The 72089-nt window shown below is 42.6% G+C and overlaps 1 long non-coding RNA gene across 1 annotated transcript; it reads left to right on the forward strand.

Annotated features, from left to right (window-relative positions):
• The first annotated feature begins 4245 nt into the window (after positions 1-4245).
• Positions 4246-56344, forward strand: LOC138787372 (uncharacterized). The gene is made up of 6 exons (XR_011362357.1): positions 4246-4356; positions 21332-21403; positions 23942-23999; positions 24099-24233; positions 25117-25254; positions 55903-56344. It is a non-coding gene; the product is annotated as an uncharacterized lncRNA (long non-coding RNA).
• Positions 56345-72089: the final 15745 nt, after the last annotated feature.

Genomic DNA, 72089 nt, shown 5'->3' on the forward strand with positions numbered 1-72089 from the left:
TTAAATATATTCGTTAAGTTGTTGACACATGGCACTATTTAAATTATTTTAGGGTCTGGGACATTTATGGAATATCTATAGGATATGCTGGTGCCCCCTCTAGGACCTGCACCTATTTTGTGGCTTTTCTGGCACCTTTCAGCCTCTTTGAGGATGCTGGAGGTGGTCAAGAAACTAAAAACAGAAGAGCCATCTGTTTTATACAGTTCACATAATTTTCATTTACTTTAATGGGGTTGCATATACATTTGTTGTGTTTTTGTAATACTTAACAGCAAAGTTAAATTAATTAATCCCATATACATAATCATTTTGAATTGACTACTTAATTTAGATGTTTATTTTATTATTATTTCTACAGATGGAGCTGTTTGGTTTACAATGAACATTATCCAATCACTGCAAAGAAAACATTCTGCAATTTCCTTTCCTATCACACACTAAACACAGCTCAGCTAATTACAGATCTCTCTGTGGATACAATGGATTTTCTACCTAATCCTTAAGAAGAGACGAGACTAATTTATCTTACGAAATTACAGATACAGAATAGTATGTATAGGTTTGGGGGGGGGGGGGTGTAGAGGTGATTTCTAATGTTATACATACATTGAGGTTTTAGTCTCTGCATAGGGTAAAATAAAAAGGGTTTTCTCAATAAAGTACAACCCCCTGGCAAAAAAATGTAGAGTGACCATAACACACTTGAGTGTAGAGGAAGAGGGACCCAGGCCTGTTTGGCACAAGACTGATCTCTAGAAGGGCTAAATATGTTGTTCCCCTCTACTTTATTATATAGTCTATTCCTTAAAAATATAGTATGAACTGCCTTTCCGTGTTTTAGTCTTCTCTACTTATACCGTTGTCTGTACAGCAGAAAATGACATATAGGACTAATGTTTTTGTTCTCATTTTCGGAAGAGCAGGAAATCCTGTTGTTCTGTATTTGTTTCTCTGCCATTTTTCACTAGGATGGATTGTGTTCTACAACTTGTAGTTCTAGGTTTGTAACAATATTTTACTTTTCCATAATTGAGAACAGAATAAGGAGTTGTTTAGATTCTTCAGTGGGTGTTCAGTGATGACTTATTCTACAAGATTCTGTAGAAGCTTTCACTGTCTAATTATATTAGAGCTATACATTTATTCACTGACTTTTCAACCCTTGGAAAAAGTTATGGAGTCACCACACCTAGGTGTTCACACAGCTTGTTTACTCCATAGAAAAATGAACAATGTGACACATATGGCTCAAAACAATATTTATTAGCTGAATATTCGGACTTCATGAAAAATGCCTTAAGAAAATAGAAAAAGAATTATAAAGACATGACCCTATTCAAATCTAGCAGACACCCTTCAAAGGGAGACAAATTACCAATGAAATCTCTATAAACAATTATTAAAATATGCTATATATAACTTTTTTCAAAGAGTAAATGTTTTTACAGTTTTATTTATTACTCCCATCCACCAGTAGTTCTTCAATCTTAAAATATGCTCTGCTTGCCCCCCCCCCCATTTTACCCTGCTTATCTGAGAAAAGCAGTACACCTACATATTTTTTTTTTTTAGTAGAGTATTAAAATAATGATTATTAGTGACAGATCTATTGAATACCTAAGACTTACTAAGTCGTAAGTCTTTACACAAGTATGGCACGTGTTGGAAATTGCTAAATTTTCCCAAGGGACCCTTACTGTAGATAAATGGAATATTAAAGCCTTAGTCATGGCATTTTATCACCTTCCAGATATGAACAGGGTGAACAGGGCATTTCAAAAACTTTTTTTTTTTTTTTGGAATTTAATTTTTTTTTAGAACCTTGTGTGATTTTCTAACACACACAGTAAACTTTAGATTCTGCAGTGATATAAAAGTCTGAAGTCAAAATATAGGAAAGTGATATTACTCCTAGTGGGGTTAAAGGGAGTTCAACTTGTTATAAAATCAATTCTAGCTTTTCGTTTCCTAAATGCAAAATAAAGCACATTTCCATATAGTCTCCATTAAAAATGTCTTTCCATTTAGCTGCTACACAGCAAAAGATGTTATAGAACTCTTTCACAGTACATTTAGAGCAGGGGTGGGGAACCTTTTCCATGTCGAGGGCCGGTCGGGCCTTAATAAAATCATTCGAGGGCCGCACTCAATGTTATACCGTGCGCGGCAGTTAGTAGCGGGGGTTTGCAGCACCCGAACAATGCAAAGTATTGTTCCCCTAATGCCCTGCTATTGTAGTTAACCCTCTGTGATGCCCCTTGTACCTGATTTGAATCCTTAGTGATGCCCCTGGTAGCCTTGTTAACCCCCCAGCCATGTCCCTGGTGGCCTAGTTAACCCCCCCAGTCATGTCCCTGGTAGCCTAGTTAACTCCTCAGTCATGTCCCTGGTAGCCTAGTTAACTCCTCAGTCATGTCCCTGGTGGCCTAGTTAACCCCTCAGTCATGTCCCTGGTAGCCTAGTTAACTCCTCAGTCATGTCCCTGGTAGCCTAGTTAACTCCTCAGTCATGTCCCTGGTGGCCTAGTTAACCCCTCAGTCATGTCCCTGGTAGCCTAGTTAACTCCTCAGTCATGTCCCTGGTGGCCTAGTTAACCCCCCCAGTCATGTCCCTGGTAGCCTAGTTAACTCCTCAGTCATGTCCCTGGTGGCCTAGTTAACTCCTCAGTCATGTCCCTCGTGGCCTAGTTAACCCCCCCAGTCATGTCCCTTGTAGCCTAGTTAACTCCTCAGTCATGTCCCTGGTGGCCTAGTTAACTCCTCATTCATGTCCCTGGTAGCCTAGTTAACTCCTCAGTCATGTCCCTGGTGGCCTAGTTAACCCCTCAGTCATGTCCTTGGTAGCCTAGTTAACTCCTCAGTCATGTCCCTGGTGGCCTAGTTAACCCCCCCAGTCATGTCTCTGGTAGCCTAGTTAACCCCCCAGTCATGTCCCTTGTGGCCTAGTTAACCCCCCAGTCATGTCCCTGGTAGCCTAGTTAACCCCCCAGTCATGTCCCTGGTGGCCTAGTTAACCCCCAGTGTCTGCCCCAAATGAAAAAAATAAACATCCCACTCACCTTTCCTCCGCTCCCACCCTGTCCAGGTCCTCTTCTCCCTCCTCTCTTCTGTGCCGGTCTTCTCCTGCAGGCAGCGCGCGATGAAATGACGTCATCGCGCGCGGCCCGCAGGAGTCAGAAGACGTGCGCCGCGCTGGTGAGGCAGGAGCCGGCATACAACACATCTTCCTGTGTCTGTGCCAGCTCCTGCCTCACCAGCGCGGCGCACGTCACAGGAGGGCAGGAGTCAGAAGATGTGCACCGCTCTGAGGGGAAGGAGCCGGCACTCACAGCATCCTCCTGGCAGCTGTCACAGACACAGGAGGATGCCGTGTGTGTCGGCTCCTTCTCCTCCAGAGCGGCGCATGTCACAGGGGAGCCGCGGGCCACATCCGGAGGTGTCAGGGGCCGGATGCGGCCCGCGGGCCGGAGGTTCCCCACCCCTGATTTAGAGGCTGTAGAAGCAGAAGAAAACAACATTTTAAATAAAGACCTATAGAGCCATAGGCTGTAAATTGTTGATCTTAGAATTGATTTTATTTTCAGCTTTTAACAGACATAGAAAAGCAGAATAATGTCGGTCGAAAAAGACCATCTGGTCAATCTAATCTCCCCTTATTTTATTTATTTTGTTATTATCTAAGAATAGATTTGTGGTTATCCCAGGCAGGTTTACATTTATTTATGGCTCTATTAAAAAAAACAATCATTGGTCTTATTTGGCTGATTACCGGAAGCTAAGGCTGATAATTGTTTCGTGTAATAAGACATGTTAAAAGACCATGGTCAGCCAACATGCACGTTTTCGGCTTATCATGCTCTTTGAACATATTAGAATATTCTGTCTGCTGCTAATCGCTCCATTTAATAGGAGCTGCAGTAGCAGACCACCGCTTACTTTAATAATCAACCCGGACGATCTAACAGCATCCCCTCTTGTTGCTACTCCCCTCTACTTTGAACTTACTGTCTGTGTATGTAATAGCACAGGCAGCAAACGGGGAACGAGGGGGAAGTGAGGGCTGAACTGCAAGGAGATTTCTCAAACATGGTGTAAAGTGAAACTGACCCAGTTGCCTCTAGCAACCAATCAGATTCCACCTCTCATTTTTCAAAGAGTCTGTGAGGAATAAAAAGTGCAATCTGATTGGTTGCTAGGGGCAACTTAGCCCATTTCACTTTACACCATGTTTGAGAAATCTTCTCCTTTGTTTACTCGTTAGTGATGTTACCACGTCACCTCTATTAAGATATCACATGACTTTGGTGGCTACTTATGTCATAAGCCTGAGATTAGCTGGAAAACTATTTGTAAGGTCAGTATAGGGCTGTAGAGATGTACTCTAAGTATCTTTAAACTTTTTTTATTTCCTAATTTCTTTTAATATTCCAGACAGACAAGTTAAGATAATATAACAAGTTCACTATCATGCAAATGAATTTATTTAACCTTCTCAAATATGCAGCTATGTAAATTAGCACAAATCTAATAAATACATACAGTATAAGTCACTACCGAGAAGTTACTTAAGATGGTGTTTCTTTAAGGTAATACTTTCAAGACTAAGTAATCCCAAATGAAAAACATGCTTTCCCTTTGATTACAATAACTCCTAAGGAAAGTTAATCAGAAAGCCTAGTTTAAAAATAAATTACGCTCTTTAATTATCTACATAACAGTGTTTTGATCCTCTTACATATATATCCGTATAGTAATCATTATCTTCATTTTAAAGCCATTAGCCACAAAGTAATCTATTTACGCAACATTATTAGCATAAAAATATTACCTTGCCATTTAGTATAATATGATTGACTGAATAAATTAGCCTCATTTCTATAGTCTATTAACATTGTATTTTAAGCTGATGTCTTTCTGTCCTTTTTTTTTTTGCAATTTCCTTTGTTCTGTCACTTGGCTTTTTATAGCACTTACATCATGAACAGGATATTAGTGCTTTCTCGTCACTGTGATTTTGTGAGCTTGTTTCTATGGTTTGTATAGACCTCATCGCAAAATACTGTGGTCTGTCTGCAATGAGATATACTGCTAGGACCTGGTGAATTATGGTTCTACAAAGTAAATAATATAGAAAAAGGATGGTGCATCAGATAATGTATTTGTTACCAAATCGATAGTGCTAAATAAAAATATCTGTGGCTTTATGCAAAAAAACAAGTCCATAAAATATACCTGATGTTTTAATACCTAATCTTGTTACTGTATCTTTTATTCCAAGCGTGTTATATAACATTACTAACAATTTACACCTAGGTCTGTTGTACAGAACATTGGTCTTTTTGGCATCTGCATCATATAGATTCCAAATACAGTGTTACTTTTTTGCATGGGCCGTACAGCCACTTTGGGAAACCCATGCATAGTCGTCATATTTTATACATTATTAGAAGCCAAATGGCTGTGCATAAAACCTAGGGATCTTGAGTGAGCATGCTCTGTTGAGCACAATGCTCGATCGAGCATTGGAGTGCTTAATTGAGCACCTCATTGTACTCAGTAAAAGATGACCATACACCTTCAATAATTGGAACATCTGTTCACGAGAATAAAGTACTCAATATTAGTTTTTACAGTTAATTCAAAATGCTGACTTAGGCTGGGTTCACACTACGTATATTTCAGTCAGTATTGTGGTCTTCATAGCAACCAAAACCAGGAGTGGATTGAAAACACAGAAAGGATCTGTTCATACAATGTTGAAATTGAGTGGATGGCCGCCATATAACAGTAAATAACGGCCATTATTTCAATACAACAGCCGTTGTTTTAAAATACCAGCAAATATTTGCCATTAAATGACGGCCATCCACTCAATTTCAACATTGTGTGAACAGAGCCTTTCTGTGTTTTCAATCCACTCCTGGTTTTGATTGCAATATGAGGACCACAATACTGAGTGAAATATACGTAGTTTGAACCTAGCCTAAAATAGTGAAAAAAAGTTAAAAAACAAAAAACATTTGTTTGGCCATGAGTTATATCTGTCGTCCACCACAGTAAACTACAAAAATTAGAACAAAAAAATTAAATAGGTTACCAGACACCGTCACCTCTGACAAGCAGGTGCTACCTAGTCAAATGTTCGGGTCTCCCTTTAATTTCAATGAAGTTCCTTTCTTGACTGGAGCACTGAAAAGTGCTGAACTGAAGTATGGAGCACTAGAGCATTTTAGTGCTCGCTCAACACTAGTCTGTATTAGGCCATGTTCACACAACGTATATTTTCTATTAATCATGGCCGTTGTTGCCGATTTGCAACAACAGCCATTTTTAATAGAAAATTTATGTTGCTCTTACGTTACATTCTGGCCAGGATCCCTAGTGGCTGCAGCTAAAACTGACATGTCAGTTTTGTGCGGCCGCTATTCATTGAATAGCAGCCGCACAGAATTGTCAGTTCACACAATGGAAAATACTGCCGGTACTCCGGGTCACAGAACGGCCGTTGTCTCACACTGTGTGAACCTGGCCATAAATTGATATTTGTTTAAAATATAATGTGATCCAAAACAACATGCTGATGTATGTAACCTCAATGCACAAAAACAAAGATACAGTCCAAATCTGATACACCATGTATGCAATTGCAAGCTATAATAACTCACTACAATACATACAGTTGAAAGCCCCAAATGCCTTTACCTGTATGAAGTCCCGTTCATTATGGAATCACTGGGCAAAGACAATTACAATTAGTCCTTTGCCTCTGTGTTTCTGGAGTAGGACATGAACCATACTGGAGTTATGGTGTGCTCCTATTTTTTTGCACCCCCCCCCCCCCATATTTTCAAATAAAATATAACAGATAGATAGATGTTAAAACCTGTTTTGAGAAGTCAATCTCTTTCTCTATGTGACTCACAGTGGTGTGTCAAGCTGTGATTCATTTTAAGGTTTTTATGGTAGTTTCTTAAATAAAGATGATCACTTCTCTCTGTGAAGTGTCAAATAATTGAAGGTATAAATAATCTGACATTATCAGTAAATTGTGTTTTAGACATTACCTTATGTAAGATCTTTCCTAAATTTTACTTTAACCCCTTAACGACTTTGGGCGTACGTATACGCCCCCGCAGGGTGGGCTTTAACGCAAACGGGCGTATACGTACGCCCGATGTTTCCCCGATCGCTGTGTGTTCACACACAGCGGTCAGGGAAGATGGCCTGCTATAATGTATAGCAGGCCATCTCTGCTCGTCGGCACGGGGGGTGATTAACCACTCCCGTGCCGACGATCGCTGCTATATGCTGATCAATACAGATCAGCATATAGCAGCTGAAAACAGCTTTCCGGGTCATCCGTGACCCGGTGGCCCGGAAAGCAATGGCGATTGGTGCTGTCCGAGATAGCACCAATCGCCATTAGTGTCCCTAACAAAGATGGCGCTGATGCCACCCCCACGATCGCCGTGATAGGCCGGCCAGTACCGGCCGGCCCATCACGGCGATCATACTGTAAAAAACAGTGTTGCCGAGTTCTGCACCCCTCAGCTAGGTAGCTGAGAGGTGCAGAACAGGTGTGTGTAGTGCAGGTGTACCATACTCACCTGATCTGGCAGTCCGGAGCGAAGATCTTCGGTCCGTGCCGTCCTCGCGTCTTCTTCGCGTCGCTTCCGGGTTTGTTTGTCCAGCGTCGGAAATCTTCGGAAACACTCGAGTCTTCGTGTTCGGCGGGCCTCGGTAATCTCCGGCAATCTTCTCTCTACTGCCCCCTAGCGGCTGATCAGTGAATATCATTCACTGATCAGTTGCTTTGGGTTAAAAAGTTTTTTGTTTTTTTTTCCCAATTTTTTTTTTTTTACTTTTTTTGCACCCTAACGCCGCTGAGTACTGATCAGCATCGCACGTAAGTGCGCCACTGATCAGCAACTCCTCCTTTTTGGCGTAGAAGCGTTTTTCCCCCCTATATCCTACCGCCACTGTCTGCTGATAAGTGCCGCACATAAGTACACATTTATCAGCAGCTCCTTTCTTGGCGTAGGGATATTATTTTCTTACTGTCAAAAAAACTTAAAAAACACTACATTACACTACACTACATGAAATAAAGTTTTACAATAAACATTTACATACCCCATATACTAGTCCCCGTATAAAGATGGCCCCCAGGGTGTTTTCGGCGTCGGACGCATATGCTATTATTGCCTCCAACACCGAAACAGCCAGTGAGAATGAATGGGGGGATCCTTCTTTCCTCCATTCATCCTCATCATCATCATCATCCAGTGACGTGTCTGGGGGTAGAGTAGCGTACGCTGCCCCCCAGACACGTGTTTTCCGCCAGTACCGTCCCAATAAGAGATCACGGTATGGCGTGAAATTCTACAAACTCTGTGACAGTACCTCAGGGTACTCTTACAGATTAGGGTAGGTGCATACTGCGGAATGGCGAAGGATAACCCTTTGTGCATTCCGCAGCTGGCACCCGCCGGCGGACTGATGCAGGCGTGCGTCTCCGCCCGTGTCATAGACTCCATCCTATGCACGGGCGGATTCCGTTGTCCGTCCAAAGAATGAACACGTTCATTCTTTGAACAGAGGGCGGAATCCGCCCGTGCATAGAATGGAGTGTGACACGAGCGGAGACGCACGCCTGCATCAGTGCGCCGGCGGGTGCCAGCTGCGGAATGCACAAAGGGTTATCCTTGGCCATTCCGCAGTGCACATGTACCATTACAGTGTATGAAGGAAGGGACACCCGAATCCAGCCCCAGATGCCCCCAGATGAACCCACTCCCCACCTCCCGTCCTCAGAGTTAGTGGGGAGATCGTCCGGGAACTGATCTTCCCACTGCTGGATAAAGGTTACCACCTGTACGGGGATAACTTTTATACCAGCACCCGCCTCCTCTGGTCTCTCGCTGCCCGAGCTACTGTACCTTGCGGCACAATCCAAAAATATCAGAAGTAGTAATAAAGCCCTAATATTTAGCAGCCATGGTGCGGACCCAGCGCTTCTGGGTATGAAGGACCCCGTATCGCACCAGGGCAACATTTTCCAGGTGACGTCCCCCACACTGGAAAACAGGAGACCCCAGAAGAAGTGCAGAGTGTGGCGTAACAGGGGGATCAGGAAGGACACCATTTTCCTGTGTGACACCTGTCTTGATCACCCCGGCCTCTGCATACTGGATCGCTCCAAGGCGCACCACACGTCATTGGAGTTCTACATTATCTAAATTCTGTCCCTTATTCCTATTTCAGGGGTCACGTTGATCCAGGGATTATTTTGATCGCCATTATGGAGTCGGGAAGGAATTTTTCCCTGTGATGAGGCTACTGTCGTGTGCCTCATGAGGGTTTTTTGCCTTCCTCTGGATCAACACAGGTTGAATTTGATGGACACCTGTCATTTCCAACCTTATAAACTAATAATTGGCCTAATACCCCCAAATAAATTAGAATTGTCCCTTTTCCCTAGCTAAGTAGGTATGGCCACCATTCCCATTAGAGGATGCCATGATGCAATTACAGAGCCTCTGTGCTGCCAGGACAGAAGAAAACCCCCACAAGTGACCCCATTCTGGAAACTACACCCCATAAGGAATCTAACAAGGGGGGCAGCGGGGATATGGCCCCCTGGTGACGGCCACATTTGTGGCGTGAAAATAAAAAAAATATATTTTTTATTTTCACGGCACATGTTCTACATATGTGTACATCACCAGTGGGTTCCATATGCTCACTGCACCCCTCGTTAAATTCCTTATGGGGTGTAGTTTCCATAATGGGGTCACGTGTGGGGGGTTTCTACTGTCCTGGCAGCACAGGAGCTTTGTAAATGCGACATGGCCTCCATCCTCCATTCCAGCCTCTAAATGGCGCTCTGTCCCTTTGGTGGCTTGCCCTGTGCCAATATGGCAAATTATGTCCACATGTGGGGTATTTTCGTACTCAGGGGAAACTACCCTACACGTTTTGTGTTCACTTTCTTTTTTAACCCCTTGTGGAAAAGGAAAAAATCAAGGCTAGACCAACATTTAGTGTAAAAAATGTTTAAGTTTTTACACTAAATCATTGATCTTGTCTTGATTTTTTCATTTTCACAAGGGGTTAAAAGATAAAAAAAACACTAAATGTGTAGAGAAATTTCCCCTGAGTACGGAAATACCCCACATGTGGACATAAAGCGCCATGTGGGTGCAGGGTAAGCCTCCAAAGGGAAGGAGCGCCATTTGGTTTTTGGAGGCTGGATTTGGCTGGAATGGATTCCGAGGGCCTTGTTGCATTTAAAAGGCCCCTGTGTTGCCAAGACAGTTGAACCCCCCCACAATTGACCGCATTATGGAAACTACACCCCTCAGGGAATGTAACAAGGGGTGTAGTGAACATATGGACCCCACTGGTGACGGGCACAAATGTGGAACAATATGGCGTGAAAATTAAATATTACATGTTTTACACTATAATGTTGGTTTAGCCTTAAATTTTTCAATTTCACAAGGGGTTAAAAGAGAAAAAAACACACAAAATGTGTAGAGCAATTTCACCTGAGTCCGTAAATACCCCACATGTGGACATAAAGCGCCATGTGGGTGCAGGGCAAGCCTCCGAAGGGAAGGAGCGCCATTTGGATTTTGGAGGCTGGATTTGGCCAGAATGGATGATGAACGCCATGTCGCATTTACAGAGCCCTCGTGCTGCCAAAACACTGGAAACCCCCCACAAGTGACCCCATTCTGGAAACTACACCCCTCAAGGAATCTATCAAGGGGTGCAGTGAGGATATGGACCCCTTGATGACGGCCACATTTGTGCCGAGAAAGTGAAAAAATGAAAATTTTCCCTTTCACGTCACATTGTTCCACATTTGTTCCCGTCACCAGTGGGGTCCATATGCTCACTGCACCCCTTGTTAGATTCCTTGAGGGGTGCAGTTTCCAAAATGTGGTCACTTGTGGGGGGTTTCCAGTGTCTTGGCAGCACGAGGGGTCTGTAAATGCGACATGACCCTTGAAATCCATTCCAGTAAAATCCAGCTTGCAAAGGCCAATTGGCGCTCCTTCCCTTTGGAGGCTCGTCCTGCGCCCGCTTGGCACTTTATGTCCACATGTGGGGTATTTCTGTACTCGGGAGAAACTGCGCTACACGTTTGGTTTTTTTTTTTTCTTTTATCCCCTTGTAAAAATGAAAAATGAAGGCTAGAACAACATTTTAGTGTAAAAAATAGAATTATTCCTTTTTTACACCACATTGTTCTGAAAATCTGTGAAGCACCTGTGGGGTCCAAATGCTCACCGCACCCCTTGTTACATTCCTTGAGGGGTCTAGTTTTCTAAATGGTGTCCCTTTAGGGGTGTTTTTAATGTTTTGGCACCCCAGAGCCTCTGCCAACCTGAAGTGGTACGGTCAAAAATAACCAAATATAACGGAGGCGTTAAAATTCACTGGGCGCTCCTTTATATCTGAGGCTTGTGGTTGCGTCAAATAGCGCAATAGGGCCACATATGGGGTATTTCTATAAACTGCAAAAATGGGGCAATCAATATTGGGGTGCATTTCTCTGCTAATAGGTTTATCATTATGAAAGATATTGGATTACAATAAAATCTCTGCACAGAAAATAAAAATTTTCAAATTTCTTACACACTTAGCTTTTATTTCTGTGACTCCCCTAAAGGGTTAAAACACTTTCTGGATGTGCTTTTGCAGAGTTGGGGGGGGGGGGGGTTGAAGTTTCTGAAATGGGGTGCTTTGTGGGGCTTTCTAACATACAGGCCCCTCAAATACACTTTAAACCTGAACAGGTCCCTGAAAATATCTGATTTTGAAATTTTACAGAAAATTTGGAAAATTGCTGCTAATGTTTTAAGCTTTCTATTTTCTAAAAAAAAATGAAATATAGTTTAATAAATGCTGCCACCATAAAGTAGACATGTTGCTAATTCTATTTAATATATAATTTATGTGGCATAACCATTTTCTGTATAAGCAGGAAGGTTTCAAAGTTGGAAAAATGCATTTTTTCACAATTTTTCACGTTATATTGGTGTTTTTCATAAAGATTTGTTATGAGTATCGACTCCATTTTACTAGAAATGTGAAGTACAATATGTCACGAGAAAACAATCTCAGAATCAGCCAGATAGGTAAAAGCATCCCGAAGTTATTAATGACTAAAGTGACACAGGTCATATTCATAAAATTTGTCTCTGTCCTTAAGGCCATTTCAGGCTCTGTCCTTAAGGGGTTAAGGTTCATCTTCAGGAAATTATTTCTTAAAATGTAAGGAAACCTAATTATAGAGGTAATTACTTTGTAAACATACATACACACACACACACACACACACATACATTATTTTTGGCCTTCAGTGTCCCACAACTGTCCTCCCTCACATCATGCTAATGGTGCCAAAGAGAGTAATAATGGGGTACTTGATATTTGTGTATCTGCTCCATTCTATCACATATACCTCTTATACATTGATATTTCAGCAAAAAGGTATGCTGATATACACATTGGTATGCTCGGGACAGACCTATTTAGGATGATGGTCTGATCCTAGCCTTGTTAATCTCATATATTTCCTGAAGGTTATATTATATACAATATATGCAGGACTGAAAGGCTAGAAGTCCTTCAAAAATAAAACATACATTTGGGAAATAGTCAATACATAGTCAATAGTAGGCTACTATCTGTCTATTAAAATGCATAGGTCTGCAGCCCCCCTACCCCCTGCATCCTGCTGACATAATACATTTAAATTAATTAAGATGTATAATCCGAAGTGCAAAGAAGGTTAATCTACCTCCAATAAAAGGTTTTGTTAGATTCAGCCTTTAGAGTAGTGTCAAGGTCATTTTGGTGTTCCTAATTCTGCTATTTAGCTTCTTCATAGTACACAGCTATTTCTCATTTTCTCATGTACTTATATAAGGTGGAAGAATAGAGCCTAAATTTATCAAACAGAAGTAGAACAAGGATATAATTACACCAAGCACTGAACTACAGCTGAAATGGTAGGGAAGCCTTCATTTACCTTTAATGAACAATGTGGACCCTCTGGAGGTAGGGGACAGGCTCACAGATGGTAGGTACACAGCCAACACTTTGTTTTTCTCTTGCACATAGCAGTAACAAAGCCACACACCATCCTTTGTTTTGTTTTTGCACTAAGACCTGCACACTCTTCATATGTTCTTTATTGGTTAGATACAGACTGAGCCTAATAACAAGCAGTGAACAGCAGACTGTAGAAAAATGAGACACCTAATGGACAAGATTTTAGAGCTGTCTTTCTGAGAGTCATTGTAAATGAAAGAATGTATAAATATGTTACAGGCCACTTAAGTTATTACATGGAGGGAAATTGTGCAAAATAGTAGCGTATGTCTAAATTTGAATTCTATTGTAACTCTTTTCCTATGATTAGTTAAATAACGAGGCAATCTTTACAGTACAATACAGCCTTAAATGCAACTACTGTATTTCACTCTGTGGGGTACAGTATGTTAAAGGGGTGGGCTTAGTACCAGACAGCACAAATGTGTTAGGGACTAAAAAAAAAGGAGACAATTTTTTTTCTTCTTATGAGTGTTGTTCCTGGGTTTTGGATCCTCACCAATCAGATGTTCACAGTCTATACTGTGGAAAGACTATCAATAGAATTGAGTGAGCATGCTCTTTCGAGTACTGTATTTGCTCGAGTATCGGGTTACTCAAATGTACTCAATACTCAAACCACATGGTTCTACGGTAAAACAGAAAGTCTCCTCCCTGTATGTTTGGCAGCTTTAATAAACATGAAGGAAGGCCGTTGGCTGCTGGCATAGCAGTGATTGGCTGTTAGCATCAGGTGACCTGGGTGTATATAGACCCAAGTCCCTTTATGCTTGGCCTACTTGCAGTCTGTTAGCTGACAGGAAGAGCTGCTGGAGCCAGGACGAAGCAAGGGCTTTGTGTTGTTAGGTAGGTAGGTGATTAGTTAAAAAAATAAATAAATAAATTTAACAGCCCTTTTTAGGACAAGTAGTCTCTCAGTGTGACAAAAAAACAAACAAACAAAAAAAAACATATTCCAGACAATATACCGGACAATAAGTATTATAGGGAATACCAATACTGGTATACACCTAGTATAGGCACAGTACCAGTTTTATACAGTGTAGCCATCTGATAGTGGTACTGACTGACTGCAATGGCAATGCATTGAAGTGAATAGAAAGATGGATGTCCAATGCACACAATGCATTGAATAACGCACGTTTTTACCACAAACGTCAAAATAATGAACATGATCATTTTTTTTGGACGTCTTTTCCAAACAGCGGACATTTTTTTAATAGTTGTTCACACACAGTTTTTCTTTTGTCACCGTTCTTTCTCCGTTTTCTCTATTAAATTCAATAGACTTTTCAATTAAGCCACCCCCAAAGTCCAATTAATAATCCCAAACTAAAATAATGTGCAAACGCCAGTCATTGCACTAAGAGGAGGTCAGACAGCTAAATGTCGTCTGTTATTTTAGACTCAAAATAACGGACGTCATTTTAAAAGGAGCTAAAAAAACGTTGTGTGAACATAGACTAATGGTGCTCAGTGAGTAGTAGCCTTAGTACAGTGTGCTTCCCTTTGCATGATTGGAGTATACGCAGTCATCCACAAGCTAACACAAAGTCCTTTTTCCTTTTGTGACCTACTGATATCCCTTTGTAACACATACAATAAAAAGCATACTAGTATATCATACAAGTATTATACAGTCTAACCGGTTAGATAGTGTTAAAGTGTAGTGGTTGACAGTGAGTATGTATCATTGTATACTGTGCTACAGTTTGTGTAATTGGAGTATGCAGTATACGCAGTAATACACAGCTCTCCAAAATCCTTTCTTAGCAGTTGTGAAATCCGTGTGGGACATAGGGAAAAAAAGCACCAGGCATTCAATCTAGTATACCAATATTGTATGGTCTAGTCAGTCTAGTGCTGCACATTTTCTGTTTCAGTTTTGGATCAGTACCTTCTTGCACTTTTACCAGTCACAATGTCATTTTAATTTGATTTTTTTTTTAATTATACACAGCTGCTAGACTTGTCCTATCATAGATACTCATTGAATGATTGAAAGTTTCCTCATTGAAATTCCAGGGCCTCTAAAGAATACTGTATTGTTATTTATTGAAATATCTTTAGATCACTATCTTCCTGCAGTCAATTTTAAATGTAATTATTTTCTTTTTTTTAATTCATGTCACACACAATAACAGTTACAGTTGAGTGTAGTTTGATTTTCCCCTCATCTGAAGTATCTATGATTGTCAAAGATGACAGGAACTAAGGTGAGAGATGGGCCAGCTTTTAAAGGGTGTTGGAAGAGGTTTTTCTTTTTCTTTTCAATTTTTGGCTTCTCTACAAGTGAATGCACAGGAAAGAGTGCTTCCAAATTTTTCTCTGACTTATCTTGGGTTAGGTGCGCTCTATGCCAGTCTTTAAAAGTCAGTATCCTCTTCCACTCCAATGCGGGTAAAACAGGTACAGGTCCAAGGGGTAATAGTGATATAATATCATAAAATTTATTAAAAGAATTATGCCAGAGACACAACGCATTTGAAACCGGTCTGGTCTCTTTATCAAGTTTAGACACTTGATAAAGAGACCTGATCGGTCTCGAAACACATTGTGTCGCTGGCATAATTCTTTTAATAAATTTTATGATATTTTATATCACTATTACCCCTTGGACCTGCGCCTGTTTTCCCTTCCTTGGAGTGGAGGAAGATATTGACTGTCTTTAAACCCTGTGGGGATTAGTCAGGAGTGGCTGCGGTTCATTGACATGCTATCAGTAAGAGTTGTGCCTTATACTAGCACAGCCTACTCAGGTGAGAGTTCTATGTGCTTTCTTTCACTACTTTAGTCCTGTCTGAATTACGCTATGGAGTGCTGTCTTATATTTTGTTTCTTGTCTTTAAAAGTGGCTTAATACAGCCATCTGAAATTCTTTAATCCATCAATGCATGCTCCCCCTGTTGTGGCAGTTCAATTTCCTTGGTGTTTCCATCACTTTCTGAGGTTTGCAAGCCCACCAGATATCCTCCACTCTGGCCAGTAGGTAGCAGCGGAAAAAATTCTCGAGTCTCCCATTGTCTTTAATGAGGTTAGTCACTTGAGTAGAGCGCTCTTTTATTTGTTAATTTAATAAAGCTTTTGAATAATAAACAATAAATAAATAAATAAATAAAAATACTTAACTCGAGTAATGAGCATTCAAGCATTTTAGTGTCCTCTCAACTCATACGAACCACGTGAATCAGCCATATGGGATGAATGTAACTGCTTTTCATTCTATGTGTTGAATTAAACTTATCAGTTTTTAGTGATTTTGAATTCTGATTGGGACAATACTGTATCCATGACAATACTGTATCCATGTTCTGAGGGTCCAGAAAGATAGCATTAGTTAATTCTGGCACAGCAGAAGGCACTTTCAGCACTGTCATTAGATTATCTACGGCAGTCAGGAAGAGGTTAACACATTAATAAAAAGGTATGACAATGTCATCATCTTTAATTGCCTTCAATATGGAGTTAATCTTTTTTTCCCTCATAAATGAGAACTTGAAGACCGGACTATCGATATTTCCAGGACATCTTGAAATTCAGGAAGATATAGATAATATAAATTTGTGAACTACAATCATAACTAGATCATCATCATAAATTTGTGCAATAGTATTCTCCCTAGGATTAATCTGTATGCATAGATTTAGTTTTAGGACAGCATATTTATTATAATATATAGTGGCGTGTGAACATGAATATATATCGGGATACTTCTGACTTCTGAAAAATCGAGGTGCATATAATTTATACTCTGTTGAAATATACATCAAGAAATTTGAGTAAGAAAATAAATCTAAATCTTTGAGTTGACGTGATTTAAAAGCCAACATGTAAAAGTATTTATTATCTTCAGTATTATCTATCTATCTATCTATCTATCTATCTATCTATCTATCTATCATCTGTATATCTATCTATTTTTTGTGGTTAGATTAAATATTCAGTATATATAAACTGTATTTGACACTTGAATTTACATTGTCATGTTCATAAGGGCCATTAAGATAGGATTCACCCGTGGCCCCTAATAGCCTGATCCCCGGCTGAAAAACCCCCGGCCGGGATTGAGGCGGCTTAGAGTCTGGTCGACGCGCAAAACCTCTCTGAAGCCCCTCACCCGCAGCAGGATGTATATGAACGTTCTGATGCAGTAATGGGTTAAACTGTAGGTGACCCAAGGGTGTTAAACATGGCTTTGAGGCTCTTAAAATGCTCACAATATTCATAAGAACAATTTGGGGGCTACTGCTAAAGTTTGCACTCCAACTTTGTCCTGAACCTGATCAATTGCTACAGTGGGAAAAAGGTGGCAGAGACAGATACAGGATAAAAGATAAGGAGCGCAGGACGGGAGGGGGCTGGTGTGATTGGGTAGCTCGGGGGATTGATGGTTGCACTACCAATCCTGGCTGTGGCAAAGGAAGGGCCCCGTTATCATTTTTTACATGTAATGTTTATATATACTGTGCCCCTGCCCCCCTGCTGGACCCTTCAGGTATAGATCGGGTTGTAACGTCATTTTTTTTTTTTTTTTAGAGAAATTAAAGCCTGCCTGATCTACTAAATTGAGGGAAATATCACTATATGTGCACTTTCCATAATTAGGGTACATTTGGAATTTGTCTAGCTTATGAAATAACATATTAAAAAATAGATTTTGGCCGGAGTTGTCCTTTAAAACCACATTTGAAGCGATTCTATAGTTTATAAAGATCTCTGAAAACAATATAGGATCACTAATCCAGTTATAACCCAAAAGCATATAAATACCGGGGTTTATTTTGCTTCTTCTAAACCATTAACATTCCTTTGAATGTGTTGTATGAGATCTCATCATTCATTCTTACATACAGCAGAAGTCATGGCTATAATATTGCTTCATAGAAAGACTTTTAAATGATTCATCAGTGGTCATTTATTATGGGTGAAATAATGCGATCATGTCCCTTTTGCGCAGCGTGCATGCCAAACATTGCAATGCTGGTGATTAATATATGAGGAGAGCTCCTTTGCATTTGCATTGCAAGCTCTGGATGGTTTCCAGAACTGGATAGCAACCAGTTTGGCTCTGCTCAATTCTTTGGCTATATCCACAGTGACAATCATTGCTTTTTGGCAGCAGTAGTTTTTCAATTATCTCTTGAACCTGTGCTTACTTAGATAGTCAATGAGCAGTAATAAGCCCTGCGAAAACAATTTCCGTTTAATGCTTGACTTAATCATTGTACACTACCGAACTTCATTATTTCCCTCATTCATAAAGTTTCCTGAACTGAGGGCATATTTCTTGAGTGACACTGGAGCTGCCTGGTTCTTTTTCCATTTCAATTCTGTCTATTTTTCCTTATTTTTCATGGAGTAATTTTTCACACTCTGTAAAGCAACAAATAATATTTACTTTTATTACATTTCTTGGACAACAAACACATGTTACCTGCTCCGCTCAGATGGGAAGAAGCACATTTAGGTAGAAAGAAAACAAAAACAGATGAGGCTGCCCATACCTACTATTGCTTAATTTACAGAGCCAGGAGCGGACCATCATAGTGTACTTAAGTAACAAAATCAGTAAAAATTACAGATGAGTGAATAGTTAAATATTCGATTCGATTGGATTCGATTCGAATAGCTCCCGATATTTGACTATTTGATCAAATATCAAATCCCGTTATAGTCTACGGGAGAAAAATCCTTGGTACTTGGAAATCAAGATTCCACCACTAGGAGGTCACCACGTGCCCAATGAAACCTCAGAAAATGATGCCAACACCTTTGGAATGCATTTTGGGCAGAGTTATATATTGCCCAGCCAGTGATGTGAATTGCACACATGAATATATTGCATATATATATATCCACTTTCAGTATTACGCCACTATCACAGACCATCAACGATAGACTCCAAACACAATATAACCACTTTGTATAATGGAAAAAATACTCGGACAACTTATTTCATATACAGCCGTATACTGGGTATAGAATTGTTTTTACAACAATAGAAATAAAGGGCTGGTCAGCGCCTTCCCTGGATGCAGACTGCACAAATCTCTAAAGTCGAGATAACAGCTATATTATCCCACACACTGAATACAGCCGTATACTGGATATAGAATTGTTTTTAAAACAATAGAAATAAATGGCTGGTCAACACCTTCCCTGGACGCAGACTGCGCAAATCTCTAGAGTCGAGACAACAGCTGTAATTACACACACTGTATACTTGATATAGAATTGTTTTTACAACAATAGAAATAAAGGGCTGGTCGGTGCCTTCACTGGACGCAGACTGTGCAAATTTGTGGTAGCAAGATAAAAGGTATTATCCCACAATTACAGTATACGGCTAGGTTCACACTACATAAGTTTCCGGCCGTAGCGCGCTCCGTGAATAAGCGGCCGGAGATTAACATAGTTTGCGTACAACGCAAAGTATACGATCTACGGCTGCACAGTTCACACTACGTACGAACTTACGCCCGGATCATATGCAGCGCTGTAAAAAATGAATCAGATCATTGTTTCGGAACGGAAATGCTGTAACTTACGCCCGTAGCGTAACATGCAGTCCCGTACGTAGTGGGGATTTCTTCTTTTTTCCACTTTGATTTGCCGATCCAAAAGGTTCTGTGGGGTGTCCGGGGCTAGCCAAAGATATCCCAGTAAAATACCGCTGTCAGATCGCTACGTACGCCGCACGGGAAGCGTACATAGCTTATGGGCGTAAGTTCGCGGACTGTACGTAGCCGGCCGCAACTTGCGTAAATTCCGGCTGGAGTTTTACACGTATATGTCCGACCGCAAAAAATATGGAGGTGTATACACTATCAGTGTGTATACACACTGTGTAAACACACTGCCTGTCTCACAAAAGCTTATACAGTGTATACACACTGCCTGTCTCACAAATACTTCTATAGTGTGTGTATACACTGCCTGTCTAACAACAGCTTATACAGTGTAGACACACTGCCTGTCTCACAACTGCTTATACAGTGTATGTATACACTGCCTATCTCACAACAGCTTATATAGTGTAGACACACTGCCTGTCTCACAACAGCTTGTAAACAAGGGCTTTTGGTGTTCCCTTCCTACCTAACTTCACCTAAAACCTTACTTTCCCTGCTTTACAGACTGTCCCTCTCTAGTTTCAATCAGCAAGTGACACGAATCTCAAATCACTATTCTTTTATGCAAGAGGTTGCATGGTTTAGCCAGCCAATCACAATTAGAGTTTTTTTTTTTTTAAGGGATGTGGGAGGGCGTTTTAGCATTAATATTCGACCGTGGTCGAATACCTCAAATAGCGTACTATTCGATCAAATAGCTGTTAAATCGAATAGTATTCGCTCATCTCTAGTAAAAATACCTTGCATATTAGGCTGCAAACACACAGGGCGAATCCGCTGTGGATCCCTGGCCTGTAGTTTGTATTCCGGTACTGCAGATGGTCTTTGCAGCCGCAGAGTTCTTATGCGGGCGCATCTGTGGGCGGCCACATGAGAACTCCCTGCTGCACACTATAGAGCGTACAGCTGGAGCCACTCGCTCCATAGTTAGCACTGACAGGGTATTCTGCGGCCGCATTCACTGAATAGCGGCCACAGAAAACTGAAATGTCAGTTTTCGACGGCGCAGTGAGAGATCCCAGCCGGAGAGTATACTATGTGTATACGATCCGGACGGGATTCCATAGATGGCAAGACAATGCAGATTTTTTTTTTTTTAAAGTATGGCCGTTGTTGCCGATTGCAACAATGGCGGTACTTTTACGAAAATATACGTTGTGTGAACATAGCCTTAAGCAGAAAGAAAAACATGATAGCAGTTCTGACAGGAAAAACACATTAACACACATATATACATGCATTCCCAAACAAATAAAGACAAGCGTTCGTTCGTACCCAACTGTGCGGCATTTGATTACCAGTGACTGAAGAAACTGGATACAGCCCTAAGACTCCACCGGTGATCAAATGCTCTAGGCTCACTCATCTCTAAGATTATATATATATATATATATATATATATATATATATATATACAGAGAGAGAGAGAGAGACATTGAGTTTAAATTGACCAACAAAATGTTTAAGTGAAGCAATTTAACTTCTCTCTATGTGATATGCGATAGATGACACGTCTATAATGTTAGAACTATAAACTATATACTGATCCTTTATTTTCTTTCTTTGTAGATAATAAAAAAAGGGGATGAAGACCACACGGGCAATACCACTCTTTTGTACAAGTCATGTATCAATCAACTGGTGAGAAGTCTGAACACTATTTATTGTGGTTGGGTTTATTTTTTGTTGTTGTTGGATCTGCATGCTATGTGAAGGTCACTTTCCTAAATAGAGGACATTCCGCTGCGAGTATGTGAGGCAGGGCCGGACTGGCCATAGGGCACTTCTGGCAAATGACAGGGTCTGGTCCCGTGCTCCCGTCCTCCTGACCCGGTAACTTCTTTCCCCACCGTATGGAAAAAGAGTCACTGGGCCAGGAGGAGTACGGGACCGGCCCAAAATGCTCCTGTCAGCCCCCGCCTAACGTGCGGCTGCCGGGGGTATCGTGTCCTATCCCCGGCAGTGCATATATCATAGAGCTCTCAGTGGGCCTGTGGCCGCGACTTCTGGCACAGGAAGCGTCTCTGTGCCGGAAGTCACGGCCACAGGCTCACAGAGAGCTCTATGATACGCGTGCTGCCAGGGATAGAACATGATGCTCCCGGCAGCCGTGCATCAGACAGAGGCTGCAGAAAAGAAAGGCTTGATGGGGGAGCGCGTTGTTAGATGAGTTTTTTTTTTATCTGCTTTGCACAGGGGGTGGGGGGAAAGAGGAGAAGGGGCCATCTATAAGGGGGGCGGGAGAGAAGAGAAGGGATCATCTGTAAGGGGGAGAGAAGAGGAAAAGGGGCCATCTATAAAGGGGGGGAGAAGAGGAAAAGGGGCCATCTATAAGGGGGGGGGGGAGAAGAGGAGAAGGGGCCATCTATAAGGGGGGAAAAGAGGAGAAGGGGACATATATAAGGGGAGAGGGGAGGGGCCATCTGTAAGGAGGGGAGAAGGGGCCATCTATAAGGGAGGAAAAAGGGGGCACCTATAAGGAAGGGGGGGGCATCTATAAGGGGGGAGAAGGGGCCATCTATAAGGGGGTGGAAGCATAGGGGGTGAGTGGGCCATGTATAAGGGGGGCAACATAGGGGAAGAGGACAACAAAGGAGGGGCCATCTATAAGGGCGGGCAACATAAGAGGGACATCTGTAAGGAGGGGCTACAGAGAGGAAGGCCATATCTGATTTGCACAGGGGTGGGGAGAAGAGGAGAAGGGGCCATCTATAAGGGGGGGAGGAGAGAAGAGAAGGGGTCATCTGTAAGGGGGGAGAGGAAAAGAGGCCATCTATAAAGGGGCAGAAAAGAGGAAAAGGGGCCATCTATAAGGGGGGGGGGGTTGGGGGAGTCAGATGTGCAGTGTGTAGAGAGATGAGGATGGTGCCGGAGTGAGGAGCCTAAAATGTCTGTCTGCCAGATTCTGTGGATTCATGGCTCGGAAAAGTTCTAATGGCCCAGGACAGATGGAGAAGAAAATGAAAAGGGAAGAACTCTGATCAGAGAAGACGTCCCCTGTGAGTCACCTGATGTAACTGCACTGTAATCTATATGAAGTACAGAACCTGTGTAGAGCTGCGTCCACCTCTATATGACTGTAAGAGGTGATAGTGATCTGTGTACAGTGGATGTTATTCAGTAGCAGTGGTGGGGTTAGTCAGTATGTGGTGGTATTAGTTAGTATGCGGTGGTATTAGTAAGTATGTGGTGACATTAGTCAGTATGTGGTGGTATTAGTCAGTATGCGGTGATATTAGTTGGTATGCCGTGATATTAGTAAGTATGCGGTGGTATTAGTCAGTATGTGGGGGTATAAGTATCTGGTGGTATTAGTCAGTATGTGGCGGTGGTATTAGTAAGTATACAGTGGTATTAGTCAGTATCTGGTGGTATTAGTCAGCATGCAGTGGTATTATGTGGTGGTATTAGTGAGTATGTGGTGGTATTAGTCAGCATGCGGTGGTATTAGTGAGTATGTGGTGGTATTAGTCAGCATGCGGTGGTATTAGTCAGCATTTACTGCGTTATTTTCTGTAATTCTAGTCATGGCCGTGATGATACAACATGTAGCCATGCTGCACTCACAACACTGTCTCATAACTTATCACTGCACGGTGAGTGGGCCTGTGTGCTCTGAAATGCCAGGGCTAATTTTTCAGTCCCAGTCCGGCCCTGATGTGAGGAGACCGTCCCGCTAACCCCCCTGCCAGACAGAGCATACTGTACCTGCTCCCGGCTTGCTTCGGGGGTTCCCGGCCTGACGTCCTGCTCAGCCAATCAATGTGCTGCCGGGTCACGGAACGGCTGGTCTCTGAAAAGATCATCACGGCTCGGACCAGATCTCAGTAGTTGTGGCTGGTGCCCGGCTATCACTGATAGCTGAGCCCCCCTGCGGATGACACGGGTGCAGCTCCTGCGCCCTTGTCGTTCCTGTGACGTACAAGCACGTCCATCTGCCGGAACGGTATGCAGATTTGGATGTGCTGGTACGTCCATCTGCCGGAAGGGGTAATAGTAAATGTAACTTTATCATTATTATTTATGTAATGTAAGACCATTAGGTGTCTGTACAAAAGATTAAGGGAACCTTATAGCTTTATTAGGTAAAGAAAGTCTGTGTGTAACAATCATAGTTTAGAACAAATCTTAAAAGGCTTATTCAGCTTATGTGTTTTTTTATTTGTTTGTTTTTTGCAGTATAGACTTATTCAAGTGAATGGGACAATACCACAATACCTTGCACACCACAAAAAAAGTATGAAGGGGGGGGGGGGATTGTTAATCAAACTTTACACAAAGAGACAATGGATCAGCAGCCTGTGGCAACCAATCAAATTTCTTTTCTCATATGAAGGATGGAATCTGATCCATTGCATTTGGTAACTGCTCCACTGCCCTGTGCCCAAGTACAAACCAGTTTGTCAACAATGAAGAAGCTGCAGCACTCATGGGATCCTCAATAATCTAACATTTATGACCAAGCCTAAAGGTAGGCTATCCATTTTAAATCGGGGTTAAACACTTTAAAGGCTATGTTTACACAACATTTTGAGGCAATTAGCTTTAATTAGCAAATACTGGCCATTTTTCACCTCTGAATAACAACGCTGTGTGGATATTAAAGCGTTAAAATCTACTTGTCAATATGCAGATTTTCCCCTGTTGGTAAGTAGTTGTTGCTGCCACATTGCTGCCACCGGAAAATTAGGTTGAAAGGCATATGTCCATTCCAGGTGAGTAACATTCATGAGCACTATTAAGTCAGAATAGGGTTTGTGCATGGAACTCACCCGATGTGGACATATTCATGGCAATACGTACTGGTGGCAGCAGTACAGCATACTAATTGGGGAAAATCTTCGTTATGACAGGTAGGCTTTAAGGGCAAGCACTATTGTCTGCGCATTATAATGGGTAGAGATGAACAAACAGAACTTAGATTTGATACAAACTTATGCAAAAAGTTCATTAGAGAACCAAACTTTTGCAAAGTTTGCAACAAGTTTAAGGTGACCGCACAATTAAATTTTTTACAACAACAAAAAAAAAAAATAGGATATGCTCACCTGTTCGTACTCCCACAGTGTCCTCCTGTAGGTCTCTGGTGTCCCCCACTTATTGCAGCCGCCTCGGCCCACTCTGCCAATCACTAAGAGAGGACAGTGCCGTGGTCACTCTCATCACAGTCAGGAAATGGAGGTGGTTGCGATCAGCAGGGGACACTGGGCGAGCGCAAAGAGGTTAGTGATGAGCAAACTTGCTGAACCGCACTATAACAGCTAAATTTAAGTGTATTTGTGTAAGATATTGTTTACTTGTTAACACACACATTTTTTTCTTGTTGATCACGTGCACGTTACCTGTATATATAGCACACCTCCCATCACATGACGTCATTACCTGGTCGACAAAGGGGGCGTGTCCCCGAAATGGCCGTCCCAGTGCGCGTCCTCACCTCTCCCTCCCTGCTACCCGCGATTCATGGAATAAAGTGAGCTGTCTTATACCGGGTGAGTGCTGTCTTCATCTACCCTATACACAGCGTATTTCTCTCCTACTGTCTTGCACCCCCGGTGCCCAGCCATATATACCGCGGTGTATCCTGCATACTCACGCCCGTGGACCCATTGATACTGGAACATTGTCTGGTGGTGCGGGTCAGCTGTTTCTTCTCCTCGCAATAACAGCTAAATACCTGCAGTTGTTTAGCTATTTTACTGTATACAATCAAGTAAGAACAATCCCGGCACCACCACCGTAAGTCCACAGAAACACCTTAATTACAACAGCCGACATGAGACCTCCTTAACAGTTGCAAATGGTGTTGATCAACAAAAGAAGCCAAAAATTTCCAGTAGAGCACATAAAGAATTTGTGGCACTCACCAACTTGGCATAACGTTAAAACTTGTCTTCATTTCACAGCGTTTCCAGCTAGGTCTTGGATGCTGACCAGTGACTAGCCTAGTCATTGGTCAGCGGTCAGACAAGTTGTAACATTATGCTGTGTTGGTGAGTGCCACAAATTCTTTATGTGCTCTTTTAACTATTTTAGTGCAGATTGTTTAAGGTTCAGATTGGACGAACCTGAACTTTGATTTAAAGTTCAGTGAACCTTTTGAGAAGTTTGCACAATAGTAGACACAAATCCGGCACTGCCCCTATCGGGGGTGGAATGAAAGCATCAAGCTCTGTGTGACTCGCTAGTAACGTGTAACTTGGACCCTTGGGTGCTCTACTGAAAGGCGTGGCATAATAGTCCATACAAATAGCAGAAGACAGTCAGCGGCACTCACCATGTGTTAAAAATTCGGTCTTTATTTTCAGTAAACAAGTTACACGGCAGATATGGTAAAAGGCAGGAGCATTCCACTAATGGCGAAGGGCCGTTTCGCGCATACGCGCTTCCTCAGGCCTCATCTCTAATAATGGGGCATCATTCTGTTATGTTAGCCCCAAGGCTGCCAAAATCATATGGGCATGGTTTTTGTAGGATCTGTTTTATGGATGCTTATATGGCGACTTTATTTTATAGGCACTATTACTGTGCTTTATTTGGTGAATTTAGAACACTCATTTAACATGGAAAGCTCTGAAAAATACCGATTCTCTTATCTACATGAACACACATGGCTCTGGGTTTCATCTTCATTATTAACACAAGAAAGTGATGGATTCTGTGTCACTATAGACAGAGCCGCAAAAAATGATATTCGAGGGCCACATGAAGACATTAATTATTCACGTCCAATTATAGTTTTTTCACAGTATTCTTTTCCATGTTAAACACATACACCCAGCACATAATAAAAGTTATATAAAGGCTTCACGTTCATCTTCAGTATTAATGAGAACTACACTAGACATGGAGCTTAACCAAATGATACATTTCAAGTGCTCTCACACAGTGCATTAATTATTGATTCCCTTTTTCATTTTTAGTAAGCCCTACCCTTAAGTAAGTATAACAAGCACTCGATTTTAAGTCAAGTTGAAGCATTGCCATAAACGTGCACAATATGCTCTCATGGGTACAATATATGAAATTACAGGGATGTCACCCTGTGCTCTTATTGCTTCCTGCACAGTGATTAAATTGTGTAACACCAGATTGGTACTTGTAAGTAAAACTAGGATCAAAACCACTTAAGCTCTTAGTGACGCCCAGAGATTTTTCTATTTTCTCTATGCAGGAAATGTGCTCTGTTAGTCAAACTGGAAAATAGTCTATGATGGGGAGATACTTGTATTCAACCCATACATAGTTACCTATTTATTATATATTTCACAGTGTCATTGCCACTATGCTGGTATTTGGAGGACTCATCAGGGTAGAGAAGTCATCAGTCTGCATTACAACCAACGGGTAACACTCCGATACACTGTCAAGCCAACGCATCACTCAGCCCGAAAGCCTAGCACTCTCCCTAATACCGATTAGATGCTCAACTGCCATCCCTACTGTGCAGGAGGTGCCTGATGGGTGGGTAGGGGCAGAATGGAAAGGAGGGAGGAGGCCATGCCTCATTTATCAAGGTTTACACCTGGAAACATGTCGGCAAAGGGCTTGTTTGTGGATAACCACTATCAATGGAGACTTCGACCACACCAAAAATGCAGCAGAAGAAGATGAAAAATCTTCTTTTGGCTTGGTAAAGAGATCTATGGACCTCAAAACATGTTGCCTATGAAGAATTAAACTATTCTAGATTTTACATCCTTATATGCTTCCCCCAAAGTCTCCATTGATAGTAGTTATCCACAAACACTTTGTTGACACTTACCTACCCAGCAGCGGGGCTAGTTTCCTGAACCTTGACGACTGTGGAGTGGTTTGCACCAAGTACTTTTAACCTAAGGCTGTTATAGGTGTTGTGCTCTAAGTGCAACATCACCAGCTAAGCACATTCCTACCCATAGCTATTACTGGCACAATCCCTGCACCAAACACATGTTCTACCATACACATACGCCAGCCTTAATAAATGTCCCCTGAAGTTTTTATTCTAGAGCGTTGATAAATCTGGGTCTATGTTTATGGAATAGCAAATATAGAAAGGTTTTGCCCACAAACGTTTCTGTAGTCTTATATTGCATATATAAAGTTGCATGTATAAAATGCCTCCATAGTAATTTATAGCCTATTTGCTCTACTCTTAAAGACCTCTTTGTTTAGAGTGCAATCTGTTTACAAAGAGATGAAAATTTACAATAGTAGTCTAACTGTCTGCTTCCTGATGCTTAATATATCTACGCGGGTCATGTCCCTTCTAGTTAAAGTTGTTTCTCAGATCTGCATTCAGTATTTTTACCTTCCCTAACTGGTATCTAAAAATTAGATGATTGCACTTATATATATACAGTATAATGGACATTTTAGCACTTTTAGTTTTAAGTAGTTTGCATTCTAAATAAGTTTTGTAAATGGACTTTTTAAATAAAGAAAAGAGGATTTTACATCTTAAACAAGTCAATTTTCTAATTCTAGATATATTCTATCTATTATCACAAATTCTTTTTGGAAAGGGACGACTATTTAAAAATAGTCCAGGGTGCGGGTTGTATATTTCCTTTACTTTCCTTTCGTTTATATTTTATTGAATATGTAGTTTGCTTCAGAGAAGAAAATAATTAGATCTTTTGCTAAAGTATTCAATAGTTCATTTTAATTGTGAATCCATGTTATTTTATGTGCTACATAAATAAGATTTTCACATTCAATTATAAGCGCTGGCTTTGGGCTGCTGTGGCAGAATAAATATTAAAGAGTTGACAGTTCTAAAGGATCAGTCATTTTGCTTGGTGTGTAATCAGAAGGCATGTAAATATATGCAAGTGTCCCTGGAGATGAGATAAATAGCTCTCTACTCCACTGGTGTTTTATTTGTTTAGGAAGCTCCAAGAATTTATTTTTCTGTTATGTTTTTATTTGGTATATTATAGCATTGACTTAAGTGGAATTCAAGGTCCTTATTGAAGGCGCATTGCATGTGAAATCTTTAGAAGTAGATACTGCATCTATATTTTAACATCTCAGGAGAAATACAGAAGAAAAAAAAACACATTGAACATTATGAAGGACATATCAAAATTACTTTTTTATTTTCTAAAATGCAGCAAAGGACAGAGGCGAATGCACAAAAAAATAACTAAACAACATGGTTGCTTACTAGTGACTGCAATATACTGGAATTACTGTAGAAAGTAGCTACTAGAAATCTCTTTAAATTCAGCGAAACCTATTTTTGATCAATTTTTTCTTAGCTTTTTTTTTTATATATTTGTTTTCATGGAAATACTAAGTCTTGATATAATTTGTGACAATTCCTTTTTAACTGGTGGAGGTTCAACCTCTGGGAACATTCACTGTACACATAGAACATTTTATTAGTAAACCATTAGAATAAAAGGCAATCAATTCGATTCTAAATGTCTTTGTGACCATTTGCAGAAAATACAAAGTTTAACATGCTTTTAAAAATTCCACTTAGAAAGGCTGCATTAGTATTTGTAGCATTGCAGGACGTAACTGCTTTGAGAGTCTAAGCATATTAACATCAGAAGGCATAGATAAACCGACAAATATACTTTATGTTAGCTACTGAGCTGTTTAGTCCAAGACCTATGAAATACTAACAGAAATTTCAATAAATTTTGGCATATTGTAGAGGGACACAATGCAGGATATAAAAGTTAAGCAATCGTATATTACCAAATAACATACATCATTTAAAAATTGCTAACGCAAGAGTTAAGATGACATTTATTATGGACAGAAATAAGACAAAGGAGCAATGGCTGGTACATCTATGTAATGCTAATGAGGGGTACCTCTGGGTATGCCTCAATTCTAAGAATAAAAGGGCCACAGCATTAGTTTAGCACAGAACAGAAACATCCCAGCTATAGATGAGCATGCTTGAGTCCGATCGTTCGGCATTTGAATACCAATGGCTGAAAAGGTTGGATGCTCAGGTTGTGCTTATCTTTAATCTCAGCCTGAGGCTTAGCAGCCCTATTATATTGTACTTGAAAATTTGGAAGAGAACACAATGTTAAAGTGTAACTGACAGTTCAGAAGACTTTTAACATCTCATAGAAACAAGTCGAAAGTTTCCATTGGTGGGAGTTCGGATGCGAAAAACCCTACAAATCACTAAAACAAACAGGGAAAGGACCTCCTTTGAGTGCTATTCCAACCCAATGTCTCCACATTGTTATGTACAGACTGTATAAAAAGTCTACTCAATAAAACATGACATGACTTTATGTTGTTATGTCTTGCTATAGCCCCTTCATTCTCAAAGTTTGAGAATCCTAGAGGCCACAATCAAATTGTGTTAATAAATCCAATGAACATGCCATCACTGTGTAAGATAAGAATAACCCCTAAAGTGTCCCTGTCATGAAAAAACAATTTTGACAGGTCAGAGAGACTTGTCAAAAGTAGGGATGAGTGAAGCTGAATTAGCAATGAAGTTTGCAAAAATTATCTTCATTAACAAAGCAAACTTTTAAAGCTCTATTTTAAGACAGAGCCAATTTCGATTTTTGCACTTCCGTTTTTTCCCTCCTTGTGCTTAAAAGGCCAAAGCAGTTGCATTTTTTCACCTAGAACCCCACATGAGCCCTTATTTTTTTGCCACTAATTGTACTTTGCAATGACAGGCTGAATTTTTTTCATAAGAAAACACTGCAAAACCAGAAAAAAATAAATGTTTTGTGAAATTGAAAAAAAAAACAAAAAAAAAAAACAAAAACATTTTGTTTATTTGGGGGGTAAAACTGACTTTGTTATATATGTTCCTCAAGTCGTTACAATTACAACAATATGTAACATGTATAACTTTTGTTGTATCTGATGGCTTGTAAAAAATTCAAACCATTGTTAACATAGATATGTTCCTTAAAATCGCTGTATTCCCAGGCTTATAGCGCTTTTATCCTTTTTTCTATGGGGCTGTGTGAGGGCTTGATTGCGCATATGCGACCTTTTGATCGCTTTTTATTACAATTTTTCTAGATTTGATGCAACCAAAAATGAAGTATTTTCCAATTTGGGATTTTTTAACGCTTACGCCGTTTACTATGCGAGATCAGGAATGAAATAAATTAATAATTTGGGCAATTACGCACGCGGCGATACCAAACATGTTTATTTATTTATTTGTATTTATAGCATGGGAAAAGGGGGGTGATTCAAACTTTTATTAGGGGAGTTTTTTTTTTTTAATCAATAATAACACTTTATTTATTTATTTCATATACTAGAAGCCCCCTGGGGGACTTCTAGTATATGCACACTGATCTGTCATTGAGATCTATGTTGTATAGTTATACAGCGGCTGCAGCCGCAAACAACCGAGTGCCGAGCCGGGATCAGCGCCATTACGGCGCAGACCCTGGCCGGCAGGGGATGTGTGGATCGCTCCTCCGGAACAATGTCTCCGGGGGGCAATCCACCCCACTAGACCACCAGGTATGAGGGACAGCAAGCAATCACATGCAGCTGTCAAGTTTGACAGCTGCATCTGATTGCTTGATTAGCGGGCACAGCGATCGAACCGTGCCCGCTAATATCCGCGGTCCCGGGCTACATGCCACACCTCGAACTGCGGCGGTTCAGAGTGGGGTCATCGCGTGGCTCCCCTCTAAAGTCCTCGAGGCAACCACGTAAATATACGCCCTGTGTCGTTAAGGGGTTACATTCGTAATGGTGGCAGCACACACAAAAAAGAAGTACATAGCAACCTCACCATTCCACGCTCCCTTGGTGTCCTCCACTGTGTTTTTGGTGTCTCCAGGCGTCTCCAGCCCACTCAGCCAATTACTGACTGAGATAGGACAGCGATGTGGGTCAGTGGTCAGATTCTTGTCTGGAGAGTGACAGCCTGATCAGCCAATCACTGGCTGTGGCACTTTTCTATCTGAGTCAGTCAGTCATTGGCTGAATGGACTGTCACTCTCATCTCTGGAGTGACACCCTGCTCAGCTAATCAATCACTGATTGAGATGGGAAAGCACTGCAGCCAGTTATTGGCTGAGTGGGCTTTCACTCTTGTGTCTTGAGAGTGACAGCCCGCTAAGCCAAACACTGTCTGCGGCGCTGTCCCTAAGTTAAAGATTGGCTGAGTAGGATTTTTGCTAAGGATATAGGAGGAACACCAACAGGAAAGTAGAGATGGGCAAACAGCTGAACCGCACAAAAACAGCTAAAACCTGCAAGAGTTTAGCTGTTCTAGTGCTTTTTACACGAAAAGGTTATAAACTTAGAATAAGCAGGGAGATGTGCCCCATAGACTTCCATTATGCAGCCATCTTCTTGCATGACAGGAGAGGACTATGCTTAGCGTGACTTGTATCTCTGAAAAGTCAAAAGTTTTTTTTTTTTTTAATTTTCTGGTGACAGTACCTCTTCACCTTACAAAACTTTCTTCTGGCACTTCCACCCATCATGTTTGACAAAGGTCCCATTGGACCAAAACTTTAAATATTATCTGGATTGCCTGCTCAATGAAAGTGAAAGTTGATGGTCATCCGCGTGCAGATTCTCTTCTCATATATAAAGAGTAAGCTGCCTTAGTATACTGTTTCCAAACTTTTTACAGACATAGCATTGTGCTCTAAAATTAAGAGATTGAATCTGTGGCTAAAACATATGTTTGAAAACCCAATAGCAAGAACTTGCAATAAACGACTCCTGTTTAACATGCAAACAGTCATCCAAGATGTCTATTTAAAGGTCAGACCAAGAAACATAAAGACGTGAGAACGATGTATTGAAGCTACATGCTTACTCCTTTATACCTGTGCATGCAATCCGACTGACCCACAGTTCAGCCTTGTGTATTAGCTGTTACATAGGAATGACATTAACAAGACAAACCAATACTTAGCCCTTTTATACACTGCTATGAATCAAGTCTTTTACACAGAGGCACAGAGGTGGCATTAAAGCCTAGACATTGCTTTGTTCCTGTGTGCAGCAAAACATACTAGCACAACCCTGTTTTTGATTAATCTCCTTGAAATGTACATGTACTGTACCAAATACTGAATGGATTTTTGTGCCATCTATACAATCTCTATTAATTTAGAGGCAACAGTCCTTTGAGAAGGTAAAATTAAATTATTAACTTAACTATGAACGTGTAATATTTATCCAATGAAAAGTCATGAAAAGTTTCTATTCATCTATCTAGAGCAGAGTAACAGCCGTACGTCCAGATCCAGAGCAGTGGGTGCTGTACAGTGAAAGTCCTATGGCATAGGATCCCCAATGTAGAAACGGCAAGAGACTGCAGCACACCGAAGTAAAGGTGAATAGTGTTTATTCCATCATCAAGGTACATACAACGTTTCGATTCAATCCAGAATCATTATCAAGCATCATGGGAACTTCCTTCATACATATTTATAGGGCTAAATTCATTAGCATACATAATTACCCAAGTGAAAAAAAGTGTACAAAAAGACATAATTCATAAAAGGTTAAGACATGTAAATAACTTGATAATAAAAAGGAAAGTGCATTGTGCATATCGGAGTGTTACTGTGCAAAGTGAGGCAAAAATTGCCGATAAAGGCTTCAATAAGTTCATTTAATATTCATGACGTATTTCAGGAGGGAGGGATCCACTCACCACTCGTAACAAGTGTCAAAGCGTGACAGCTAAGATGGCCACCGGAGTCTGCATTCGGCGTTTGGCGGATGAAAGGACGCATGCGTGAGCCTGATACCGCCCCTTAGCAACCGGTGGCCAATCAAACTTGCTGCTTAAGCGTTCATGGTAACTGACCAGGGCCATACGCAAAAAAGAAGAAAAAAGGATCGCGCTGTGGACATCCAAAGTACCCCAAGGTTCTAAAGCTGGTAATCAGGACAAGAGTTGCACATAGCACCTGGGACCGGGTGCGCTTCGCCGCTCCTCCAACATACCCCGCTTCGGTGCGGAACCGCATGCGTTGCTGGGTTACTCGGAAAGTCCAATACCAGGGTCGGGCTTAAGGGGGAAGGCACGTCCAATTGGCTTTGATCCCAAACGTATTTAACAAACGTGGTCCAAGGTCAGAAAACGCATAGAATAAATAGTAAAAAAGTCTTTGACCCTTAGGGAGTTTGGCCTCAGGGTTCCCAGTGATTTTCAACCTCCCATTGATTCGCATGCCATTGATACCTTTGTGGATATGGTTCACAAGGACATCAGCTCCCTAAAGCAACTGCTCCCTGAGGTGCGTCATCCTAATATGACCACCGAGGAGATCCATGCTTTGGAGGAACTGACTACTCAGTGCAATTTGATAGTGAAACCCGCAGATAAGGGGGGAGCGGTAGTAATCATGGACCATGCACAGTATGTAGCGGAAGCTAATAGACAACTTGCAGATAATTCAGTGTACAAGGTTCTTTCACATGACCCCAAGTGGGGTATAGTCCGTAGGATCACCCTGTGCCTTGAACAAGCCTTTAAGGATGACATTATTGATTTGGATCTCAAAATGTATCTTAATGTAATCTCTCCGGTGACTCCCCTCCTATATCTACTGCCCAAAATACACAAATCCCTCCATAACCCTCCCGGAAGACCCATTGTCTCCGGTAGGGATTCTATCACCAGCCATATCTCCATCTTTCTTGACAAAGTACTTAGACAATTTGCCTGTGGTGCCAAGTCATATGTGAGGGACACTAGTGATTTTCTACTGAAGATTGAGCAGTTGTACATTCCACCAGGTGCTATCATTGCCTCCTTTGACATTGTTAGCCTGTATACCTCTATCTCGCATGAGGCCAGAATACAGGCAGTCAGGGGAGCTCTGGTCGCCTCTGATTTTCCATCGGAACATGTCATCTTTTTAGTGGAACTACTTGATATAGTCCTGACATGCAATTATTTCTTTTTTGATGATAATTATTATTTGCAATTACGAGGGACAGCCATGGGCACAAATGTGGCGCCGACTTATGCCAACATCCTGGTGGCAGACATGGAAGAGTCATCCATCTATGTGTCGCCCCACTTCAGCCATGTGCTGGGGTGGTGGCGATACATTGATGACATTTTTTTGATTTGGGACGGCACCGACACAGAACTGACCCAGTTTCACCACTCTCTTAACAACATCAATCCAGAGATCCAGTTCACCGTTACCTTTTCACAACACTCAGTGAGTTTTTTGGATACAAGGGTGATCATTCAGGACAACATGCTAGTTACAGACCTGTTCTCCAAAGAAACAGACAGCAACACATTATTACATTATAATAGTTGCCACCCTAGGTCCATGGTCAAATCCCTCCCCTATTCACAAATGCTACGGGCTCGTAGAATAGTGAGCATTGATGATCGAGTTGAACCTGCACTGGACAAAATCTCTGAGAATTTTCTTTCACGTGGTTACCCCAAACAATTAGTGGCCAAACACAAATCCAGAGTCAAAACTATTGAGAGACGACAATTACTGCATGCACAGAAAACCTCTACCACTACCTCTACACGCATACCATTTATCTCTACTTACCATGACATTTCAGGACACATAGCACAATCAATCCGTAAACACTGGAACATCATACGAGATTGCCACAAAGACATACCTGACTTACAAAACTATCCACTGATGAGCTATAGACGTGACAGGAACATTAAGGACCAACTAGTTAAGAGTGATGTCTCTGTAGGGAAAGAGAAGAGACAGACATTTTTGAAGGCACAGAAAAAAGGCTCTTTTCCATGCTGCACGTGTGTCAATTGCCCCTTGATGCACACGGGTTCTGAATTTATACACCCTGTGACTAAAAAGAGGTACCAGCTTACTCATTACCTGACATGCAACTCCGATTTTGTGGTCTATGTCCTTTGGTGTCCTTGCCAATTATTGTATGTTGGTGAAACTAAGTGTGATTTTAAGACCAGAATCAATCACCATCGGTATACCATCAGGAGACAAAGACTGGACTTACCAGTCTCCAAACACTTTTCGGAGATGGGCCATGGTGAGAGAGACTTGAAGTTCATGCTGCTCGACCATGTTCCACCCCTGAAACGTGGGGGTGATCGTCTAACTGTTCTCATGAAAAAAGAACTGAATGGATCTATGAGCTGCAGACACTGAAACCAAAAGGTTTAAATGTTGAATTTAAGGTACACTATAAAATGTTCACTTGAACAACTAATTTTTTATCAGATATGAAACAGAAGTGTCTACTTGAATTATCCTGTATATTTTTATATTTGTTATTAATTTGTATCTCTTATTTCTTAATTTTTAGAACTTGATGAAGAATGGGGACCACTCACGATTTTTCTCTGATATACAAGTGTTTATTTATTCTATGCGTTTTCTGACCTTGGACCACGTTTGTTAAATACGTTTGGGATCAAAGCCAATTGGACGTGCCTTCCCCCTTAAGCCCGACCCTGGTATTGGACTTTCCGAGTAACCCAGCAACGGATGCGGTTCCGCACCGAAGCGGGGTATGTTGGAGGAGCGGCGAAGCGCACCCGGTCCCGGGTGCTATGTGCAACTCTTGTCCTGATTACCAGCTTTAGGACCTTGGGGTACTTTGGATGTCCACAGCACGATCCTTTTCTCTTCTTTTTTGCGTATAGCCCTGGTCAGTTACCATGAACGCTTAAGCAGTGTTACAGGATTATGAGTATCAAAATATCAATATTCCTATTAAATATTAATAATTAATATTCATAAATGAATATTAATATCCTAAGGCGAATATTAATATTTCCTATTAATAAATACAGCACTGATAATCACTCTTGTGATTATGCATGTGGTATTATTAATATAACTCCTGTTTATGATTCCATTAAGGTGCAATATTGACCCTAAATATCTAATCAGACCGTTAACAATCAATATTACAATACAGTACAGTCTCAGCAACGCTAGACTGTATTGTATTGAGACACACCTTAATCGTACCTAACGTTTCCCTTGTTCCTATACAGCTACTACACTACTATACCTGTGCTTGTATAACAGATTGAGACAATACCGTGTTAATAATAATCCAATATTTATTATACACACTCAATCTACTCTATACAAATCACATACAGTATAATTAAAACAATAACAATAATAATAATCTACAACACCTAACTATATTCCCACCCACGTATCTAATACACACACACACACAATACTGTACCAACCCACCCAGACCTATCACCAGACTATCCCTAAAAGGGGGGAAGCAAGTGGTTAACAAAGGGACAAGGAATGAAGGGGTTCAGTGGTACTGTTAGGGGGAGAGAGAGAGAGAGAGAGAGAGAGAGAGAGGCTGGGAAGCAGGGAGGATACTTAGACCACTTCTTGTGTAGGGATGATCCTGTGGAGCAGATGGTCTGTTGGTTTCAGTGGGGAAGATGGAACTCCCACTTGTTGGTCTTGATGGGCAAGATGGAACTGCCTAGGGTTACCTCTGGTGGTCTATTTAAACTTCCCAGGGGGGGCGTACCCAAAGCTACGTGCCCGAGCATTGACGCAGAGAGATGATGTCACCATGCTCGTGCACATACAGGTATTTGTGCCCGTGCACGGTTGTGCCCAAGGTTGTGGTGGGATACAGATGTCATACAGGAATACAGCTATCTAGGAGACAAAGGATCAAAGACCCCTGTCTTCCTGTATTACAGGGTGTAGTAACAAAGATCAATGATCCCAGAGAGAGATATGGTCCTATAGATAGTCTGAATTGCACTCTACAACAAAAGGGTCTGTGTGATTACAGTAAACATACCTGTGATATTCAGGAGACGCCACTGTAATCAACAGTTGGGCTTATTGTCCTCCTCCCTAGCCCAGCAGACATATACAGTCCTCTGGGAGGGGGCTTTTGCATTCTGGGCCCTCTCTCTTCTGTGATAAAAGATTATATATATATATATATATATATATATATATATATATATATACCACCCTATAAATATCTGGGGGATATACTTCCCCTGCTACATTCCCCCTGTTCGTCGCCTTAGTACCGCGACAATGCAAGTTGAGGGAAGTGTATCGTTGGGATATATTTGCTTACTCAACTCCTTCTAATAACAGGCAACAGTTCAGGATGAAATGAAGTATAACTCTTACTCTTAGGTATATAGACATCACCCAGTGCGCCCATCACCTGCCCTGCCCTTCACCGTAACCGAGCATCTCCATCCACAGGATTCCCCGGTATTCTCTCTGGATCTTTCTTGCAACTGTCTTTAGACTATCTTGCAACTGTCTTCGGACGATCTTGGAACTTTCTTAGAACCATTGTAGATGTGTCTGTCAGTTAGTGCCCATATTCAGGAGTTTGCCTATCCCAATTTTGTCTTGTACTGTGCAGACTCTGGAAAGGCCTCAACCTTCTTGCCTTTTCTTTTGGTCTAGACACGGCTTTCATCCGACACTCTTTCTTTATTCCTTGATTGAAGATATTGATGAGCAGGTTTTCCCATGGACAGATCTGCAGGTCTTTACAAGGCAGGACAGGATTTCTCGAGTAGGGGTAATGTCACAATACCTAAGTTGACTGCGGGAATTAACACCGTCTAATTCTAACAGACATTCAATCCATCCCTTACAAACTTTACCACGGCAAGGGTTGAGTTAGCAAATATGTTAGGGAGGGGACCTGTCCCTATGGGATCTAATCTACTTCCCATTCACACACAACAAAATCTCCCCTTCCCCCACCCCACATAATTAAACCACTGTAAAGAAAACAGTATTCACAAGGTTAGGGGGTTCCAGGACTGAGATTTTGTGCTGGAACCTTCCACATATGTACACAGTCCAAGATTTCAGGAATTCAACTGTGCTGGGTCCTGAATCTTCGGCGATTTGCCTCATGGAACTCTGTCTGGTTCTCCTGTATCTGGTCGGCAAGTCTTTTTACCCTCCGGTAAACCAGATACAGTCCAATGTACATGATAACAACCAGAACCAGAAGAACTATCACCGGATGGATAAGCAAATTAAAAAAGGATGTGGCTTTCGAGCTGTAGCCAAACAGACTTTCCCACCAGGAAACCTTCGCATCATTGTTCAGAATATTAGTAATTCTTATAATTTTGGCTCTGTCGTGCTCGAGCCGAATGGTAGCTTGGTTCTCCGTCTCTTGAAGATTTCTGAGTATCTCTTCTTCTTTGGTGAAATCTAACAAGAGACGCTTAAGCTCACTGCCAAAACCAAGGGGAATCTTCTGAAGTCTCACAGGAGTGTCAGGGCGAATGTCAATCCTCTTCTCTGGTGTGATTGGAGTTCTTCCCTGCTGCTCTGCGACATCTACACCTAAAACGGGATTAAGGGTACAATATGCTCCTGGGAGGAGTTCTCCTCTTCCGGTGCAGTTAATTCCGTAAACAGAAAAAGACATGTTGTGCCCTTGGTACCAACACCAATACCCCTGACCCATATATCTCAGACGGGAGGACGGTATGGGATTGGCCTTCATCTCGCAGGACCCCTCGGAGTCCCAACAGTGGTGTCTAAGCACCCGATCCTGACTACCTTGGCAGAGGATGGCATCCTCTTTCCTCCAACATCCCTCTGTATCAAACAGATAAGGATGGCCTTTATAATAAGTTAAGATGTCCGAGGGGAGCTGTGGGTGAAGTACTGTCCAGTTATTCAATACAATCCCTAGGTTGATGGCACTGTACCCCAGTCTGAGATTACCTGATACAGGTGCCAAAGATGACGCAGTGCAACTGAGATTTTGGCATCCATGCCACTGAACCACCCACCAGTTAGTGTGGTTGGCTGCAAAGGGGGAGATCAGGGAACTTACCCTTTGTCGGAGGTTGAATGGGAAGTGGCCCCCGTATAGAGAGGACACAATATGTTTAAGGTTGTCTGAGAGTTCACTTTGGACCTGCGTACATGCCAGGGCGAGCTGAGCACTGTTTTGCTCTTCCATAATACCCACAACTAGCCGTCTAAACTTCTCTCGTAGAGACGAAGATAGAGAGGTAGTGGCATCAATGTGCGAATGCTGCAAACCCTCTAGGACGTGGTTTACATCAAGCTGGGTCCTAAATCCTTCCCCGGCATGTCGTGCAATGTCTCCAAGTTTACTTCTCAGGACTTCCATATCCATAGTGTTCAGGGCACCCACTCCCAATGCACTTCCTCCCAATCCCATGGCGATTAGATCTCTCCTCCCCCTGACCTTCCTGTGTCGAGGATCATCTTTCCTCACTTCTTGCCCCGTCTCTATCCAACCTTTCATCAAGTCAATTTGGTTCCTCACAAACTCCTCACATCTGTGATCCCAGTGATCAACTCTGAAGTCATTTACGGAAATTCGCCAGGTATACAGGACGAATTTAGTGCCTGTGATGATCTTCCATGGGGATGACAGTTGAGGAGCTATGGGATCTGCCAATTGATGGGTAGAAACTTTGCAAGAATCCGAGTGCGGTTTGACTGGTTGGAGACCTTCGGCTTCATATGGGACTCTTACCACTGTCACACATACTTGACCTCTCCCACTGAACTGGTACCATCGGTCGCTATCTCCAGCCTCTAACGCTAGGTTCCCCACAGGTTTAGATTTGGACAGATAGACCCACTGTGTAAAGGACCAGCACCCTTCATCTACCGCCTCACAAAAAGGCCACCTAAACGGACCATCTATATTGATGTCAAAGTTAATGTCCCTGCCTCTGGGGTCTTTCCAATCAGTAGACACATATCTGTTCCGGAATTCCTCAGTCATAGGGGTACCATCCATCCATACATCCACAGTTGGGGTATCCACCCCGTTGCATACTAAATCCCACCTCCAGGGATTAGCATCTACCGTCACCATCTGTGTATCCGGTTCCCAGTGGGCATAGGTGATGAAATAGTATCCTGTCACCTCCGGTACACAGTCATCTCTCATGATCGTAATCATTAAAGACCGGATGGATGGAGATCCCTTTAACTGAGTATACCTCAGATCCTTGGCATCAGTCCGCACTTTTAAAACTGTTGCTCGATACAAGCCCTCCAGTTTTACCGGACCCCTCTGATCATTCCACAAGGCCTGACCAGAGCTGCTGCAGTTTAACTTTAACATCAATACACTGGTACGTAAATAGTCCGTAGACACATGTCCCTGGACATACCTGGATTCCCTGGTGATTATCATCTGGGAATCCCTCAACATACAATAAGCTTTTAGGGTGCCTTTTACAGGTATGGGTCTATCAAAATATGTCCTTACTCTTAATCCATCTTGGCCACCCTTACTGGTGAAGGTAGCCTTGAGGATATACCAGCCGCTGTACTCGGCCCCAGTGACATCTTCAGGACTCAGCTCCCCTTGTTTTGTACACAACACCAAGGTGGTGTTGGCTTCCACTTGCTTGTAGGGATGCAAGTGTGGGTCCCTAGACATCCATCTTAAAGACTTGATGGGTGTTGGATCTGAGTCTTGAAAATGTCTGAATTCTTTGAGGCAAAGGGCATGTAAGTCATGTTGTATGGCAGACACATTCTCCACGGGTGTGTAATGTTGTGCGACTCCATCGGCAAAATCCTCTCTCTGGAACCCATATAAATACCACTGACCAGGGGTAAAGGTAAAGTTGCTGTAAGGCTCCAGGATTTTGCCCTCTAAGCATTCTACCATTAAGAGCCCTAATCCCTTAAGTGATGAACTGTCCATCCCATTGATAGGTTCCAGACCCTCTCCCGAGGAGGCTGAGCCTGCCATAATCATGCTTACCACTAGCGTGACAAACTGGAGATGTACCCTGTTCAGGGGGTCCCTATGTCTCTGGCTACTTGGTTTCCTGGTGTCCCTCCATCGAGTGATCTGTTGAAAAGTGTGTTTGTTATTGAAAAGTGTGTATGATAACCAGGTGTAATTTGACCTAGGGATCCACCTTCGACCTGCCAACCCCCCCTTCACCCAACTCTCTATGTGTACATTATTGAGTTGGGGAAGCTCGGGTGGCCTTTGCTTGGTCGATGTGGATCCAGAATGTTTCCTGACATCGGCGGGCTCTTTTCTTGGTTGTCATCGGCCTTTGTACCTTTAGCATTGTGTCACCCAAGACCTCAAGAACCTGATAAGGTCCCTCCCAGTTTGCGTCCCAGGGTCCAGATCGGCGGAAGACTTTCACCATTACCATTCCTCCTACAGGGGCATTGGTGTCTCCCCCTGTAGATACGGTTTGTGCAACCGTATAGCTGCATGGGGTAGTAACTCCTTCAGGTTCTGTTGAACCTGTTGGAGGAACAGATCTCTTGCGATGGCATTCTTCAAGGGCTCAGATACTTTAGGTTCATTAGGTAAACACAGGGGCATTTTCCGTCCAGTCATCAGCTCAAACGGAGTGATACCAGTACTGGTTGCCTCTGTTGCGCGTATACCCATCAGCACCGCCGGAAGGGAAGTTACCCATGAGGAACCCCTTTCCAACAGTGCTTTAGAAAGCCGGGTTTTGAGGGTTCGATTCATGCGCTCCACTATGCCCGCAGACTGAGGATGGTAAGGTACATGAAACCTCTGCTTTATGTCCAGAATTCCACAAAGCGCCTTCATGACCTTACCCGTAAAATGGGTCCCTCTGTCTGATTCTATCACTCTGGGGATACCCCATCGCGACAGAACCTGTTCCCAGAGAACCCGGGCAGTAGTGATGGCTGAATCATTCACTGTGGGGATGGCTTCTACCCATTTGGAGAAGACATCCACCACCACTAGCGCGTAACGGAAGTTACGACTTCCAACTGGTAATGGTCCGATATAATCAATCTGGATTGCAGACCACGGACCCTCTGCAAGAGGAACTCTCTGCAACACCGCCTTCAGGGCAGCTGCCCTTGGGTTAATTTGCGCACAGACCAGGCATTGCTGGGTGACTTCCTCTACAGTGTTAGACATCCCTGACCAGTATAATTTGTCCCTAAGCAGGGACAGGAGCTTATCCCGACCAAGGTGTCCAAACAGCTGGTGGTTAAGTCTCGTCAGCTCTACCTGCAGATGCTGAGGGACTACTGGTAGAGGAAGTGCCTGTGTACCGCTATCAAAACACAGTATCCCCTGTTTGAGTGACCAGGGATGCTGTGGAGCTGCGATGTGTGTCATTAGAAGAGGATCTTTGGCTTGTTCCTCCTCAAATGACACCGGGCCTTTCTTGAGTTTGGTCTGTCTCACTGCAATCCGGTATGCTGAAATCTGTTCAGCGCCCGGCTCCCGAAAGTCCCCAGAAACTGCGGCTAACTTAGCCAATTCGTCTGCCTTATTGTTTCCCACAGTCAAGGGCTGGTCATCTCTCTGGTGTGCTGGGACTTTGATAATTGCTGCCTCTGCAGGATGTGCCATGCCCCACTCCCACAATTCTGTCAGGACCGATATGTGAGCCAGAGGTTTGTTCTGACTGTCCACAAATCCTCTTCTCTTCCATGTTTCCAGGTGCAGGGTGAGGGATCGGACTACATATGAACTGTCACTATATATAGTCCGATTTCCTGGAGGTTGAAGGAGGAGAGCTTCCTTAACCGCCTCTAGTTCAGCCCGTTGTGCAGACAGGTGACCTGGCAACCTAACAAGACTCTGGGTGCCGGTGGTCTCATCTAGCACAGCAAATCCTGTTACATAGGTGCCATCCAGACAGAATCGAGAGCCATCAACAAAGATGACCCTGTCTTCTGGATGGCTTACGGTCCGGAAAATCTGTGGAGCCGAGATCTGTGACGGCATTCCACAGTCATGTGCGGTCCCTGTCATGTTCAACAACTGGGACAGAACATACTTCGCCTTGTGGTCCACTTTCAGATTCCGCCCACTGAGGTCCATGATCCACCTACCGAATCTCTGTTGGGAGACTCCAGGTAGTGTATCACGAAGCAACAGAACCAAAGGTGAATGCGGAGTCTGTAAAGTGAGAGGGCGGAAGCCAACAATATGCTCGGTCGCTTTGACCGCATAGTGTATGGCAGCCAGTTGCTTGGCACATTTGTCGAACCCTCGTTCGACAGGTGAGAGGAGTCTGGAAAAGTATCCCAGTGGTCTGCTCTCGTGTCCCATCTGCTGTAGAAGGACAGCCGAGATAGACTCAATCCCAGCATGCGCCTGAATGGCCATTTCCCCATCGGGGTTGGGGGTTGCCAATACAGGGGCACAGGAAAGGTCCCTTTTCAGAGTTGAAAAGGCTTCTTCCTGTGCATCTGACCAGTTCTTGAGTGAGGGTTCATCTCCTCTGAGGAGTTCATAGAGGGGTTTTGCTTTGGCAGCAAAATCCTCTATAAACTCTCTCATGAAATTGCCCACTCCCAGAAACTTCCTCAAGTCCTGTAGAGTGTCTGGCCGAGGTAACTTCACCATGGCTTCCACTCGGGCTGCCATTATTCCTTTAGATCCAAAAGAAATTTGGACCCCAAGGAACGTCACCTCTGTCCTGGCCAAATTTGCCTTGTGGGGACTCAGCTTAAGTCCGGCCTTGGCCAGGAGTCCCAACAATTCCCGCAACAGAACCAAGTGCTCTTCCATGGTTTCTGTATGCAGGAGCAAGTCGTCAACATATTGCAGAAGACACTCTGGCCGGGAGAATACACTCAGCACGGCTGCCAATGCCTGGTGAAAGTAAGTTGGACTGCTGTGGAACCCCTGGGGAAGTACACAGAACATGAACTGTTCACTCCCCACTGTAAAGCCAAACTTGTACCTACAACTTTCCGTGAGTTCTATGGAAAAGAAGCCATTTGCAACATCAATGGTGGAGAATATGCGGCTTTTGCCGCTTATCCTAGCCATTATGTCGGGAGTCTGTGCAACTATCGGGGCAGACATCGGGGTGTACTTATTAAGGACGCGTAGGTCTATAGTGAGACGCCACGCATCGGTGTCCTTCTTCTTCACTGGCCAGAGGGGATTGTTACACTTCGAATTCCCCTCTATGACCACACCCTTTGTCCTCAACTCTTTGACAGTGCTGAGTATTGACTGGGTCGCTTCAGGTGGAAAGCGGTATTGACGTTGAGGTGGTGGGTCTGGCCCTTGTATGTCCACCTGGACGCCAATCAACTTGCCACAGTCGTTCTTACTCTGGGCCCACAAATCAGGATGTTCGTACACAATGGGCTCGAGGTCTATGTTGTGTGAGACCTCTGGCCATTTATGTTCAAGTACATCTACTGAACTCTCCATTGCTGGCAAGGGTGGTCCCAGACACTGGCGTTGTATGACACACACCTTGGATTGTCTGGGTCCCTTCCATACAATGCAGTTTGCCAAATCTATGATCCATCCATTTTGTGTCATTACGTCGGTCCCGATGATGTTGTCGGAACCGGGGTAATACCACATTGGGATCCTGAGTGTCACATATTTGGCAATCTGGACAATCACTTCATCAATTCTGTGGGCCCTCACCCCCCCTTGTTGGTGATCAAATCCGATCACCACACACTGAGGGCTGTTGGGTTGTAAATCATGTTCCACGTTGGTGATGGAAATTTCCGCACCAGTGTCAAGCATGATTTGGGTGTCTTGACCTTTGATTTTGGCCTTTATGTGGGGTCTCCCTGAAGAATCCAGTATGACATGACATACTGGTGCCAGATCTTCAGAGATCCCTACTCCTCAGTCAAGATCTACCAGGCTCCCAGTAGGTACCTGTGAGGTACATACTGCCACTTGAGGGTACTCAATTCTCCTTGTGGAATCATTAGATTCATCATTAGATTCCACACCTACTGTTTCAAGAACTGGGGCATTTACAACGGCCACACTTTTCAGTGTCTGCCCTTGCAAATGTCCCTGATTCTTCTCTGCCTGTTCCCCCACTGCCTTCACATGATTAGGTTTCATCTTGAAACCATTATTTTTGCCAGATTTGTCCGTGCTGTTACGGTTCCGTAGCCATTGCGGACAATTCCTCTTCATGTGGCCATATTGTAAACACAAGAAACATCTAATGCTTCCTGTCTTTTCAAATGGCGGAGCTGTGGGGCGAACATTTGTACCAGGTTTAGCATGTTGTACACGTTCATCTTGCGATTTAACGTATACAGGTACATGCTCCCTCACCTTTACCGATTTCTTATTGTGCAGTATATCCTGTCTACACTGCTCAATAATCATCGCTGCATCAGTGAGTGAAGGCTCTCTGGCTGCACTCAGCCGGATTGCAGTATCAAGGTATGGGAACTTTTCCACAAACATGCGAACCATGCCCTGTGGAATTCCCATACCGTGATCCATCGTGACTTTCCTGTACATAGCTTCAAACCGACTACACAGAGACAAAGGCTCATCATGTATAGTAGGCTTGAACTTAGTCAGGATTTCCGGAGTAACGTCCCAGTGACCTGTTGACAGTCTCATGAGTAAGGAAAGACGTTCTTCCTTATCATGATATTGTCCATTCCTGGGTTCCATTCTCCCCGTTGCCTCATACATCTGATTTAGATGTGTTGGCAACCATAACTTAAACAACTCCATGCGATATTTAGGAGCCACAGAATATTTATTACAGTGACCCTCAAATATGTCGCATGAAGTAAACGGATCTACCTTGGGATCATACTTTGGGATCTCCTTGCAGATCCGTAACAGGAAATTTATCCTTTCCATACTGTTATGGTTAGGATAAAATCCCTCTGGCCTTACTGGACAATGTGGCGGATTGGAAGGGGTGTATTCGGAATCCCACCCACTTTCACATCCCCAATTGTTGTCCTGCCCCTGGAAGCGCCCGCTACGCCTGTTCTCCCCTGGAGTAGAGGAAAACCGTAGTGACCGTTCCACCTGTCCTGCGGTATCTAAAGCCCTGGATACATGATCCATAGGAGACACGGGCGCTGTTGCCACATTCTCCTCCTGTGCCGTACAAACCTGTTTTGTGGGCAAGGGTAACATGCTGTTAGTACCAGACCGTGACAGATTAGAGATGACCTGCTGCAAATCCGCAATAGTTTGCGACTTTGCAGCCAGTTCATCCCTAAGTGAAGAAACCAGCGCATCAGTAGATGCTGCTCTATTCTTATACTGATTGATCTCAGTATACAGTCGGAGGAGCTCCCTGTCCATGTCAGAATAATAGGTCTCTTTCTCCGAAATCCTAGATTCTAACATACAGATTTCCCTGCCCCTCTCAGCTGTACACTGGGCCTTCTCTTCAAGCTGTGCTTCCAGTGTATTTACCTTCTTTATGTTATCTACACAACAAAGGCAGTGGAAATGAGCCGCAGTGGCAACTTCCTCTGTCTTTCTTGTGTGAGCAAGTGTTTCTACATGTTCTGGCTTCCAAATGCTTTCCTCAAAGGTCTGCACCAATTTGGCCAGCATTTGGAGGCGTTTGTTGGTCTTATTAAAAACACTTTTACTGATACAAATCCTATCGTGTGCATATGCCTGGTCCAGCAAAGCCGACCATAGCATCTCTGTGGATTTGTAAGTAGTGGGAAGTATGGGATTAAATGTGCTGTGTTTGGATAGGTGCTGTAGTGTAGAGAAGCTCATGCTTACTTTTTCGGTGGTCATTGTGTTCTGTTCTGTCTGATCTTGCGTTCCTTGCTGCTTGGGAAAAGGTCCTTTTCTCCGGAACGCCTCTTCCCCGACCAGCCAAACTTTTACAGACGAACTTGGAACGCAACGTGACGACTCTACCAGAACGATGCTTGTTACCGCTCACCGGTTACCAATAACGTCGCAAGAAGCGTCTAAAGGAAAATCAGGAAAACGTTAAAACAAAATTAAAACAAACAAAAGATTAGGTTCTCTGCTGTGGATTCTGTTGGATTATGGATTATGTGATAAGCTCAGTCTGAAGAACTGTGCCACCTGTATGGACTATCAAGACCTGAACGCACAGAATAGCACCACACTGACCCGTGTACCAATGCTACCTGTCCGCGTTCCTCCGGCTTAATCAGTTCCCACAGGATGACCACAGCTTACAATAGAGCAAAAACACGTACAAAATCACAACAGTGGGTTGGCTCGCCAAAATGTTACAGGATTATGAGTATCAAAATATCAATATTCCTATTAAATATTAATAATTAATATTCATAAATGAATATTAATATCCTAAGGCGAATATTAATATTTCCTATTAATAAATACAGCACTGATAATCACTCTTGTGATTATGCATGTGGTATTATTAATATAACTCCTGTTTATGATTCCATTAAGGTGCAATATTGACCCTAAATATCTAATCAGACCGTTAACAATCAATATTACAATACAGTACAGTCTCAGCAACGCTAGACTGTATTGTATTGAGACACACCTTAATCGTACCTAACGTTTCCCTTGTTCCTATACAGCTACTACACTACTATACCTGTGCTTGTATAACAGATTGAGACAATACCGTGTTAATAATAATCCAATATTTATTATACACACTCAATCTACTCTATACAAATCACATACAGTATAATTAAAACAATAACAATAATAATAATCTACAACACCTAACTATATTCCCACCCACGTATCTAATACACACACACACACAATACTGTACCAACCCACCCAGACCTATCACCAGACTATCCCTAAAAGGGGGGAAGCAAGTGGTTAACAAAGGGACAAGGAATGAAGGGGTTCAGTGGTACTGTTAGGGGGAGAGAGAGAGAGAGAGAGAGAGAGAGGCTGGGAAGCAGGGAGGATACTTAGACCACTTCTTGTGTAGGGATGATCCTGTGGAGCAGATGGTCTGTTGGTTTCAGTGGGGAAGATGGAACTCCCACTTGTTGGTCTTGATGGGCAAGATGGAACTGCCTAGGGTTACCTCTGGTGGTCTATTTAAACTTCCCAGGGGGGGGCGTACCCAAAGCTACGTGCCCGAGCATTGACGCAGAGAGATGATGTCACCATGCTCGTGCACATACAGGTATTTGTGCCCGTGCACGGTTGTGCCCAAGGTTGTGGTGGGATACAGATGTCATACAGGAATACAGCTATCTAGGAGACAAAGGATCAAAGACCCCTGTCTTCCTGTATTACAGGGTGTAGTAACAAAGATCAATGATCCCAGAGAGAGATATGGTCCTATAGATAGTCTGAATTGCACTCTACAACAAAAGGGTCTGTGTGATTACAGTAAACATACCTGTGATATTCAGGAGACGCCACTGTAATCAACAGTTGGGCTTATTGTCCTCCTCCCTAGCCCAGCAGACATATACAGTCCTCTGGGAGGGGGCTTTTGCATTCTGGGCCCTCTCTCTTCTGGGATAAAAGATTATATATATATATATATATATATATATATATATATATATATATATATATATATACCACCCTATAAATATCTGGGGGATATACTTCCCCTGCTACAAGCAGCAAGTTTGATTGGCCACCGGTTGCTAAGGGGCGGTATCAGGCTCACGCATGCGTCCTTTCATCCGCCAAACGCCGAATGCAGACTCCGGTGGCCATCTTAGCTGTCACGCTTTGACACTTGTTACGAGTGGTGAGTGGATCCCTCCCTCCTGAAATACGTCATGAATATTAAATGAACTTATTGAAGCCTTTATCGGCAATTTTTGCCTCACTTTGCACAGTAACACTCCGATATGCACAATGCACTTTCCTTTTTATTATCATGTTATTTACATGTCTTAACCTTTTATGAATTATGTCTTTTTGTACACTTTTTTCCACTTGGGTAATTATGTATGCTAATGAATTTAGCCCTATAAATATGTATGAAGGAAGTTCCCATGATGCTTGATAATGATTCTGGATTGAATCGAAACGTTGTATGTACCTTGATGATGGAATAAACACTATTCACCTTTACTTCGGTGTGCTGCAGTCTCTTGCCGTTTCTATTCATCTATCTATCTATCTATACATATATGATTTCATACATTATTTCTTCGACTCATTATCCCCTATGTGGACTTCAGGAAACCTCTCAGTCACAACCCTTAGGCCTCATTTACACGTCTATATTTTATGTCCGTAATTGCGAATCCACAATGATGGGCATTTTTCGTACATGTGATTTGTCTGTGATCTTTGCTGCAAAAAAATACTGAGATACAGTACCCTAGTGCACATAATAATTGCAACACGGACACACCAATAGAAGTGTGTGGTAGCGTCCTTACCGTTAGCAAAAGACAGATCTGTAATTCTGAAGTCATAGGTGTAGCTCCTCCTGGCAGCAATTTTAAGATACTAACCATTTTTATGGTAAGAAAACAAGGATTATACAGACACATTATGGATGCACTTTTGCAAATAATAGATGAAAAATTGAAGGAATAATATAAAATCTGCAAAAGCCTGAGAGTAGTCTCCATTGGCATCAGGTGACCAATCCAAAGCACAGTATCAAAAAAGGGAACAATTAGTGTAGTCAGAGACAAAGAAATGATTTACAAACTTTGTAGGGCACTGCTCTTTCTCTCATATTTAGGGTATGTTCACATGTGGAGTTTTTTTTTTCTCATTTGCATTTCATTTACTTTAGTATAAGTGGAAGAAAATAGATTTATGAAATTTTATTAAACAAAAACTGCATTCAGCTCAACAGCAAAAACAGCATTCAGCTCAACCATGATATGAATGTTACTGGCCTTGTTGTTGTATAGTATGCTTGGTGGATCAAAAAATTGTGGCCAAAGTAAGCCACTTTTATACTGTAATTAGTCCATTGCTTCACAGTTTGAAATAAACATGGAAAGGATGGGAGCAATGGCAGCAATATAGGTTTCATTGCAATTAATATATACATACATATATATATATATTTTTTTTTTTTTTCGCTCATGCACATGACCCTATTATTTCTTTCTTTTACCATTGCTGCCATCATAGTGTATATGGTCTCTACTGAGGATTAATATGCTACCTTTATACCAGTGTTTCTCAACTTTTTCAAGTCAAGTACCCCCATGTGATGTGATGCTTCATTTGAGTACCCCCAAGGTACCCTGATTAGAAATGTTGCCTTAACCGCTTCACATCACAGAATGTAACTGTACATCCTGGAACGAGCAGGGAAGGGGGGCTTACTACTAAGCTACTTAGAGGCAGCTGTCACAGCTGACAGCTGCATTTAAATACTGTATTCCCCCATCCGTGGTGGTTAAGTTGGGGGACCCCCCCCACTCACTATGCAATCGCAGAAGGGCATTCAACTTACCCTACTGAACCTCAGCATTGGAGTGATGCTGATCCTGGCTTGGTAATTGACAGATCTGGTCTGCAGCAGACGAGATTAATACAGCATTGATCTAATAATGCCCTCTTCCCTAATAATAAATCCCCCTTTTCTAGTAATAATGTCCCCTGCAGCCATTTTAATGCCCCTTTTCCAATAATAATAGCCCCTGTGGCCAGTAATAATGCCCATCCTGTGATTCCTGTAGCTAGGTATGCCCCCTATAGACAGAAAGGTCCCATAGAGCCAGGTATGCCTTCAGTAGCAAGGTATGGCTCTTGTAGCCAGGTATGGCTCTTGCAGCCAGCTATGGCCATCTTCAGCCAGGTACTGTATGACACATACAACTAGGTATGCTCACTGCATCCAGATATGCCCCTTGTTGCCAGGTATGCCCACTGCAACTAGATATGCCCCTTGTTGGCAGGTATGCCTACTTCAACTAGATATTCCCCTTGTTGGCAGGTATGCCTACTTCAACTAGATATGCCCCTTGTTGGTAGGTATGCTTACCACAACCAGATATGCCTCTTGTTGCCAGGGATGCCCACTGCAGCCAGATATGCAAACTATACCTGTCAGCGAGGTATGCCTCTGTCACACATGCCCCTTGCAGCCAAATATGCTCCCTGAAGCGGGATATGTCCCTGGCCAGGTATGCCCCCTGGAGCCAAATATGCCCCCTGCAACCATATACTCTATGTCCCATGGAGCCAGATATGCTTCTTGCAGCAGGATATGTTTCCTGCAGCCAGATATGTCCCCTTGCAACCCTCGCCCTCTTGCAGCCATATATCTTCCCCTGTAGCCAGATGCATGCAGCAGATACATGACCCCTTGTAGGCATATACATTTACCCTTCAAGCAAGGGATGCCTAGCAGGCGCTGACGCAGGAAGGATGAGGCTAGTGGGAAGAGCTAGGGGACAGTGGGCTTGGAGCTGTCACTGATGACAATGTGCCATCTTTCCTTCCGTTCCCCAGCAACATCACCAAGCCCTACCCCCTGTACAGAATGCTGGGGAGCTCCTGCTGGGGAAAAGAAGGTGGGTGGAGTCAGGCCGGTGGTGATTGGTGTCTGGACATTGCTGATTGATAGCAATGTCCCGGCACCAAAAAGCAAAAGTTTTTTTAGTTTTGTTTTTTTACACCTCCCACAGAACCCCTAAACCTGTGCTTTGTACCCCCACAGATTGAGAAACACTGCTTTAATTCAAAATTCAATAGTCACTGCCTGGACAGCGGTGCTCTGGTAATCATTATGCTCATCTGTCCGTGCACCCCTAGAGTGCTCTTTTGGTGCTTTATTGTCCCCCGCTCTTCATAGCCGCCTCAAGCCAACTCAGCCAATCACTGAATGAGATGGGACAGCGCTGCGTCCAGTGATTGGTTGAGAGGGCTGTCTTGGCTGTGGCACTGTCCTGTGTCAGTGATTGGTTGAACAGGATTTTGGCGGCTGTTGGAGATACCAGAGACCAAAGAAGAAGGACACCAAGGGACAGTATGAGTATAGTGTACTATAGTATAATATGACTATAGATGAGTGGACTCTTTAACTGCACTAAAACAACTAAAACCCTGCAATTGTTTAGCTGTTTTAGTGTGTTTTGTTTAAGGTTCAGTTCAAACGAACCCAAACTTTACATTAAAGTTTGGCAAACCAAACTTCTGAAAAGTTTGCTCATCTCTAAATGTTACCAAAAGGTAAGGGATGATATACACATCTAGTCAATACCGTATAGTGATAACCAATGTATTATTTTAATAAATGTTCCACCTAAAGACATTTCACATTTCTTCAAAGCTTCGAAATTCCCAATATAAGGCTGTACATTATATAAGGTTCCCATTCATCAGCTGTGATGGATGTTTTAGGCATCCAAGTGTAAGATTCCTATTTAATGTTCTGGATGATTATTCAAAACAAAGGGTAATAGAAATAATAACTCCAAACCAGAAGCTTTCTCCCATACATAGATGTCCTCAAGTAGCAATATCTGGAATGCTTTGATGGGCCATGCCTGTACTTCAACATCTTCCGTTTTACTTTTCTTATGAGATCTGTGGGGCTGATTACTATAATTACAAACTAATGACACTTAAATCAGCATATTTACCTCCTCCACTTAGTTACAAGGCGTTTAAGGATATTTAGAAGACTGAATTGGTGCTGGAAGTAATTGAAACTCTATTAACACAATGCTAAAATACATATCTACATAATAAAAACTGGTTGCATACTTATTATTATTATTATTTTTTTAACATTTAGGTTTCAGACTAGAAATGCTGCTTTTACCTTACTTTAATGCTACTTTTACCCTTTCAAGGTAACCACTTAAAGGGGTATTCCAGGGAAAAATAAATAAATATTGAAAGGGTTAACCAGGATTAACCCTTTCTTAACATACTTACATCTCCGTGGACAGCTGTCCTCCAAGATAACTAATCTAGTCTGGTCATCTGCCTGACTGTGATCTTCTATCTTCCAAAAAAGTCCCTCTCTGCAACCTCTTCCGGATACTTCTTTGTGACATGAACACTTAGGGGCTGAGGTATGTGCGATACACAGAAGAGCCTCCTCTAACATGCGCAGTGTGATCCTATTATGTATGCACTATGCATGCACTAGACTCCCCGGGGTGCAGCTATATCATTGTAACCATACTCAGAAGACAAACAGATATATGGTAAGACTTTTCTAGGCTTCGGCATTACAGCTAGGTGTTGTTGGACTATGTTATTAATTTTAGAAGACCTCTTTAACCCCTTAACGACGCATGATGGGTATTAGAGATAAGAGAGGGCTCCCGACATGAGCCCTCTCTGCAGCTCTCTGCGCTTGCTATGTGTAGCCTGTGACAGCGGGTATTAGCCACCGCTGTCGATCGCCGCGGCTGGCTAATTAGCTATTCAATTGCAGCTGTCAAAGCTGACAGCTGCATTTAAATAATTTCTGTGCCCCTCTCTCTGGTGTCTAGTGGGGGATCTCCCCCCCCCCCCCCCCCCCCGTGATGCAATTGCGGAGGGGAGATCCGTTGTAATGAGCCGGCCGGGGCTTATCGTCAGAATGATGCTGATCCCGGCTTGGCAATCCATTTAGATGGTCTGCAGCAGACCATTATAATAGAGCAATGATCTGATGGATCGGTACTCTGTTATATACACAGCATTGATCTCAAAGGGAGATCAGTGCTGTGTATAAAGAAGTCCCCCAGGGGGTTTCTACTTACTGTTAGTGAATATAAAATAAAGTGTTTTTATTAATAAATAACACCCTCCCCTAAAAAAAGTTTGAATCACCCCCTTTTCCCATTTTATAAAACATATTTGGAATGGCTGCATGCATAATCACCGTAACTATTAAATGATTACATTCCTGATCTCACGCGGTAAACGGTGTAAGCGCAAATGTAATAAAAAGTGATCACAAAGTACCAAAAGAAAGAACAGATTGCAGTGCAAAAAATGACACCTCACACTAGCCCCATAGACCAAACAATAAAAGCGTTATAAGGATGGTAATAGATCGATTTTAAACACATTTAGTTTTCTTTAAAAGGTTTACATTTTTTAAAAGCCATCAAATAAACGAAACCCTTCAAAATAAAAGGAATTGCACCTTTTTTTCAAATTTCACTGCACATATAATTTTTTTCAGCTTTTGCAGCATATTTTATAGAAAAATTAAGTCTGTATTTGCAATGTATAATTGGTGTCGCAAAAAATTAGATTTCATATGGGTCTGTAGGGGGAAATATGTAAGCGCAGTAGCCTTTTAAACATTAGGAGGAAAGAACGAAAGCGCAAAAATGAAAACTGGCTCCGTCCTTAAGGGGTTAAGGACCCATTCTATTAAGCTTTATAATTAAAATGCAACCATTTTCTTTCTATCTTTTTTTTTTTTTTTTTTTTAATGGCTGCATTCTGTTTGCCATAACTTCTTAGTTCTCCCCTCAGAGTAGCTAGAATAGGGCCTGCTTTCGGTCTGGGGAATTCAAAGCATGAAGGCCCAGATTTATCAAAGGGTTTAAAATTTAGACTGGTGCAAACTGGACACTAAAACCAATCACAGCTCAGTTTCCAGCTCTGGTAAAAATGAAAAAGGAGCTGTAATTAGTTGTTCTGGGCAGTTGAAGGACAACTCCCGCGGGACACCCCCCCCCCCCCCAAAAAAAAAAAAAAAACACAGACACACCCAGACACCATACTCACCATCCCAGGTGAGTATGGTGTCTGTGTGTGTCTGTGTTTTTTTTTTTTTTTTGGGGGGGGGGGGTCCCGCCATCCCGGGTCCTGGGGGATGGAAAAGGCTACCAGTGCGCTTGCGCACCGGCAGCCTTTTCATTGGCTGGAGCGCATCACATGGCTTCCAGCAACCTCACCCAATCAGGGCTGAGCAAGCTGGAAGCCATGTGATGCGCTCCAGCCAATGAAAAGGCTGCTGGTGCGCATGTGCACCAGCAGCTTTTTCCATCCCATTCACTCTCTATGAAGACGCCGAGGAGGAAGAAGACCCGGACCGCCCCCCGGCTCTGACGTCGTCGTCACCAGATGCCGCCCGGGAGAAGAGGTCCGCGACGATCGTAATAGATAATGTATACATTCTTTACCTTCCGGGGGGGGGGGCGAAAGTGGGGGAAGGGGGCCAGACCGGTTATTTAACCACATTACAAAGTTATATAACTTTGTAATGTGTGTTAAATAAGCTAAAAAACTTTTACACCTATTGATGAATCTCCGTCTTGAGAACATTCTTGCATTGAGATGACAGACAAAAGTGATAAATTTCCTTAGTCATGCATATTCTCCAACCAATGATGTGCTGCACATTTTAATATATAAGGTTTATAAGGTAGATAAACCTAATATCTATAATGCTGATATAATGTTATCACAGTAATCATTTTCATGTGCCCAATTCCCTATTGCATAAGCTCTGAAGTGCTGTGTTTTACTTTTGCTTGTTGTGAGTGTTATTTTATTGCATGTACTTCATTTTCTTCTCTTCCTTCCAGGTCAAGTCCATCACGAACAATCTCAACAAAGGAAGCCATCTGCACATACAATACTTACAGCTGTATCCACACATCTCTAATATGGTTAAGGGTTCCCATTTCTAACAAAACCATTTCAACACAATATCGCAACATGCTATCAAAACACTCAAAGGCTTCATTTACATAACAATCACTGTGTGAGACACATAGACAAACACAGCATATACATCTTGTGACATGAGTGTCAAGAAATGAGGCTAAAAGCTTGTAATCTCACTCCATACAACTCAACTCAAGAGTTAAGAGATAAGATTAGAAATAGATCTCATTTATATGTGAAAGAAATATAATTCCAAATCAAATTCTTACCAGCACAATAATACAGTATGTTTAGTTCACATGTGCTTTAACCCTTTCTGGACCGGGCTAATTTTTGCATTTCCTATGTCCTATGGAAAAACTGACATGTTATATATGTTCCTCAAGTCGGTACAATTAAAATGATATGTAACATGTATAACTTTTATTTTATTTGATGGCTTGTAAAAAATTTAAACCATTGTTAACAAGTTCCTTAAAATCGCTTTATTCCCTTGCTTATACCGCTTTTATCCTTTGGTCTATGGGGCTGTCTTAAGGTGTTATTCTTTGCGCCATTATGTGTTCTTCCTATCGGTACCTTGATTGCGCATATACAATTTTTTGATCGCTTTTTATTACAATTTATCTGGATTTGATGCAGCCAAAAATGCGCAACTTTGCACTTTGGGATTTTTTTGCCCTTACTCCGTTTACCATATTTATTTTTATTTATAACATGGGAAAAGGGGGGTGATTCAAACTTTTATTAGGGGAGGGGGCTTTTTCTTAACCTCTTCGCGTCAGCAATCCGTATATATACGTTCCTACTGCACATACCCCGTGCAGTAGGAATGTATATATACGCTCCTACACTCACATGGTCTTTATGATGTGAGCGAGATCGCTGCAGAGATAACGATCCCGTTCTCACCTGTGTCCAGCGCCGCAGGTAATGAGAGCCAGCTGTGGTCCCGCAGCCGACTCTCATTAACCCCTTAAACCTGTAGTGACCGCGGTGCCATGTGCTGCCCGGCACTTTTTACCCCGTCACCATAAATGATTGGTGACAGGGGATAAAAAGTAAAGTGTCCTGTCCTCCATGTCGCCCCCAGTAACCCCACGTCCCCCAGTCACCCCCCCTACCTATTATACTTACCTGATCCAGGGAGGTCCTTCCTCCTCGGTGTCCTGGCTGGTTCTGAAGTGCGCATGCGCTCCAGAAGCATCCAATTCTGAAAATTTAAAGTGACAGAGACCAATTTGGTCTCTGTCACTGAACTATGATTACTGTGATAGAAAATATCACAGTAATCATAGTAATATAGTGAAAATAACTGTGAAAAGTGCAAAAAGTGACAAACATGCAAAAAAATAAAACACACACTTTTTATTATAGTAATAATTGCAGTTTACTCCCAAATTACCCCTAACCCCCCCCTCCCCCATGTTGCCCTGTAACCACCGCAGGTTGCGCATAACCACCCCGGGTTGCCCGTAATCATGCCAAATTACATGTAACCCCCAAGATTGCACACAACCCCCGCAGGTTGCCTCTGACCACCGCACCTTGCCTCTGACCACTGCATCTTGCCTCTAACCACTGCACCTTGCCTCTGACAACCGCACCTTGCCACTGACAACCGCACCTTGCCACTGACAACTGCACCTTGCCACTGACCACCGCACGTTGTCTCTAACCACCCCAAATTGCCAATGACCCCCTGCAGATTGCCCGTAACCACGCCAGATTACAGGTACCCACCTCAGATTACCTATAAGCACTTCAGTTTATCCGTAACCACCCCAGATTGTCCGTAACCACCCCAGATTGTTTGCAACCACACAGATTGTCCTTAACCACCCCACGTTGCCCGTAACCACCCCATGTTTCCCGTAACCACAGCAGGTTGCCTGTAACCACCCCCGATTGTCTGTAACCACAGCAGATTGTCCGTATCCACCTCACGTTGCCCGTAACCACCCCATGTTTCCTGTAACCACAGCAGGTTGCCTGTAACCACCCTAGATTGTCTGTAATCACAGCAGGTTGTCCGTATCCACCCCTTGTTGCCAGTAACCACCCCAGGTTGCCTGTAACTACCCCAGGTTGTCATAACCACAGCAGGTTGCCCGTGACCACCCCATGTTGACCGTATCCACAATCAGACTACCCAGAACCACTCCAGACTGTCCGTAACCACCCCACATTACCTGTAAACTCATTTTTTTTTATTTTAGTAATTGCACTATTCTAATAACTATTACTAGCTGCGTTTTTGCTCCAGCAAACTGGCACTCCTTCCCTTCTGAGCCCCACTGTGTGCCCATACAGTGGTTTATGCCCACATATGGGGTACCCTTGTACTCAGGAGAACCTGCGTTACAGATTTTGGGGTACATTTTTTCTCCTGTTCCTTGTGAAATTTAGAAATTTTAAACTAAACCAACATATTATTGGAAAAAATAGAGTTTTTCATTTTTACTGGCCAATTTTGAATACTTTCCTCTAATACCTGTTGGGTCAAAATGCTCATCCTACCCCAAGATGAATTCCTTGAGTGGCGCACTTTCCAAAATGGGGTGACTTTTGGGGGGATTCTATTCTGCTGATACAACAGGGACGCTGCAAATGCACCTGGCACTCAGAAACTGCTTCAGAAAAATCTGCACTGAAAATGCTTATTGTCGCTCCTTCCATTCTGAGCTTGGCTGTGTGCCCATACAGTACTTTACACCCACATATGGGGTACCGTTATACTCAGGAGAACCTGCGTTACAGATTTGGTGGTGAATTTTCTCTACTGTTCCTCGTTAAATTGAGAAATTTCAAACTAAAGGAACATATTATTGGAAAAATTTGAGTTGCTGTCTACTTTTGAATACTTTCCTCTAATACCTGTGAGGTCAAAATGCTCACCACACCCCAAGATGACTTCTCTGAGGGGTGCTCTTTCCAAAATGGGGTGACCTATTGGGAGATTTTACTCTGCTGGCACTACAGGGGCACTGCAAACGCACCTGGCGCTCAGAAACTTCTTCAGCAAAATTTGCATTGAAAAGGCTATTTCCCACTCCTTCCCTTCTGAGCCCTGCTGTGTGCCCATACAGTGGTTTATACCCACATATGGTGTACTGTTGTACTCAAGAGAACCTTCGGGGTCAAAATGCTCATCCTACCCCAAGATGAATTCGTGAGGGGTGTACTTTCCAAAATGGGGTGACCTATGTTTTTTTTTCTCTCCGCTGACACTACAGGGGCACTGCAAACGCACCTGGCGCTCGGAAACTTCTTTACCAAAATCTGAATTGGAAAAGCTAATTGGCGCTCCCTTCCTTCTGAGCCCTGCTGTGTGCCCATACAGTGGTTTACGCCAACATATGGGTTCCGTAGAGTACTCAAGAGAACCTGTGTTACAAATTTTGGGGTGCTTTTGCTCTCATGTTCCTTTTGAAAATGAGAAACTTTAATCTAAACGTATACTGTATATTATTGGAAAATTTTTTATTTTTTTTACGGCCTAAAAACTCGCCGCAGAACTACGGCCGTAGTTTTGAGGTGCAGAACATAGCCTTATTTTCAATAGGATCTCGGCCGGAGTGTACACACATCGTATGCGCTCCAGCCGGTATCCCATGCGGCGCCGGAAAAAACTCACATGTCAGTTCACACAGGGAAGCTCTGATGACCTTCAGAGGTCCGCGGCCGGAAAGGATCACCCAGCCGGGATGTACTTAAGTACCGGCCGAGATGATCCGGGCTGAGACCGGCCGTTCCGTGACCCGGCTGGGGTCACGGAACGGCCGAGTATTCACATAGTGTGAAAATAGCCTAATGGTGAATACTTTCCTCTAGCCCCTGTAGGGTTAAAATGCTCATTATACCCCTAGATTAATTCTTTAAGGTTTGTAGTTTCCAAAATGGGGTCACTTATGGGGGTTTCCAGTATACAAAGCTAAATCAACTTAAAAAAAAAAAGAACTGGTTCCTAAAAAAAAAATCAGTTTTGGAAACTTTCATGAAAATGTGGTAATTTGCTAATAAATTTCTTAGTCCTGTAACACCCTAAAAAAATAAAATATATTTATGAAATGAAGCCAGAATAAAGAGGACAAATCGGTATTGTGACTTAGTAACTAATTTATGTGATACGACTTTCTTTTTTTAGAAGCAGAGAATTTCAAACTTCATAAAATGCTAATTTTTTACATTTTTCATGATATTTTGATGTTTTTCACAAAAAAACACACAAAGTAGTGACCAAATTTTGCCACTAATATAAAGTGCCATATGTGACGAAAAAAACTGTCTCAGAATCGCTAGCATACGTTAAAGCATCGCTGAGCTATAAGCGCATAGAGTGAGACAGATCAGATTTTGAAAAATGAGCCTCGTCATTAAGGCCCAAATAGGCTTAGTCTTGAAGGGATTAATAACAACAATTTTTTTTAATACATATACTAGAAATCCCCCTGGGGGATTTCTAGTATATGCACATTGATCTCTCATAGAGATCTATGCTGTATAGGATATACAGCATAGATCAATTACATCAGTGTACTATTGCTTTTGGCTGATGCAGCCAAAAGCAATAGAATGCAGACCCCGGCCGGTGCCGGATGCAAGGATCGCCCCTCCGTGACTATGTCGCGGGGGGAGGGGGGGATCCACACCACTAGACACCAGGAAGGCTAAAATAAAGTATTCAGATGCAGCTGTCAACTTTGACAGCTGCATCTGAATATATAATTAGCGGGCACGGCAATCGGACCGTGCCCGCTAATAGCCGCGGTCCTGGGCTACATGCCACACCCTGGACTGCCGCGGTTCAGAGTGGGGTCGTCGCGCGGCCCCGCTTCGAACTTCCCCACCCGCGCGAGGACATACAGTTATGTCTTTTTGCGGGAAGGGGTTGAGATTGAGCATCCGGGGAAGCACTTGGCTCCCTGTCCTGCTGCCTTGCGTTCCACCGCTCCACCACTAAAAAATGTAAGGTAAAACCTGAAATGGGGCTAAGATTCCTGATTTCAATGTGAGTACTGCCTCTGGAAAAAGAGGTCTGGATTGGTTGCTATTAGAGTTGAGCAAACCGCTACCATGTTCAAGTTCCTCCAAATCCAAGCGTGCAGCATTTCATTAGCAGTGGCTGCTGAAGTTGGATAGAGCCATAAGACTGCCAGGAAAACATTGATGTGGCCTATGGCCTATGGCCTATGGCTGTATCTATGCTTTCGTGGCAGCCTTAGGGCTGCATCCAACTTTAGCAGCCACCGTTAATCATTTGCTGAATGCTCGAGTTCGTACAAACTCTACGCTCAACTCTAGTTGCTATAAATAACACCCCCATTTTTCCTTAAACTAGTTTTGATACATTTCTCCAATGTACTATATGCATTTCTGTTTAAAGACTGCAAGAAATCCAGAGACTCACGCTGTTATCACAGTCAATCAAATAAACAGTTAAATGACAATTTCACCTCTGCTCTAGTATACTGCGTTTTGCATTATTTTGCACACAGGAAGTTTCCTCTCCAAGACTGATCAAAGAAAGAGCATAAAATATTCAAATTTGTTTTTTGATTTTACCTGCTAAGGGAAAGAGAAAAAACAAGATCTGCAGTCAATGACTATTTCTGCAAATTCATTCCAAAAAAACAAATAATTAAAAAGGAAAGAAAAAATCTGGTACATTCCTATAATTCACTCTCTCATCAATGTGGAATAACATGCTCAGCAGAAAATCTGTCTAATACAGAGCAAAATTTGTTTTATCACATTTTACAAACACCTTGAAAAGTGTTAATTAGTCCCAACACAAACTGTCAGAACAAATATCGGGTCTAGCTATAAATCGATAAAACTTGTAAATTATTTGCAGATTAAAACAGCAATGTAAGTGTTCTTTAATCTTGAAGTTTAATTCCCTTCCTTGGTTTTAACACTTTCTACTAGAGATGCGCCAATTTACAGTACAAACGAAGTGAATCGCTTAGTCTGCTCGGCAATCTGCGTATCAGCCTGCAGCCTCAAGTCCATGCCGCTCCATGCTACTCCACCCCGGGTGCCTGGAAAAGCTGGATCCAGTTCTGGGAAACTTATCCCAGGTCTGGATCCAGTTTTTCCAGGCACCTAGGGTGCGGCACAGACTTCAAAGATGGCTGGCTGATAAGCAGATTTCCAAGCTGCTGAAGCAACTTACTTCTTTTATACTGTAAATTCGCTCATCTCTACTTTCTACTTTATACATATATATATATATATATATATATATATATATATATATATATATATATATATATGAAAAAAAATTATGCGAGGGGAAAAGTCAAGATTTTTTACTTTCTAATATAGTGGTATTTTTTATGGTACTAGCTTCAGCATGCTTTGTCTGATTCCCCTCTGACAGGAAGTTGTATAATTATTTCATTTGCAATGGAGTATTGTCTTTGGCTTCTCCCTCTCTTCAGAGACAATGCATCATTTTCTGCATCATCCATGGTTTGCTCTTAACTATGAGCTCTAGGGAACATTTTGACCCACCCTTACAACCTACATTGCCATGCCCCTGCCATATACACAGATACATATATTTATTGGGACATTAAACAGTATATCTCACTTGGATCACCAGACAGGTCTATAGTCCACTCCTAAAGCAAGCAGCATACAAGAGTACGTACAGAAGCCCTATAGACCTGCATTGTACAGTAAGTGTATTATAATGTAAGTCTATGGGAATTTCGGTAGTTCCGTATACCACTTGTTTTAGGAGCAGACTGCGAGCCTAATGGGTGTTTGAAAGGATGTCCTGCCACACAATCCAAATGAAAGGTACATTTAAGGAAGAAGGAAGTGTATTTACAGCATGCTGCCTTGCGCTACATAGAAAGAGAAACAGGGAGGAAATAAATGCAGAAAGTGCATCAGCCTCATTGTTTGATATTCTGCTGTGGAATGAGTTCCGCAACAGCTCTGAGTCGGAAACTGGCAGGAATACTGTGGGTGGAGAGACGTTAAGGAAAAGCAATGTGTTTGAGGTATTTTAGTATTGAGCAATTGTTCAACCAGAAGGTATAACCAAGGAATAAAGAACCCCCAAAAATGTAAAACAAACTCTTAAACTCGTAAAGGTGAGGAGAACATACATTGAGGAATAAATGAGAATATCGAGCAGTCTGGCTTTATGAGTATATTTATGAGTATACTTATAAATGAAATCAGCACAGTATGTGGAGTCTTATTTGGTAATCATTGGGTCATCTGTGTTAAAAGTGTTCAATCTATTAAAGCAAATGTACCATCAGCCCATATGCAATATTAGAAGAAATCCTTTGATTTGACAATTCCTACTTGTCCTTATCTAATAAGCTTGTCACAAAGTCATCAGAGATCATGTGTGGAAACCTGGCAGTAAGTGTTTAATCCCCCCCCCCCCCTTCACCCCATGGGAAAGTAAGCATTACACAATGTCTATTAAAATCAATGGGTCACTTGTGTAATGCAGTACAGGACAGGCCCTCCAAAGGGACATACTATTTTTATCTCTGCTTCTCTGTACAGGATACGAATTCTTAACAGAAGTCCCCTTAATTAACTCAATATTACAAGTAGGATACATGAAATAGATGTTTTTCTGATGAACATCAAATTACTGATTGACCTTGTGTCATCTATTAAATCTTACTTGCTGTTTTTTATTTTCATATGCTATTTTTGGTTTTGGTTAAAAAAGATTTTTTACCTTTATAAGAAATATTACCCTTGGAAACCAGGTGGGGAATAAGTAAAAACAACAGGAATTTAAAAATATTTACTTTTTCAACTCAGACAAGCACTTCCTAAATCATGTTCTTTCCAGTTCCCACCCCAAGCAAACATGGGAACATTTAGCTGGCATCTCTAGTAAATCTTTATTTGATTATAGGTTGTTTATTTATTTTATTATCATGGTCTCTTCCTTATCCCTAAGGATTATTAAACCTTGCTACAGGAAAAACACTATACTTAAATGTTGTGATTCACACTATCTATTACTAAAATGGTATTGACAAAGACGAAACATTTAATGTGAGCATTCCACATGATTTGGATAATATTCAGCGTGAATTTCCTCCTACAACATGTCACTTGGAGAATATTTTAAGCCTCCACTTGAAGGTACGACAACAAAGATGTGTTGAGAGAAAATACACAGTTTGCCTCATGTTTACCTTGGTCTAATATCTATTCTTCACGACACAACATGTAAATAGTCTATTAGCTTATTTAAAGGAGACCTGTCACCCCCCGTGCCGGGGTGAAGGCCGCCCCACCCCCCGCTAGAGACCCATATACTTACCCTTTCTCTCCAAGTCCCACGCCTGGAGCCGGTCCTGGGACAGAGATATCACCATCGGAAGCCCGAAGTCAGAATCATCTCACGAGCGCGCCCGCACAGCTTCCGACGGTGATATCTCCATCCCGGGACCGGCGCGGGACTTAGAGAGAAGGGGTAAGTATAAGGGTCTCTAGCGGGGGTCGGGCAGCCTTAACCCTGGCACGGGGGGGGGGGGTGACAGGTTCCTTTTAAAGGGGTACTTTGGTCACATGTAAAAAACAGGGTGAATAGGGATAGTGGAATAATATAAATAAATGTGACTGAAGACATTGATCCGCTGTACCACCATTAGCAATGGCATAAGCCGCACCAGGCCACTTCAGGTCTTCACCAGTGCCCGGCGCAATGGATGGACTTGCTGCGGCAGGCGACCCCCAGGTGGCGGGTGGGTGAGGTGCAGCTGTATACAGGTGTACAGGCAGGAACACAGCAGGACTCACGGCTGGGAGTACAGGCAGCAGGAACACAGAGGGACTCAGGTCAGAGAGCACAGGCGACAGGAACCATGGGCAGGAACAATGGAGAGCTGGGACCATACACAAAGAGAAGTATGCAGAGGCTCCAACAGGGAATGTCAGGACAGGTGCAGCTTTAATAGGGAGGTGATTAGGTGCACAACCAATCGGGGAAGCACCATCCCTTTAAATGACAGAGAGCTGGCATGCGCGCCCTATGAGACGGAGGCGCGTGTGCCGAGCAGAGCAGAAAGAAATTGGAGAGTAGTGGGGTAAGATGCCTGGAGGGGCCAAAAAAGCAGCAGCACTAGACCCCTGCACATGGGCTCCAGTGCCCACTCTGAGTGGGAAACAGGGGGAAGCGGTGTGGCGGCAACCCAAAGCATGGGTCATTGTTGCAGCCGTAACAGTAAATAAGTTATACTTACCCATCCCTGTGCCTCCATAGTGCAGGGCTACCACTGATGCTTACCCACCAGCCTCCTTTAGCTCCCAGTCCTGTTATTTAATGACCAAACTGGAGTGACTGCAGAATCCACTTTGCTCATCTCTAAAGATAAGTACTGGAAAACTCAAGATTTTTAAATAGGAGTAAATTACAAAAATAAAACAAAAGTTTCTTGTACCAGATTTTAAGAAAAAAAAATCACTGAGATGCCCCTTTAACACGGGCCAATTATTGCCATGAATGGGGAAGAACTCTGCCAACGAAAGAACAAACACTTTTTTTATTAGCTGACTTTATCTTTTGTGCGGTCATTTCAACTATTGCTATCTGCCATATATTGCCCTGTGTAAACAAGTGACAATATATGCAGCCAAGAGTCATAATTTAAAGGGGCACACAACTGACCGAGCTTTGTGAGAATTTTTTGCAGTGTTGTTTCTTTTTGCTTTGCTTTTCCCTGCCTAGCTTAGTATACTGTAGTTGCTGGGTCTCTCCATATCCATAAATGCCATGACTGGGGCAGTATAATACTGCTCATGTGTTCTCCTTTAACATATTCTTTTTCAGCCTCCTATACTATTCCTCTGGATTGTTCTTGTGGTTATGATTCTGGAATCTTGGTATTTAATTAATAACAAAGAAGCATAGGATAAACAATGCCGTACTTGTGACTACACAAGTAATATAAATGCCTTACTTGTATAAAAGACCATGCAATTATAGGGTAGGGAGAAAGAGTAATAGTAACATGCACCCTTAAGAACCCTGTGTCTGACACAGGGCCGTTTCTATAGGCGGGTGGGCCGGGCAACCGCACGGGCCGCCAACAGCTAGAGGGCGCTGGTGTCACCCCCGGCAGACCGCCCGCCCCATCATCTGCCCCTCTGGCCGCCCCTCCACCTACCCCATCATCTGCCCCTCTGCTGCTGGACCCCATCACCTGCGGTCGCCCCGCTCGCGGCTCCGTTCAGCTTGTGGTCGGAGGCAGCATTCTGCCTCCAGCCACAAGAGGCTGCTCTCTCCCCCTAGAGCTCCGGCACACGATGACGTCACTCCTGTGCTTGTGCTCAGAGCTGGGAGAGAAGACGAGGGACGCAGGGCCTGCTATGCTGTATATTTTTTTGTTTTATACAGAAAGCCTGCAAAGTTGGGAGGGGGTCAAAAAACTGGGGATATGCCTACATGGGGGGGGGATCTAAGAGGGGAGATGCCTACATATGGGGGGATCTAACAGGGGAGATGCCTACATATGGGGGGATCTAACAGGGGAGATGCCTACATATGGGGGGGATCTAACAGGGGAGATGTCTACATATGGGGGCTATCTAACAGGGGAAATGGCTACTCGGGGGGATCTAATAGGGGGGATGCCTACATAGGGGGGGGATCTAACAGGGGAGATGCCTACATGGGGGGATCTAACAGGGGAGATGCCTACATGGGGCGGAATGTAACAGGGGAGACACCTACATAAGGGGGGATCTAACAGAGGAGATGCCTATATAAGGGGGGATCTAACAGAGGAGATGCCTACATAAGGGGGGATCTAACAGAGGATATGCCTACATAAGGTGGATCTAACTGAGGAGATGCCTATATAAGGGGGTATCTAACAGGGGAGATGCCTACATATGGGGGGGGATCTAACAGGGGAGATGCCTACATATGGGGGGGATCTAACAGGGGAGATGTCTACATATGGGGGGATCTAACAGAGTAAATGGCTACTCGGGGGGATCTAATAGGGGAGATGCCTACATGGGGGGGGATCTAACAGGGGAGATGCCTACATCGGGCGGAATGTAACAGGGGAGATGCCTACATAAGGGGGGATCTAACAGAGGAGATGCCTATATAAGGGGATCTAACAAAGGAGATGCCTACATAAGGGGGAATCTAACAGAGGAGATGCCTACATAAGGTGGATCTAACTGAGGAGATGCCTATATAAGGGGGGATCTAACAGGGGAGATGCCTACATATGGGGGGGGGATCTAACAGGGGAGATGCCTACATATGGGGGGATCTAACAGGGGAGATGTCTACATATGGGGCGATCTAACAGAGGAAATGGCTACTCAGGGGGATGTAATAGGGGAGATGCCTACATGGGGGGGGGGGATCTAACAGGGGAGTTGCCTACATGGGGGGATCTAACAGGGGAGATGCCTGCATGGGGCGGAATGTAACAGGGGAGATGCCTACATAAGGGGGATCTAACAGAGGAGATGCCTATATAAGGGGGGATCTAACAGAGGAGATGCCTACATAAGGGGGGATCTAACAGAGGAGATGCCTACATAAGGTGGATCTAACTGAGGAGATGCCTATATAAGGGGGGATCTAACAGAGGAGATACCTACATAAGGGGGGATCTAACAGAGGAGATGCCTACATAAGAGGGGGATCTAACAGAGGAGATGGCTGCATAAGAGGGTGAGGGGGCTAAACCATAGTGGGGTTGCCTACATAGCAGGTGAGTAGGGCTAACTAACAGAGGAGATGTCTAAAAGGGGCAGGGGGCTAACTACCAGGGGGAGTGCCTACCATGGGGATGCTATCTGCTGGGGGGCTAACTAACTACCTAAACTGCCATGTCTCCTACATTGAGGGTTACTATGTATGGGGGGGGGGGGGGGGGGTTGTTTAACTATCAGGGAGATTACTTACAGGGTGTATGGCTAAATGCCTAAAGGGGTGGGGGCTAACTAACGGGGGATTACCTACAGAGGGAATACTACATACTGGTGGGCTTACTATTGGGGGGATCCCTACCTGCTACATGCTGTGGAGACTACATTCAGAGGAATCGCTACATTGCGGACACTATCTATTGGGGGAGGGGGGCAACCTGCACAGGGAGGCCTAACTTCTATACAGATGCACACGGGGGGGGCTAACTTCTATATAGATGCACACAGGGCGGCCTAACTTCTATACAGAGGCACACGGGGGGGGGGGGGTAACTTCTATACAGATGCACACAGGGGGGGCTAACTTCTATACAGATGCACATGGGGGGTAACTTCTATACAGATGCACACAGGGGGGCCTGTGGACATTATTACTATATGGGGGTACAGCAGGGGATCCTACACACGGGGTAACCCACATACCTAGTGACTTTACTGCACATGACACAAAAATGTGGAAGTTGTTGAAAAAGTGCGGAGCCTAAGATGTTTGTCTGGCAGGTTCAGAAGAGATGAATTGTTGCTGCAAGAAATTGTCATGGTGGTCCGGGCCAGAAGGAGAGGAAAAGGAAAGTGACGCCTCGGATCAAAGAAGACGTCACCTGTGAGTCCCTGAATGGCTTTTTTTTGCTTCAAGTTAAAAAGGGTTGAATAACACTGCTCTATGCCATAATACTTGCTTTTAGCAAGATTCGCCCTGTAGTTGAAATTACCTAGAAACGGCCCTGGTCTGACATAGTAATGGAGTAATGTGGTACAGCCAGAACCCAAGATTTCAAACAAAATACAATAAGGTCTATCATTCTATTCTATTTTGTGAGTATTGCAAGAGGATACACATTCTGTACTTCTTTGAGATGGGGGCCCTAAGATTTCCTCTGGTGGACCCACCTTGCTGTAGTCCGACGCTGCTAATATGTCTAGAATCAGTTGACCTGTTGCTGCAATCTGCTTGAATAGATGAAGATACAGTATATTAGGAAATATATTCTTTATTGTTGCCTGGCAGCTACAGTACAGTCATACTATTTCTGCTAATTTTAGCAAAGTGGAGTTGATTGTGTTAAAACTGAAGTTACTTTTAACATCATGTGTATTGTGATAACAAATGCAAATGGAGTCTTAATGAAAATGATGCAAATTAATAGATTCTAAGATTAGAGAGAACATAATGTGGCTTTTCCACAGTCTACAGCTTTAGTATTGTCTAGGACAAGGTGGAGTTTCCTTCTGTCTACATCCTTTCTTACTGTCTCCTTCTAACTCCACATAAAATAACAGGGCACCATTGTGTTGGGCAGTTTGTCCCATCATAAAACTTCTATTCTTACAAGATATCTTAAGACACAGAATATTAGTGTTCAGAAAAAAAAGTTAAAGCCATAAAGCTTTAAAGTTAAAGCTCCTTTTTTACTATTAAATACTATAGTCGTGAGGAATCAAACTCTGAACGTTTAAGTTTGGATATTGTTGCCAAACCCAAAGATTTTTACATATCTGCTCAACACTATTCCTGAGATTTATTTATTTATTTTTCCGATCTGGTGGCAACTATTACCGTACTACTATGGCATGTGTGGAATGCTTTTAAAGTGCCTTTAACTTAAAATCAAGATAAAAGCTATTAGGTAAAAGAGAATCAGCATTCGTGGAAATGACTGCACTTAACAGAAATGACTGAATATTAAAAGATCATTACTGGAAAGTTTTTCTTGATGGGGGATAAAGACGTAATATTTAACTAGCATTTACGAAATATTTACTCAGAAAACAAGCCGTTAAATTATTCAATTAAGCAGCGTAGTTTTTGGAACAAAGAGCATAGTAGCATACTGTAGTCTCTTTTATGTCTGATGACTAGTTAGCTATTTACTTCCTTCAAATAGACTAATAAAGAAAAAATACCCATTAAAAAATAAACCTTTAATAAAAGTATTTCTGTGTTTTAACATGGTTGATGAGGTTGTTCCTAAATAATACATTTAAATTAAAGAGTACAAGACTTCTGTACATATCTAAGATCTAATGGACAAATCAAGGCCATGTTCGAGGAGACTATACAGAGGTACAGTAGGGTCATATGTCGCACCTTCTTCTATAAAGTTGCCCTCATAAACTTTCTCAGTAGTCCAACATGTTGTTATGAAGAAAGAAAAAAAAAAAGGAACATCCCAAAGAAGAAAAGGGTGGATACATGCATAGCACCTGAACCATGGAACCTCCAGTCACAAGCTGATATCAACAGATGAGGGTTGGCTTAGTTTCACCATGCAAGTGAAGAGTTGACAACCTTATGCACAGTATTCATAATATAGAACACAATGTAAAAACATGATCATTTATTATTCTCACTGCTCTAAAAAAAAAATACATATATATATATATATATATCCCCCCCCCCCTTATATTTGGAAAAGGACAAAGGCTCCCACATTATTTGTATATCTGTGTATTGACTAAAAAAGGTAATGATTGCCTGGTGCTTTACCTAACATGTAAACTTATACCATAGTTAAGTGGAAATATAATTGTTTTCTTTAGTCATCTTGATGTATTTAATTAGAATAACCGAGAACAAAAATTCTAATATTGTCTCCTTGTCCAATACAGATTGATGATTTTCCACTAAATATCACTTTTATCCAAACCTTCACATGATTGCCACTCAGTGGTACCTTAGTTCTCAAACTTAATTGGTTTCTGGAAGGCAGTTTGAGAACCCAGCAGTGTCTTCCCATAGAAAATAATGTAAATGTGTTTAATTGGTTCCAGCACCCACCAATAGATACCTACAGTACCCATATATTACATTGAAAAGTGCCCAGTTTGATCTCTACAGTATATAACAGAACAGTACTATACTGTACTGTACATTATAGAGCAGCACTATATACTGTACAGTACATTATTCTCAGGAAACATTTAAAGCGCAACTATAAAATATTTTGACCATTCAGTTTTAGTTAGCTTAGGTCATGATAAGAATTTTTCCAATATACATTAATAACCTAAAATGAACAGTTTTTTAAATACAGAAGGCTGATTAAGCCCTTATAGCCCTCTCTGGCTGTGACTTATTTCTGCATTCCTGCTGGACACGCCCCCTCCCTGCAGATCCGTCCTGAGTGTACAGACTCTGACAGGAGGATCAGATAACAGCCCTGACACAGAGAGAAACATAAACAAAACCTCCTCCCCCACCTCCTAGCAGCATGTTCTCCCCCCTTCCTCCCCTCACAGAGGTGACTAAGCAGAGCTGAGGGTGTTGTGTGTGAGGAGCAGCGCAGGGGAAGAACTGGAGCTGCCATTATCCTACAATGTAATGAGAGCAGATGACTGTATCTAATCCCACTGTGTGTGATACTATCGGCTGGGGCTCTGAATCTAATCTTACATTGTGAAACTGTAAGCTGGGCCTGTATCTAATCCCACTATGTGTGATACATCTGCTAAGGTGCTGCTCAGTGAATGGGGGGACGCAGCCAGGGAGAGGAGGGATAGGCCACGCCCACATTCAGTCAGCCAGGAGAAAAATTCATTTATTCCTCTGAGCCAAACAACTGGGGATATCTCAGCGAGCGTACATGCTATCAACGCAGTTTAGGGCTCTTTTTAAAGGGTAACACGTGGGCTTTTTATTTGAGGAATTTCATTTTTTGGCTACTGAAATTATAGTTACACTTTAACAAAACTAGCAATTATAGTACAGCAGTCACTAACTCCTCACTCATCCTTTACTGTGTAGAGTCCCCCCATGCCAGCACTGTAAAGTATGGAAGATACTGATGCACTGACTGTACTACTACTGTACTGTATATACACTCCAGCAGTCTTATACAGTACTGTACTGTATGTGAAGCCTCACCGGTGTTAAACTCACTAAGTACAATCCACCATCCATGCTTGCAAAAACATACAGTACTTCAAGACTGGGTGCACGAAAAGAGTTTGAGAACCAAAGCAAACTTTCCTTGAAAATAGAGTTTGAGTTCCGAGCTGTTTGAGAACCGAGCAGTTTGAGAACCGAGTTACCACTGTATATAAATCCCATTTTATCCAGTGGATTTCTTATGGTGCTGTCACAAATGTTAACATTGCTTTTGTTTATTTTTATTTTTTTTATTATGCATTTTCTTTGACCTGTTTCTTGGTT

Source organism: Dendropsophus ebraccatus, chromosome 3 (assembly GCF_027789765.1).
Source record: "Dendropsophus ebraccatus isolate aDenEbr1 chromosome 3, aDenEbr1.pat, whole genome shotgun sequence".
Classification (NCBI taxonomy): domain Eukaryota; kingdom Metazoa; phylum Chordata; class Amphibia; order Anura; family Hylidae; genus Dendropsophus; species Dendropsophus ebraccatus.